At 34.1% G+C, this 72089-nt stretch overlaps 1 protein-coding gene across 1 annotated transcript; it reads left to right on the top strand.

Moving 5' to 3' along the window:
• Positions 1-26347: 26347 nt before the first annotated feature.
• Positions 26348-66750, top strand: LOC132544234 (ATP-dependent RNA helicase Ddx1-like; the record flags this gene model as incomplete). The annotated part of the gene is made up of 20 exons (XM_060207807.1): positions 26348-26378; positions 27475-27526; positions 27756-27819; positions 28027-28056; positions 28385-28475; positions 29985-30038; positions 30183-30269; positions 31190-31350; positions 32501-32573; positions 33042-33118; positions 33404-33457; positions 33953-34013; positions 34337-34395; positions 34771-34794; positions 35557-35609; positions 36906-36966; positions 37549-37647; positions 45113-45253; positions 46805-46879; positions 66639-66750. Coding segments are annotated over exons 1-20 (1444 nt in total), but the record flags the coding sequence as incomplete, so codon positions are not given.
• Between the last annotated feature and the right edge of the window lie 5339 nt (positions 66751-72089).

Below are 72089 nucleotides of genomic sequence, written 5' to 3'. Positions count from 1 at the left end.
CTAAAACTGTCCATGGCTCAGTGCCTGAATTTGCAAAGGTCTGTTTGGCTGACAAAATTCCTACATATCTGCAAATAATTTTAGGCCCTCTAGGTCTAACTTTGCAAATGGAAACTAGTGTGGACTATACAAAAACTCTTCCAAGATGGCAGGAATTAAAAGGTTACATCGCTGGACGAAAGGAAGTGAATATTAATGTTCTTCTTCCAGACAATAATGCATTTGATCTGGAAACATATTTACGAGGAGCTAAGCGGGATCCATCAAATGCAAGGCATTACAATACATTGGAAATGCTGAAAGTCCTTCTTGGCAAAGATCGGCATCCAAATATTCGACGGCTCATAGCGTTTCAGTTTCAGCCGATACCCGTTTTCTATATGACGGAACGATTGCCAGACGCCACTCTGAGTACATTTCTACTTAGTAAGAGGAAACAACATGATTGGCAGTCATTGAAAACCCTTGGTTCCATAGCTTTTGCATGTGCAGATGTCGCGCAATTTTTACACAAGAGGAAAATTGTTCACAGAAATCTGATTGCAGACAGTTTCAAACGTAGAGACCACGATACATTTGTTCTTTCGGATTTTAGTATAGCTTGCCTTGTGGATGATGACTCGATTGGTTCCGGAACGTTCGTGCAAGGTATACTGCTCAACGATATATCTTATATAACTTATTTTGTTTTGAAAAACTCGGTAAAATTACAAAAAAAAAAGTTTTATTCTTGTGTTTCAAATTTAGTAATCAAACTCCATTAAAAATGGAATACAGTGTAACGTTAACGAATAAAAAACAGATATGTAAGGCCAAGTAAATAAACAAATATTCATTGGTTTCAGATATAGAGGGGAAATTCATTCCTACCAGATGGTCAGCCCCAGAGTCTTTGTTGAATGACCGATATGACGCCAAGTCTGACACGTGGATGGTTGGATTGTTGTTGTATGAGATTTTCACACACGGAGCTCATCCTTATCGGGATATTTACGGCACAAAACTGGATGACATCATGGAAAATGTATAAAGCTTTTTGTTCTGCTTTATCTTACTTTTTTTTATGACGACTAACATTCATAACAAGTTCTTTTCATGTTGTTTCTTTATCATCCTAACGCTCTTGGATTTACTTTCAAGGAATCAATGGTTTTTGTGTCGCCTGCAGAGCTGGCGGACACTTTGGGATCACTTTGTCTGTCGTCACGCGTCGTCGTCGTCCGTACGAAAGCTTTCCGAACTTTTTTCGATAATGCTTTGAGTTATCAAAATGAAATTTGGCATATGGATTTTTTTTAGCAAGGGTTCAGATTAAGTTCGATTCCTGGCTGTTTGTGACCCTTTTTGGCAGAGTTATGCCCCTTTCAACTTAGAAAATTTCCTGGGAGTATTGCTTTCCTGACTTTTTTGGCTTATGCTTTGAGTTATCGAAATAAAATTTGGTATATGGCTTCTTGTTGTAAAGGTACAGATTAAGTTTGATTCCCGGCTGTCTGTGACCCTTTTTGGCAGAGTTAATACCCTTTCAACTTAGAACATTTCCTGGGAATATTGTTTTCTTGTCGGTGACTGAGTGGGGAAGTCCATAGCGTTCGAGAGAAATATTGAAATCTAGATGGGAGGTGTAACCACAGAATTGAATAACAGTAGTAATTTTCATATATCGGATAATTTAAGAAGAACATAAATCGTAAATATAAACTTGGTATTCCTTTCAGTCAAACATATCTTGAAAGCAAGTCGTCTTCAAAAATAAGCCGGCCATGTAAATATGCTTTGGATTCCTTGCAATCACATTTTGTTAAAAAATAAGTCGGATATGTGTATGTTTTACTATTATCAAGTTGTTTTATATCAATAAGGATAGTTTATGGTTAAGCATTCTTATATTTCTAAACATTATAAGAAAACTATCATTTTTCTTTTTTATTAAGATATATAAAAGTAGGACATACATGTAATTGAAGAGATTTTGGTAAATATGATTGCGAATAATGAGGCCTCTATAGTCAACTTAACTAGGACGGTTCATAACATGTCTCGAAAATTAGACGACCTTGAAATTAAACCCTACTTGCGTTGTAGTCACAATGGCTCCAAAAATAAGACATCCTTGTAAATAGGTCGTCTTCGAAAGTAAGGCTCTAATTCCCAACGAAAAAATCAAATAAGCCGCCACTTATTTTCGGGATTCATAATCGTACCACTATTCATATAAACAGACAATCACAATAAGACATAACGTTATACATATAGGTCACTTATAAACAATCAGTGTAACCGTATCTTATAATATTTCTTCTATGATTCAACATCGATGCTGAGGATAAGAATTGTTGAGACCTAGTATGCGGCAGAGGAAAACCAACATTGAATAAAATATAAATGTCGAATGGAGAGGTGTACTAACCCTAAGTTAAAAAAAGACACCCATAGAGTTCAGTGTGCAATGCTTTTAAAAGACATATATAGATCGCAATAGGAAGTTGGCATGTTCTACATAATGTTGAATTCTACCAGATTTGAAGTACTTCTTTTCTTTATAGGTTGTTTTCAACAATTTATCTCCAAGATGGTATCAATGTATCCCCTGTCCTGTACATGCTATCATTGCCGGGTGCGTGAAAACAAAGACAGAAGAAAGACTGGAGTTGTCCCAAGTTCTAAAAGAGCTCAAAGAGTGGCTGATGTCACTACAAGAGCATCAAGGTTTGTTCAATTTTCATTCTTGTTATGTCAGACAAATTTTGAATTCAACTGAGTTAATTCCCGTGGCGAGAAAATCCAAAACTATTTGGTTATGGTGTCATTATAGCTTTTTACACGTGTCGTTCGATATGTATGACTTGGTCACGATGCATGGTAGGCTAGGACAGCTGTATGAAAGGTCAATAATATCATAAAGTTTTTAGTTCACGCAGTTTTAGCAACTTGTATTAAACATTCTCAAATTATAACTATGCATATTCATATATATAAAAAAATACTCAATCACTGTTTTGTTTTTGCTATTATTTATATCATTCAATTACATGGTTCTGGTCCGCTTTCTTCAATGTCTAGCTGAAACATTAAACAATGTGTACTATAAATCTACTCTATTTGATAGGGTCATATTTTAGCGAAATAGTCGTTTTTGGAATATTAGTGCAATGATGAATAAGTGCTATTATTTTATTATCTAGTTATTGCTATAAATGCATTAAACTGCATTAGCACAATAGTATTTTAGTAGTATTTTTTCGACGCGGAAATTGCTAAAATAACATCACCGTTTAGATATGCACACTTACAGTATAATCTGAGTTACATTTTCTAAAAATAAGATTCCAATTTTCTGAAAAACGTGTTCACTGATTAATAATTCAATTTATTAACAGTGAAGTTACCCAACCTCCATCATGAAACGTTCAGCAAGAAAAATTCAGAATATCCGGAACTGGACCACCTGCAAGGCGAACCAGAAAGAGTGAGATTATTTCTGTTACTGGAAACCTTTGAAGCATTCTTTACTTAATCTGATTCAGTGTTACCAAACAAACAGAACATATACAGCGTAAATTTGCCTTTATTGTTCCAAAAGATTGTTAAATTTGATTTATTCATTTATTTTAATTTATTCAAATAATTTGATTGTTAAATATTGAATAGAACACATGTATGTTAATACACATTTTAGAATAGAATACTTTGTTTTTCATGATTTATTCATTTATTTTAATTTATTCAAATAATTTGCTTTCAAGATTAACTATAAAGTCTCATATTTTCTTTTGAGAAGCAGGACTTGTATAGACCATTTTTCAGTTTGTTTTAATTGAATAGAATGTGTTTGTTCCAACACATGTATGTTAATGACTATCTTCTTTTAAATTAACTCCCGTGTTTCACGCAGTTGCTACCTTTACATCAAAAGTGGCATTTCAGTTTTTCGCAGGATAGTATCACAGTTATTCGGAGTATAAATTCGAGAATAAAAAGAAAAACCTTTAAACTTAAAGTTTTTTTTCTATCAACAATAAAAACACATGTGTCGACGTCAGATATGCGCAATTTGTAACAAACTGAAAAACGTGACATTGCTTGACTTGGGCCAATTTTGAAAAGTATCGGTCTTACTAACTGATATTTGAAGGACAAGGACTTTGTGTCATAAGGTTTTACATATGGTAAACAAAATAGTAATTTCAGGAATCTGCCTCTTTTACCTGGAAGGTTATGTTTATATCAAACTATCATCAACACCGGTATTGTAACTTTATGTGGGAAGCAATGCCCACAAGACATTCAGCTTTTAATAGTTTTTTTTTTAATAAATGAAAATACATGGCTTAACGTCACTGTTTTCCGTTCATATGTTTTTGTGCATTAGGGTCCAACCGAACAACTCAAACAACTTCTTTTAAATTAACTCCAGTGTTTCACGCAGTTGCTACCTTTACATCAAAAGTGGCATTTCAGTTTTTCGCAGGATAGTATCACAGTTATTCGGGTATAAATTCGAGAATAAAAAGAAAAACCTTTAAACTTAAAGTTTTTTTCTATTAACAATAAAAACACACCTACGTGTCGACGTCAGATATGCGCAATTTGTAACAAACTGAAAAACGTAACATTGCTTGACTTGGGCCCATTTTTGAAAAGTATCGGTCTTACCAACTGATATTTGAAGGACAAGGACTTTGTGTCATAAGGTTTTACATATGGTAAACAAAATAGTAATTTCAGGAATCTGCCTCTTTTACCTGGAAGGTTATGTTTATATCAAACTATCATCAACACCGGTATTGTAACTTTATGTGGGAAGCAATGCCCACAAGGCATTCAGCTTTTAATAGTTTTTTTTTCATAAATGAAAATACATGGCTTAACGTCACTGTTTTCCGTTCATATGTTTTTGTGCATTAGGGTCCAACCGAACAGCTCAAACAACTGAAAAAGATGAACCAAGGTAAGATGTACTACATACCAAAACACTACGTATATTTGATTTATCAATGATTTGGTTTTAATTGTAAAATAAAGCTGTTTTTAGAAGATGTTTGATAGGTTGTATAAATACTAAATTCTGGTTAGTCCCTTTATCATTTAATCGCCGATAAAGGCTTTTCTGAAGAATCGTGCCTTTTCATTGATGTAAATGGTAAAGGATTAGGGTACGCTAATGGTATTCACGTGGTTCAGAATGTTATTATATGATAATAGAAAGTTGTTTAACTAATGCTACTTTACACAGATCCTCGAGTTTCCTATTACAACAATGTGGAATTGAGACGACTTTCAAGGTATCCCGATCGAATACAGATCAAAGAGGAGCATTTGAAAGCTGCAGACCATCCTACTATAGAGAAAAAAGTAATGTATCATTTATTTATTTATTTATTTTTTGGGGATTTTTTTACCGGATATTGTTCAAAACATTGTAATTGCTGTAATAAGGCATGCGCAATAACCAAAAACATCATCTTAATGCAGACTCGAATTCAGCGAAGATATCAAGCAAAATATGTAATTCCTTGTCATCCAAAATAAATAATATCACGTTCCCAAATGCGAACAATGTGAAACATTTTTATTCCGGAAGGTTATAGAACCTCTATTAAAATAAATGTATACGGGCTAACTATTTTTTCATCGAAATATGACTCACAGTTTTTAAGATGAAGATTTGTTTAATATGCAGGGAGGCTTTTTGGAGATACAAGAACCTGTGTCAAAGGCATTCATCACTGACACGTTTCCCAAAATGACATCAAAGCCAGATTTTATGACAGCTTTAACAATAACTAACAAACCTGAAAAACATGCACGGAGTAGCACTAATCCCGATGGATTAACATACACTCTTGTAAGTGTTTGGTGGACATTTCTCAAATTGTAAAATATACAAAAATCAATAAAATGGTAGATGGTATACTCTGAATTTTAACTTACAGATTTTTAAAAAATAATTGTAGCCTGATTTAATTTTTGAGAAGGTCGCACATTTTAATATGAAAAACAATTATGATTACATTTACACATGCCAAAGGAATATAAACGCATTTATCTTATTTCGGTTTTGAACTGGAAATAAGTTTTATGCTAATTTATAACTTAATTTGTTTACATGGGGTTTTTTTTCCAGATCTACAAATGTCAAAATGCCGATTCACTGCAAGAAATAACACAAATTCGCATGTTTGGAGATCCAGAAGACGATGAAAATGCACTTTTGTATCTTCAAGTCGTGAAGAGTCTCGTGCAGTTTGTCAACTTGATGCACGAACGGCATTGGATACTAAGAGATATATGTTGTTCCACGACATTTAGAGCAGTAGAGGATGGGCGGGTAAGCTTCTTCTAAACAGAATATTGTATATGATATTCGTGTCTTTCACTCACGCGTTTCCTTCGTATCTGGAGCACGTTACATAAATTGTCATGTTTTTTTCGACTTCATTAAACATTTAGAAATAACACGAGACTTTAAAGTTTAACGAATTTAACAAGACATTGACAGAAGGTATTTTTTTCAATTCTATAACTCATATTCATAAGAAAATGGCGAAAAACTGAAATTGTCTTCATTTAAGACAATCATATTTCCTACGAAAAATAACAAATTTGCACTCTCGAGAAAATCATGTCATGTTATTTATTTGTAAAATACAACAATTCTTTTACACTAATGTCTTAAAATATTCATTACGCTCTCGTTTAGATTACATATGTACCAGCTATGTGACAAAATAATCATCTTCACCATCATCATCACCATCATCATCATCTTCACCATCATCATCATCATCATCATCATCATCATCATCATCATCATCATCATCATCATCATCATCATCATCATCATCTTCATCATCATCATCATCATTTCTTCATCATCTTCTTCATTTCATCATTTCATCATCATCATCATCATCATCATCATCATCATCATCATCTTCATCATCATCATCATCATCATTTACCATCATCATCATCATCATCATCATCATCATCATCATCATCATCATCATCATCATCATCATCATCATCATCATCATCATCATCACCATCATCATCTTCACCATCATCACCATCACCACCATCATAATCATCTTCACCATCATCATCATCATCATCATCATCATCATCTTCATCATCATCATCACCATCATCATCATCATCTTCACCATCATCATCATCATCATCATCATTACCATCATCATCATCTTCACCATCATCATCATCTTCATTTACATACAAATGTATGTATTTATGTATATTTATTATTTATAAAAACTCACACTTAACTTGATTAATTTAGTTAAACACACCTGTCACACACTTTTACACAAAACAGATGGAACAAACAGAACATAGAACCCTAATTAGATATGATGGGAAACAAACACCTTTTACCAAAGATATATATATATATATATATAAACAAAACAAACACAAAATTAAAAAGTTACTATATAACAACCAGTTTTTCCCCATTTCCATTCATACTCAAATGTTTCTCTAGCACTATCCCTGTTAATAATTTATATACTTGTGACCATTATAATGGCCTTTTATTGTGTCAGTTAGTGCATTTATATTCTAGAAGCTATGAAGACATTGCATCTAGTAGAATAGAATTACTTAGATTAAATAATTCATTCCATTTTTCTGTCCTATCATTTTTTTTAATTAAGAATCTTATAGAAGTATTTAGAACCTCTTGGATTCTGAAAAATACTTTCAAGTTTATAGGAACAATAGGGTATGCTATTTCTTCATTAGGAAAAACTGCATTAGGATTTTATTTCTTTGCTGCAAAATGAACACTATAATATTGGAGAAACTTTGTCTCTATTTGATATGCTTGAGTAAATTCATTGACAGTATAGAATGTACCAGAGTGGTAATCTTTTATCATGTCATTTATAAGTATCACTCTTTTTTCAAACCAGTCCTTCATAAAAAGGATTTTCTATCAATAATGATTTTGTTGGTTTACTAGTAATAGATACATAATGGGTACGAGTAGCGTATCGGATATATCATACTCGGATATTCGGACTCGTGTGATATATCCGATACATTACGAGTGTCAATTATGTATTTGTTTTATCCAATGACCACCGAGGTTTTCTCATCCACGTGCCAAGGGGCGGAGCTAGAACCTATTAGAAGCCGATTATTGTCAAGTGTCGAGTCGATGATTTCCCCGCTATTTTCTTACACATCCCATTTTCTGCCACAGTAAGAATATAAATAGATGTCAGAGATGTCGGAGCTGGACAACGTATGGAAAGACTTTAATAAATCGAAGGCGGTGTTTTCAGCTGTATCGGTGATATAAGAAGTTCAAAACGGAAGAGAACAAGGAAAGTGATGGGAATGTTATGGAACGCATAGGCCGTGCTCAGTATCAGTCACAACAGCAATGTGAACTTTTATTCAATGTAGGGCTATACAGTGTTCATACGCTGATCTCTGCTCTCGCGTAAGTAACGCGTTTTACTTTTTTTTTACAGAACTGTTTGAATGTGTTAACTAACGTCAAAAAGACGAATATCAATTTAACAAAATCTCACTCGTTTTTTTTTTTTTTTTTATGTATTAAAGATTTGTTCCTATGTCTTTGCTTATCTGTCTCGCCGACTTGGAAATGGGCACCACCTCCCTATTGAGGTGTGGACCATTCAGAGAGAACCATGCGATATTTTAGATATCACATATGTGATCACGTGGTATGGGATTTATCACCAGGAAAATATCAAAGAAAAACCAAGGCGTGAGTGGATAATATCGGGGATTTCAGATAGTCTCTACTCTTATTTGTACTGATTTCATTTGCAGCATGCAAATCCTTACAAGTTTTGAATAAATCAACCCAGAACCTACTTTTACATTTACTTTGACATAACTTTATATAATCAGTTCCACAATTAGCCAACAAATTTATGTTTACATGTGTTTATAAAATTACTTGCCACTTGGATGTACTTTGGAAAACCCTTCCAATCCAACCTAACTTTAGTGAATCTTTAAAAGCCTTAATATTTATCATGTTTAGTCCACCATACAATTTTGAATTACAATATATTTATCTCATTTATTATTCCATATACATACACTATGGAGTCAACTGTGATAAATGTGAAATTAGCAATGATTTAATAATGTTGATTTTACCAAATGGAGTGAATATTCTTCCATTCCATGTTGTCATAAGTGACATAATTTTAATCAGTTTCTTTTCAGAATTCAACTTGAGTATCTTGTGCAAATTGACATGAAATTCATTTACGAAAAGTGAGAATTTTTGTCTATCCCACTGTCAAATTAATTCTTGAATAAATCTCTCTGAACTGTCTTTCTTACTACCAATCCATACCACTCGAGTTTTTGAAATATTCATTTTTAATCCTGATATCTGTTCTTTAATTGAATCTTTTGAAGAGACTTTTCTGTACCATCCAGTGCAAGTGATTATCATCCGCATATTGAGACAGAAGTATTGGACAGTTATCGATACCCTTAATTCTATCATTATCTCTTAATCTAACAATCACACAAAATAATGATATATGCTGCATTAGAGTCACCTTGATGACCACCTCTTCTTATTGAAAAAATGAGATAAATCCCTACCCAAATAAATAGTAGCACTAGCATCATTATATAATATTTTACCTATGTGATAAAATTATTTCCAAAAGATTGTAAAACTTTTCAATGAATAACCAAGAGAGAGAATCAAAGGCTATTCTAATGTCAACGATTGAAAACATACCTGGAATATCATCTAAACTCGTCTATAGCAGGACTTTTGTTATTTTTCATGTTTTTGTAAAACGATTTTCCAGTTTCTCCTAAAGTGATCTGACCTTCCATTATTTTTGAAACATGTTAATTAATTTTATTGTCATCAGAAGGTTCCAAAAATTCATTTAAATTAACATCTTGTAATTCACTATCAAATTCATAAAGTTTTTCATAAAATGTGTAAACTTCTTGCAAGATGTCCTTCTGGTTTGTTAGAATTATTATTTTTATGTAAAATTCCTTTTTTTAAATTGAAAAACATAATTGGTAGGTTTCCCCCCTCTTAATTCCAATTAGCTTGAGATCTAAAAATGCTACCTTTTATTTTCCCTTATTGACCGCAATTCTTACATTTTCACTTTTAATTCAATTAAATTTTGTTTATGCTGTTTTTCAAGTGTCTGAATTACCTTCTTTAGATTGTTTTTCCTGATATATTTTGTTGTTTTTTCTAGTGGAATGAGTGTGATTAGTTTTTACCCGAATTTGTATTAGTTTTAAGAAATAATGCTCATCCCCAAGGCCCTGATAACTTGCTGATAGAAATTGTATTTCCGCCATAGCTGTCTATCAAGAACAGGTATAAGAGGACCATCTCAGAGTTAAGAAGAAGAGCAGAGACCGAGAGTTTTGAGGGAATGGCAATGAATAAAAGACATTAATAAAGTGGTCATTCTTCAGAAACTACCGTTGACAGCACATATAAAGTGTAAACATGACAGCCCATCTTCAGCACTTTTTTAAAAATCTTTTCTTGGGATATCATTTATTCAAAGGAACTTTGATGTTATGTTTTATGACATTACTTTAATAAAATCATTTACAACCTTAAAGGCAACTGCTATGATATTTTGAAAGAGCTATGAAGAGATGTCTTGAGTTGTGGTTTCCAGGTTCAGCAGTATTTCTGACTTCTAAAACTAGATATAAAGTTAGAAACCCTTTATTTTGCATATTGTATGTAGTAGGTACTGATTCAAAATTCCAGTTTTTAGATAGATCATTGGCCATCATATGTTCAGAATGGCTAAGGTGAACATTGTGTCGTTTTCATTATGACAAGTGTATCATGTTCGTTTTAACAGGTCTTTATGCCACGGTTAGGGAGAATGATCAAAGACCAAAGGCGGATTTCTCGGATAGAGGCGTGCGTTATCGACAAGAACACATGCATAGATGATAGGCGCAACTGGTAAGTGGTGTGCAAAACCGAAAGAGAAGATGCCGACATGTCAACAGAATCTTAATTTAAATTCAACGTTGATGAAGCCAGGGGAAAACAGAAATACACTTGGTGTTTCCATATCAAAACTTATATCTTTTTTATCATTAAAAACAACCAGGCAACATGTTAACAAAATATGAACAAAAACTTAAAATTTTTCATACGAGGGCAATATGAACAGAAAAATTTGCACTCAGGCCACTGGAAAAGAACTGAAAAAAAAACATGTCTTTAATAAAAGTACACGTACTTTGTAATCTTCTGCTTCAACAATGAAGATGACCACTTGTTATGTTCCAAATAATTCTTAAATAATACAAAGTTTTATAGCATGATATTCAGCTCTACATTTGAGGCTAAAATCAATGTGTTGCCTTTAGGATGCCAGCTGAAGTGATGACTGGTGGACAATTTTCTCAGGCTAGTGATGTCTACATGATGGCCATGACAATATATGAATTTTACAGCACAGCTAACTTGGGTAAAGATAACCCGATGTATAATCGTCTCGCCTCCGTTCCATTTGCAAAAGTGGAGCCTGAAAAAGTAAGTTACTTTTGTCTTGATGGTATTTTGTATAGAAAGATTGATTCAGGCACTAGTTATTGTTTGGCATTTTTTCCAAATGCTGATATCGAAATAGTTAATGTTCTATGTAACGTGGGCATTCGTCAGCGTTTGGAATTTTTGTAAATTCTGATATCTAAATATTTAATGTTCTATGTAACGTGACCATTAATCAGCGTTTGGCATTTTTGAAAATGCTGATGTCTAAATAATTAATGTCCTATCTATCATAAAGATATTATCTGAACTCTTTCTCTGGATAATTCTTTGCTGTTTGTCTGCCTTTGGCAAGTCATTGCAATCAATTATTATTTTGAAGCTTCTTGAGACACTAAACAGAGGTACGGTACCTGAAAGACCAGCATCTTGTCCACAATGGCTGTATGATTTAATGCTTAAATGCTGGGATCGAGATTCGACCAAACGACTGACATCATTTGAACTTCTGTCAGAGATTTCGGAAAGGTAAGATTAAGTAACAAATATAGCTGTCATCCTTACATATCCTAATTGAAGGGAAGTAATTAGTTAAATAGTAGAATAAATTGACGGTATTTCCATATCTTTTTGGCCGGGTTGCACAAAGTGCAAATCCGGGCTATAGTATGGTGAATGTTGGACAGGCTGGGAAAAGGGGTAACAGTTTTGTAGAATCAACTCCTCCTAGAGTTTTTGACGTAGAAGCTTGAAACTTTGTAGATTGTTTATATATATGTTGAAAATGTGCATCTTTTATTATAGATTCATTCCGGACATTATTTTGGATTTCCTGGGCTTTGGAACATAGTCTTTTTCTGAAACTTTTCTTGTTATCACAGTTTCTCAGAAACTACTACAAGAATCTTTCTTCAAATGCCCTTTTTCTGCATCAATTCATAAAATACAACCAAACTTTCTCCCTTATAACAAATATTCTACATACTCAACAAAAGAAACACCCTTAACTATCTTATAAATACCATATAACATTGCACTCATCTCGCAAGTCGACCAATTGTGGCTTTGCCCCATTTTTGTCCCCTTTTATGACACATTTAACATTTGTTTTAATATAAGCGTATTCCGTTATTACCAAACCAGTTTGATATATCACATTGTTTATTTTAGGTCATCAGTTGCTGGGAGACAATTTCTGTAACACGTGCAAAAGTTAATAAAACTAATACACGCGACAAATATATCGTAAACCATGATTCTTTCTATTCCATAGTAGATTTTATCTTAAAAAGTGAATGTTGTCTTTTTTTGAGACTTAAATTGAGGCAGCCTATTCCTTGAAATGGTTTTTACTGTATCATGTTTAATTATTAAAGATGTCTGTCGACATGCATTTTAGTATTTGTTAATGGAACAGAACAGGGATCATTCCATTATCCTACAAGCATTGTAAAAGACTACAAAAATCTATAAGTCATTTATACAAGCTAATTTTATTTTCAGGCTGAAATCCACAGTCGAGTCAACAAATATTGATGAACATGACAACAACGGAAATATTGACTCAAGTGTCCCTCTACAAAGGGACATACATACCACAGGCAATCAGGAACCAGCGCCATCAGAATTAGAGAACAACATTCACAATGGGTACAGTCTTGCTTCTTTACCTCCACCTGCTTTAGATAAAGGAAATAGTGAAAAAAGGGGAAAACTGCAATTTTCTAGACAGAGCGGTAAAACGTCTCCAAAACTTGAATCTTGGCCACACACAAACATTGAAGGAGATGGTTTAGTCAATAAAAAGTCTAAATCTATAAAACTCAAAACGAATGATTATAAGGCTTTTCCAGTGGCAAACGTACGACCTAAACCTGAAAACGATTATCAGAAGATATCAGAAGTCACTACAAGGCCTAAACAAATGCGTTCTCGCCTAGACACCATGCCAGTTTGGACGGAAACAGATCCAGTTTACAGAGATTCGGCATCAATACCATCTAATACTTCTGCATCAAAAGCCAGCGTGCAGAGCTATGAATATCAAAAGTCACTACATTTAAGGAGGGAATCTTCTAGAACTGACGACGAAGCACCTGCTGATGTGATTCCTAATAGCATCAACATTCATGATAAAAATCCCATTGAAACGGATGATGCTGATATGTATCTTACTTGTGTATATGCAGCAGAAGAAAATGAAAATGAAATCAAGTATAGGGTAAAACGTAACTCGTCAAAAGAAGTATTGGAGAGACGGTCTGCTCCCTTTGTCGGCAGAAATGTTCCAACCGTTTTTCGTAGCAGACTGTCGGGAGAGATCCATCCATACGACAATGCCAGTCTTTATCGCAAACGTCCTGAATCAGCGCCTTCAGCTGAACGAAATTTGATTAGCACTAAAAAGTCTTTATCTATATTTGCGAATAGACAAGTTCCATCTAGAGTAGACAGTACGTGTTCATGTAAAAGTGTCCCAGGTGAAATAGATGGCACGTGCTTATGTGAAAAGAGGTCATCTAAATCAGATAGTGTGGTCTCGTGTGGCAACAGTTCATGTGGAATAGAAGGGGGATGTTCATGCGGGAACAGTTCATGTGGATCAGAAAGTGTGTGTTCATGCGGAAACAGTTCATGTGGATCAGAAAGTGTGTGTTCATGCGGAAACAGTTCATGTGGATCAGAAAGTGCATGTTCATGTGGCAATAGTAAATGTGAAAGGAAATAATCTCAGTCAAAGGCTGACACTGAGTAACCAAAGCCGAGAAAATGTGTTACAGAATGTTGGAACTAGGTTGAGAAAAATCGATCTCAGACATGTGCGGGCAACAGATTTTTCTCGTATATTATTGTGTCAAAATTGCATAATTTTTTCTCAACTGGCTTCATTTACAAATTCTTTGAATCCATTTCATTACTTGGCTTTGTGTCAGAATGGCATCAGTTCCAATGTTACATCAGCTGGCACAAAACATGGTGTATTGGTACCGAACACATAAGATGAGACAGAAAAATTTAGCTCTTGGGAGTGCAAGAGATTTCCTTGTCTCATGTATGTGTTTGTGCATATTATGCAACAGATATCCATTTAATTGTTATGGCTGGATCGAAAGGGAGTTTATGTCAAATCAATTTTGGCTCTACTGAAATCTCAAGGTCCAATTAATTTCATGGAATAGAGAATACATCGTTTTAGAGATCTTGAATCACCCAACAGTTCTGTAGGCGTTATGCTGTTTGTCTAGGGAGTTATTCCCCTTGTTGTGTATTACGTCATCAGTTATGATAGTAAAGATGAGGGAACGAAGCCAGGGTGTTTTGTGATGGTTTCCAGGGTAGATGCAATCTGGGGCATCTTTAGTTTATTCACGGCTACCGACACTACAAGTTCCTTTACATGTATCCTGAGTATGCAGAGCTGACACATATCAGAACAGAAATTATATGCTCCTTTATATTTCGTTTGTATGACATATACATGTATTACCACAGATTGTATATGTAAGCGCCAATGTCTGATTATCACAATCGAAACAGTCTTTTGGTTAATTTAATTGTCTATGTCATAGCATGCCTGATATTAAAACAATTTTGCCGATCGAGCCATCGTCAAGATTGTTCAAAAGACACACAAGTGAATAGCACTTCACAACTTGAGATAAAGTAGTGTCAAACAATGCATTAAACTTCACCATACAGCTGTTTCGTCCCATATTTCACTGTAGTATGATCTACATTGTAAAGGCCCATCTCATAAAACGGCATACTACAATGTGCAATATAAAAGTGTTAGAACTTTATTACAAATATGATATGAAAATTGCTCAAATTTACCAGACTTACAATGTAAAAAATTGTACAAAAAACATACAAGTGTAGAGAAATTTAGAGTTTGATACAGTTTAGATGACACTGCATCACACCGCTGTTTTGTCCTCCTAGATCTCGTCAACGATGCTAAGAACCTTAATTTAAAGCCTAAGGGGAGATGGAAACCATTTCAAAATGATCCAAAGGAACTCGAAAGCTAGATGGGGAGGTCGGGGTGGGAGTGCATTAGATGTGTATAAACTGTTTGCTAAACGGTTAGCTGAGTGTTCATATGGATAAATAAACAGTATGTATGAACTCGTTATTATTTGAAATGGAGATTGATAATGGTTTGAGAGAAAGAATGATGGACATTATGAAATGAATGGTGATATTATGCTGGACATTACCATTAACAGGTCAATCTCTTTACAAGTTGTTTTGTAACTTTTTATCCCTAGAAACGAACATTTGTTTAAGGTTTATACTAGTCAATCCAGTAGTTTTAAGAGTTATCAACATAAAAATCACCTTATGCAAGTATTGAAAACACCGGAACTTGATGTTAGACTATGTGACGTCATAAGAGGGAACTCTCCTACTGGCCAGTCGTATTTTATAAAGAATCTGTGAGGGAATGATGGTATTTTGTCTTTCAAAATGAAAAGTCACTTTTAAGCAAATGTTACTAAAACCTGTCTTGTATTGATATGCATTAGATATCAAATATGTGAAATATTCAATGTATGCGAAAGGTTTAGTAGATCGGGCGATGCAAAAGCCTAAATTAAAATCTTTGATTTTGTTCCATCATTAAAAAAAATGTCATAGCCTGATTACTCCACTGGACTACAGACATATTGTAGAAATCCTTGGTTATATACATTACATATTTTGTTATTTGCCGAATTTCAACATACCCCAGTATTAAACAATTTTAACTGTTATCTTACTCTACAGAGTCCATCCGTGTTCTTCATTATATACTGATATATCTATAGTGACTTTTTTTTTTAAATAAGAGAACTGTAGACTAACTCTAAGTGTTAAAATTATAGCATACCTCAAACTAATTTCATCATTTAAATGTGGATCTAAACTAATTGAAGTCTAATGTCTGAACATATAGAAAAAACAGAATGCATTTGTACAGTTCTTTGAATTTTATTAAAATCTTTTTGGGAGATGTTGGTCATTTCATTGGCTTACATGTGGTCAGGTATGTTTTCAGTGTTCCTTTTTTTTTATTTCTTCTTTTTTTTTGTTTGTTAGCTAGTTAGTTTGTTTGCTTGTTTGTTTGTCCTGCATACAGATAAATTACCAAGGATGATTTTGAATAATGTAAATTCTATGCTGTTAAAAAAAATCCTTGGGTAAACATACATTTATCAGATATTGTGAAATCGAATGGTAAATATTATAAAACCGTATCATTATAAAATTAGATGGAACTTTTTTCATTCTTCTTAAGACCTGTCTTTCTCTCCCACTGTTAATACTTCCAGACACAACAAAGCATTGATGAAATCCACACTTATAAGTTTAGCACGGAGAACATCAGCACCAGTTTTGCATCATCAACAGAATAACAGCTGACACAGAGACTATAACATAGCCCTTGTCTCTGATCGATATGTTTAATTCCTGGTGTCCATGAGGACAGCATCGACCACAATCTCTTGTAAACAAGATGTGCTGTATAGTGGAAGTTAAATATATACCCGCAAATTTACGGTACATACAAATTTAGTATTTATAGGTATAGATATTTATGCTGGCAGGGATCATGTCACAGTGCCCTGTGAGAGATGTACTTATGTGTGGCAAGGGTCATGTTACAGTCTCCTGTGATAGATATACTTTGTGTGACAGGTTTCACGGTACAGTCCCCTGTGATAAATATACTTTGTGTGACAGGTGTCACGGTTCAGTCCTCTGTGATAAATATACTTTGTATGACAAGTTTCACGGTACAGTCCCCTGTGACAGATATACTTTGTGTGACAGGTTTCACGGTACAGTCCCCTGTGATAAATATACTTTGTGTGACAAGTTTCACGGTACAGTCCCCTGTGATAAATATACTTTGTGTGACAGGTTTCACGGTACAGTCCCCTGTGATAAATATACTTTGTGTGACAGGTGTCACGGTACAGTCCCCTGTGATAGATATACTTTGTGTGACAGGTGTCACGGTAAAGTCCCCTGTGATAGATATACTTTGTCTGACAGGTTTACGGTACAGTCCCCTGTGACAGATATACTTATATATGACAGGTGTCACGGTACAGTCCCCTGTGATAGATATACTTATATATGACAGGTGTCACGGTACAGTCCCCTGTGATAGATATACTTATATATGACAGGTGTCACGGTACAGTCCCCTGTGATAAATATACTTATGTGTGACAGGTGTCACGGTACAGTCCCCTGTGATAGATATACTTATGTGTGACAGGTGTCACGGTACAGTCCCCTGTGATAAATATACTTATGTGTGACAGGTTTCACGGTACAGTCCCCTGTGATAGATGTACTTTGTATGACAAGTTTCACGGTACAGTCTCCTGTGATAGATATACTTTGTGTGACAGGTGTCACGGTACAGTCCCCTGTGATAGATATACTTTGTGTGACAGGTGTCACGGTTCAGTCCTCTGTGATAAATATACTTTGTATGACAAGTTTCACGGTACAGTCCCCTGTGATAGATACACTTTGTCTGACAGGTTTACGGTACAGTTCCCTGTGATAGATATACTTATATATGACAGGTGTCACGGTACAGTCCCCTGTGACAGATATACTTATATATGACAGGTGTCACGGTACAGTCCCCTGTGATAGATATACTTATATATGACAGGTGTCACGGTACAGTCCCCTGTGATAAATATACTTATGTGTGACAGGTGTCACCCCTGTGATAAATATACTTATGTGTGACAGTCCCCCCCTGTGATAGATATACTTATGTGTGACAGGTGTCACGGTACAGTCCCCTGTGATAAATATACTTATGTGTGACAGGTTTCACGGTACAGTCCCCTGTGATAGATGTACTTTGTATGACAAGTTTCACGGTACAGTCCCCTGTGATAAATAAACTTTGTGTGACAGGTGTCACGGTACAGTCCCCTGTGATAGATATACTTTGTGTGACAGGTGTCACGGTAAAGTCCCCTGTGATAGATATACTTTGTCTGACAGGTTTACGGTACAGTCCCCTGTGATAGATATACTTATATGTGGCAGGTGTCACGGTACAGTCCCCTTTGATAAATATACTTTGTGTGACAGGTTTACGGTACAGTCCCCTGTGATAAATATACTTATGTGTGACAGGTTTCACGGTACAGTCCCCTATGATAAATATACTTTGTGTGACAGGTTTCACGGTACAGTCCGCTGTGATAGATATACTTATGTGTGACAGGTTTCACGGTACAGTCCCCTGTGACAGATATACTTTGTTTGACAGGTTTCACGGTACAGTCCCCTGTGATAGATATACTTTGTGTGACAGGTGTCACGGTACGGTCCCCTGTGATAGATGTACTTTGTGTGACAAGTGTCACGGTACAGTCCCCTGTGCTAGATATACTTATGTGTGACAAGACCATGTTACAGTTCCCTGTACTGTATATACTTAAATATGACCATGTATCACCGGTTGATGGCCGCAATGATGCTTTATGTTCTGACGGGCCGTTAAGAATGTAATAATGATAATAATGTTGAATTTCCTTTTGTAGATATATTTCTGTGTGATAAGGACCATGACACAGTCCCCTGTATGCTATATATACTTTACGAAGACATGGATCATTTTGTTAATGATGTCTTACATTGTACATAGCAATACTGTCTAAATATATATTTGTTGTTTCGTTAACTCCAGTAAGAACTGTATGATGAATGCTTAGAAATAAATTTATTTACCTTATTTATTGAACGGGTATTGCGTCCACTATTACAACCTTCGTTGTAAATGCAAAACCGCTCTTAACCAGCCTGTATGTTTAGGAGAGCTAGAAGCCAGATATTTCACATGAATTCGACGTTCAGTGGGGTTATAAATAAAACATATGTATACTTGATATGTATTTTTGAACGAGAAAAAACAGCGAAGAAAACAAGGCAATGGTCTTTGGTACATGGTAAGATTCGGATTCTCGGAACTTACAGTGTTGTCGCTATATCCCTCACTTTTTTACTGCCTTCATGTTTTGTGGGAATTTGATTTAGGTATTGTTGAAGATCGGAGAATTTTGAGGCTCTGCGTTTTAAGTGTCTACATACTTATTAGCATGACAAAGACTTCCTTAATTTGCAGATTAATTTGATAACATAGCGTTCGTTTTCTTTAAGATCCTACACTAAAACGTAACATCTTTAGAAATGGCAAATTTTTTCTGCAGGTCAGAAAGATTCTTGGGAAAATTTTTTCCTCCAAAATAATCACAATGCCTTTTCTGTATTTGTGTTTGTGTATTAATTTTTTATCTTTAGGGGTTTGCTTTGAAACATGAAAAAATACGTCACGATGGTACATAATTAACTGTCAGTGTCTTCTTGTTGATGATTAAACCACGCCCCGGATGTATTTCCTGTCAATCAACATATAGGGTGACGTAATTTCGAGAGCCAACGACCAATCATTGGACAGATAAAATTTTGCTTGCCGGTGAGCATGCGTGAAATTGGTATGTTTCGTCTGCCAAAAGTGTCGTCTGTACCAAATTGCAGCCATGTTTGAAAGTTTTTATTTTTTAATGTTAGAACGAAGGAGAGGACAGAAAGGACAACTGAAAATACAAGACAAACGCTCTGACAGCGGGAAAAAAAGATGGTATACAATATTGGTTTAAAACTATTCGTTCAAAGGAGAGAAAGTAATATATCTAACTGTGAACAGTATGTGTGTCGGAATTTAACTACAGCACCTGAGTGATACCTGATACCGTCTGATTCCAAATGAATTTGTTTCACAAGGCTTTTACCCACAAGTCTTAAACATGCCAAGGCAACGACGAAGTCGATTTACGTGTCTTGTGACTCAAACTTAACTTCCAATAGGTAGGCTAACCACTGCTCACTATTACCCACAATATGTAAAAACGCACTGTAATAGTTTGAATTTGTGTTAATCCTGTGGTTTAGTATTGAAACATATATTTGATGAAATAAAGAAATAATTGATGGTTAAGTCCTTCTCCTGAGATTCGAACCCCCTTCCGCTTGTTTTGATATTCAAACGAGTGTATATTTCATGAAATTCATGTTGGATAACTTTCACTTGGTAATATGATTACTGGCCGCCGACCTTCATTACTACATTCTCGCCAAACATCACAAATACACGTGTTTACTTATAGGATGCCGATATTTCTGCAGGTAGGTAATACAAGCTACATTATGTATGTGCAAATTAATATACATTTCCCTAAGCATGGGAGAGAATGCGTCGACGACCAAATTAGGTCTGGTAATTGATGCGTTGTTGAAATACATTGTACTACATTTAAAAACATTTTTGTCTTATCTATTTTTTATACAGTTAGGTGATTCATATTTCCTGAACCAGACTGCAGTTTATAGTTATAGTTTAAACATATTTTATTGCCAAAATCAATTTGAACAAGGGAATTGGGCACAAGTTATTACAACTTATTGGAGCCCTCTCCCATCATACATTTTCAAATACATGCTTATAAAGAGATAGGCTTAAACATAAATTATACATATTAAGCATTCACACACAGACATAAATACATAATCGAATAAGAATCTGCAGTGCTACCGGTCGTGTGTTTTATAATAAACGGATATCGCTGATTCCCTTAGAATGTTCAGAAAAATGCCACCCCAATTTTTTTTTAAAGCTTATGATACCTTCTTTCAAAATCATGTGAGTTTTTGCTTTTACCAAAAACAATACACGAAATTACAAATGAGCCTAAACTATAACGGTTTCAAGAAGATGCGAACAGAAATGGCCAAATGAAGACATATCAATTAATGATTCTGAATGAAACGATATAGAAATAGTGGTATACAGTTTCAATTGATTCGTTTTGAAGTTTATTTAATTAAGGTGTGTATACGAAGACGCTAACATCACATGGGCATGTAACGATTCACAGGAATGGAGCTTAAATACATTTGTAGTATACTATAACTACACAAACCCTTTCCCCCCAGAAACAATGCGACAATCATCTGTAGCGAACAAGACAATGTGCCGAATAATGAGCTGATACATCGGCGAAAGTACGAAGACAATAGTTTAATGTAAGTATATTTTTTAAGTTAAAAAAAACAAAGTTCCGACTTTGTTTCACAAAACTTATCCCGCCAATATCGGACATCGAGACATTGTGGTTTCTACTCAATAACATTGTCGTTTTATAATAGGGATAATGTATGTCTTGTGATTCAGGCTTCAGTATCAATGTATTCATTTCATATTGAAGCAAACATGCTTCAAAATTGTGTGTGCTTTTGTCTTTTTTCTTTTTTAATAAAGGAAAAGAACGTCAGAATATGACTTATTATATCTTGTTTTATGTTATATCTGGTATCAAAAAACTTTTTGTTTATCTTGATACATGAAATATTTAAAGATGTTTCACGGCCAGGATAGTTTACTTTGATTATATTACCTGTCAACAACATACTTTCGTGGTAACAGATTCTCCTCACTCATTCCAATCTACCAGAGTTATTGCCCTTCGTTTCATCCCGTCAGATGGCATAGCGACAAGCTAGACAGTCGAAGGGGGATGAGAATAGGATAGAGACCTCTCGTGAGGAAAATCGGTGACATTTTATACCGAGAGGGTGGAAATTAGCCACGATAGGTACATATCATAAACATAAAAGATACGATATATATATTTTGGTTGTTGGGTTATAAAATATTGCTAGAAATTTCCTTTCGATTTTACCGCCAAATAAATGATTTTAGAAAAGCACTACATACCCAAATAAAATGGTTTTGTCGCTGACTATTATGTATTTACACAAGAATAAGATTTTAACTTGTGATAGTTAAAAAGTTAACTTCCATGACCAGCTTTACAGATACAATCGACTATATCAAATAATTCACATGTAGTTGGAATAATGTTTGATGTGTGAAGCCGGGGAAATGATAAACAACGTAAGTTTTCAATACTGCACAAATATGTCTGTTTAATTTCACTTGAAGTGTAGTAAAATATTACTGATTGCGATCGCCTTTTGTCTGGCACCGTGCGTCCGCATTTTCGACCTCTTCTCAGAAAGTCCTGGGCCAGTTTTAATGAAATTCTGCATCAAACACCCCCCCACAATGTCTACCATTGTTTATATAGAAAACCCACATTTTGAGCATGATCTGTTCATTTTTTCCCGAAAAAATATAATTCCCACTCCCACTTGCTTAGAACAATTAGTGTAGGATGACAATTTAATGTAACTCCCAGGGCCTCAAGAGTCGGGGTCGAAAGAGATCAAATAAGCTCGGACATGACTGTTCTTCAGTTCATTAAAACGTTGACGAAATCAAATACTATACAATTCTTAATCTTATGATATGATTTCAAAAATTTAAAAAAAGCAAAAAAGCAAACGTTTAAATCATCACCTATTAATGATGTTTTGAACACAGTTACAGAAGTTCATTATCACTAGGTAACAGTCATTAAAATAAATTCTTTGCTTAAGTCAACATGATTTATGTAATTTGTTTATTGGCTTTGTTTGATAATCGATCAAGGTGTAACTTCTGTTTGAAAATTGAATAAACTGTTTGAATTAATTACCTATATAGTTTCTTATCATAGGTTACTTGAAATAGTCACAATGATATGTTACACATCAGTTTTCTCTTACGTCCAGATAAATTTGTAGCCCAAATAAAAACATTTATTGGTATTGATTGTTATTTCAAACTTTTTTGAGAATGACTGAGATTCCATTCCTAATTGTTTGCTTTTTATTTGTCGGGAAGCATGCGACGGGCCTCTCTTAACGTATACAGTGAGGTAGCCACCAGCTACTTGACGGGCGATAAACCCAGCAAACAAACAGGCGGTTGGTAGGTGGTTGGTGGCGGAGACGTTATATATTTCTCTGGTGGTGGTGGTGATGTTAATAGGAAATACTTTTTACTTTCACAGAAAAGGTCGACTTTTCTTTATTGGAGTGAATGCTTGAAGAATATTTAGATTTGTTTTTAGCGAGAACGATCACCTTAAAGCTGATAAGATTTTTTCATTAATTCAAACTTTATTTATAAGCAATACGGAGGCTATGGGCCTATTGCTGACAACATGGCGACATAGATAAACACACCAGGACTAAAGTCTAAAGTCCAAATGTCATGCATTAATTAACATCTAAAAATGATAAACTGGAATGTCTAAACACAAGGGCGGGAATTTTACAGTTTAACTTCAGTTTTGTGATGATTTACCTTTGGTTTTTTTCGTTTTCCTCCGTTTTCCGACAATTGTTAATTGAACTTCATATATCGCCATGATACTGTGACTTAAAGTTGGCAAACGTAATCCGTTTCGACATAGTAACGGTACATAACTTTTGGGGATGGGTGGGGGAGGAATCAGATTGTTTTAACTAATGCCTCTGATAACAGAAATACAAATTGGTCAAAATGTTGTCCTTCTTAAGGTCAGTTAGTTGTCCACATAACATGATTTCCTATTCCCAGAATGGAAGTCCATATGTATTTACATCAAAGACAGATAAGATGTATACAGCTGTGCGGTATATCATATGGCATAACGTTAATTAAAGTTTAACAACAATTATGTATAATCTTTTAAATGATGTCGTAGTGCTTAAGTTCCGTTGATTTCGTCTTCGTAAACTAATTCAAATGTCCATGGAATATCAGAAAGGAAGTTTAAAAGTTGAAGTTTTAACCTGAGTGTTAATCGTGAATACGTTTTATCAACAAAATGCATCATATGACCTAAAATTTCTAAATCTACCAAAGAAAACCTACGATTTTACGGTATCTACTGAAATAGGCATGGAATAAATTGAAATTGTTTTTTTTTCAGATTTTATTTTTGTTGTACGATCTGGTTATATTGCATTCAAGTCATGACTCAACGACGCCACATTATAGTAGATCCACAGGTATGTTGTCCTCGAAAATAAAATATTCAATTATATCAAGATAGTTAATGCTTGTGTTGTAAATAGGATTTCGTCTATAGAGTCTTGTTGATGGTTCATAACATGAAATGGCATTACGAAATATGAAACAACAAATATGAACTGCTTCTTCAATGACGATATTATTTTTTGCACCACGTAATTTCCAAAGATAGCATTTCATAAAAGAAAGTGTAAGATATGTCGTATCAAGTAAGAAATATTTGTAAGCATTTTGGTATCACTAGTGGAGAGACAGAGATAGCATCAGACAATATCAAGGTTGTTTTTAGTGAATCCTTAAATAAATGATTATATGTGTACTGTTATTCTTGCTTGTAGGATCTTGTGGATGTTGCCAGTCTCAATGGTTCAGAGGGATGTCCAGCACCATTGCTGGGCAGATGCCTATTGGGATGTTATTACTTTTTCCGACCAAGTAAGAGGCCAGTGGTATACGAGATTGACCCAACATTATTTGTGGAGCCCGTTTGGACTGATATTGCCTCGACGGACGTTCAAGCAGACGACGAAGTGGTAATCGACACATTAGTGGAATCTAGGCCACTGCGACTCATGTCTACGATATTCAGCAGCACCCTGGCGCCATCTACCAGTTATATAAGTGCTGTCGATTTCCCAGGCCAGCTGGCAGGCATTATTGCATCTCCAGCTTCAGTAACATCGAGCCAGACGGAGGGATCACGCGGTTCCGAGAATAATGTCGGGCGAAAGATAGAACTGCAAGATGTTGAGGAATCTAATAGAAACAAAGACATACAACAATCAGTTAAAAAGACCCCAGATGTGTCCGTGCATCGATACGAATGGTTCAGATCCACTCTCGGGTGGACCACTGTGTAATATAAAACTTTTAACGCGATCTACAAGCAGAACGTAATGTACGATGTTATTGCTAACAGCCATACAGTGCGTTGTTTAACAGCTTGGCAAATATCATGAATTGCTTTGTTTTTTATAATGTGCTGTCTGGTGGCTGACAAAATGATGTGATTATTTGATCAAATATTGACTGCCAATGATTCTTTGTTTATATACAAACTTGATATGTATACATTGTATTTATTCAGTAAAATATTTATGAATGTCATGTCTTCTTAATCTTTATCCTTGTTAAATCAGCAATTTCCTAATTAATTAACTGATACTTCTATGGAATAATCGCATCCTTTCTATAGATGTTCTGAACATTTTATGTTACATGTTCCAATTCGTCATTTTAGGGGTAATAAAGAGAACAATAATAACCATGAACACAATGACAAATAGGCGGTAAACCTACACGAAATATATCAACTTGCAGTTTTACCTCCAAAAATAACAAATGCATGTACATCTTTGTATACTGGAGGGCCTACACACCATGTATGGCAGATCATGGACTTAGCAGGGTAAGGTTAACTAAATCGAATTGGATTATATATGGAGGTCTTCGATACTCGCATTATTAAAAATAATGCATTAAAAAATAACGGATTACTTTAGCGTGTAGTTTGGTGTTAAAAATTAAATTTCAAACAATTTAATACAATTAATGAAAAAAAGGAAGAAAAAAACTAAAATCAAAATCTAAAAAAAAAATACCCACCTAATATCTGTCCCCGCTGAGCGTCGACTACGCCGATTTATTTTGACTTGCAAGACGGGCGTCCGGTAATTGATCTAATAAAAACGAATACACGTGTTTTTCCATATGTGTAGTTTTGATATGATCTCCGTGACATACAATATTATTTTCTATATAGTACTAGACGACGGACGATCGAATTCCCCTCGTAGAAAATACGAAACTAACCCTCTTCGTTGACACTTTGCTGAATCTGCATCTTCATCATGACGGCTTTCGAAGGTTCGTCTGTTTATAACACGTTTTTAAATAATACTAAGAATGTTTGGGACGTTTTCTTGTCCTTGTAAATATTCAGATGATTTTGTAAAAAGAAGAATTCGACATATTTATTCTACGATGTCCAAATTGTCTTCTTTTCTAAATATTCTCCATGCATGTGTGGAAATCCAATATGGCGGCGCCCATGGCCGGCGAAACATCCATCAGATGTTTCAGAAAGTTGTGAAATATTTGGCAAAATTTAAGGTGACACGTCTTTATGCATTGTTTTTGCTCATCATCTGTATCCAAATATTTGAAATATGACACTGAATTTGGGTTTAAGAGGATGACAACGTAGTGTAACTGAAAACTCCTATTGAAAAAAGGTGGGGGGGGGGGGGGGGTGTGTTGTTATGCATTTAAGAAAAGTGACAACCAACAACCAATCACAGTTTTCATGTCACATTTGATACACCAATTATTCTTTACTTTGTACACTGTCATTGTGTCATGTAGCTTGTTATATTCCCTCTTTCGGCAATGCCTTTTACTGTTTTTGATGAGGGTCTTTTTCAGGAACATATAGCAGAGGGACTTAAAATGAGAATGATTAAATGTACCTTAACTTTACATGATTGTTCACAAGTGTAACAATGAAAAGAAGTTTTAAACCCACATGCCATTGGTGGGGTAACAACAAACCCAACAAACATTGTTTCCCAGCAGACTACCTATATCCATTTGAACTGGCTGTCAGTATGATGTTTCTTGCCTCAGTGTGTGCCATTTTGTCATTTCAGCAAGAATGTAACTTCAAATAGCTCTGGAGTTTTTTCCATTTACTTTGAACACCTGAACCCAAATACCTAGCTGTATTTGGCACTATCAAATGTACCAGTCTCCATGCTCTGTTTTTCACAATTATTATGATAGAAGTAATACAGATATTTTTCTTGTATATCTTCTGGCTTAACAGACTTAACATACCTAGTTAGGATTTGATTAATGAGTTTCTCAAGCTGACTTTTGAAATTTGAATGTTATTTTGATATTCTTTGAACTGTGTAACCTTTTCTGTTCCTTTGTAATTTATGTATATCTTACTTTTCTTCAGAAATGGGCGTTATGCCTGAAATTGGACAGGCAGTAGAGGAAATGGATTGGACGTAAGATTTTTTTTTACATAAAATTTTGTTCAAGGCATGTTGTACATCATTATCTTTTGATTGATTGAAAAAAAAAGAAATAAATCTTCTTTGGAAATGAAATACATGCCTGTAAACATGAATGTAAAACAATAACACTACATTTAACATTTAGTAATAAAATTATGCAACAAGAATGTGTGATTTTCTGTGAGTTTTTTTTTTCAAATCTGTGATATTTTTGCCACAGTTTACCAACCGATGTACAAGCTGAAGCCATTCCCATGATTCTTGGTGGTGGTGATGTGCTCATGGTAAGACTTTGACTTAAACTGTAGCATTGTTATGAATGGTTCAGATTAGTTCTTGTTTGCTAAATGTAAATGTAAACAGTATGTATGCTGTCAAAATATTTATATGTGTATATAAAATTTACGTTACATAACTAGTTTTGAAAAATTTGATTATTCATGATAGAAGCATGATTCTTCAATTCTTATTTTGGTAACTTTCTTTTCTAGGCTGCAGAGACAGGCAGCGGTAAAACTGGAGTAAGTATGTAAAAGCAATTTTCCTAAAGCAGTCAGTAAAAATCTGTTCATGAATATTTCACTTACAGGTTTTCTGTCCAGTGTTAACAATGATTTGAATTTTTTAGACAGCATTGTCATAAAAAAGCCTGATCAGAGTATTCTTATCACTTATGAAGAAACTGACATCTAGAGGAATTAGTAATTGTTGGGTCTAAGATCAGCGACGCCATTTCAATAAAATTTTGGATAATTTTTGTGGTTTTGTTCTGTAGTTGATTGTGATTCCTTTGGCATTTTGGTGATTTTATTTCTGCTTTGCTACAAACATGTTTATTCTACATTGCAGGCTTTCTGCCTCCCCATCATGCAGATTGTGTATGAAACACTGAAAGACCAGGAAGAAGGGAAGGGAAGAAAGCTTTCCTCAAAAACAGCAGGTGAGACTTAAAGAATTTATAAACATTCCAATAAGATTTTCACAGAAAACCGCAACTTAAAAGAAAATACATCAAACCTTTCTATAACGGTCACTCAATGGAGCAAAGAAAAATGACCTTTATTGTTAGGTACTTATGTATAGAAGTTCAATTTCTGTATATGGTATTGGAATGGACCAGAAAGTAGTTGTTTTATAGACAGCTACTTGCTATATACACATGGCTTTTAAGGCAGGTTTAACTGTATATAAGATTTTCATAATGCATGTGCAACAGGGTAGATTTTTTTAAAGAAATTGGTTTGGCTGCCTGGCTTTTTGATTGAATATCTGAAACAAAACAAGTAAGATTTTCATATGTCCATGGCATGTACAATATACAGGACACAATGATTTGTATGAAATTATTTTGACAAGCTGCCTGTAAAATTTGTGCATTTTGCATTACTAAAGTATATATTGTATCAAATTGTCTAAAATGTACTTGTACTATATTCGTTTGTCACTTGGAAATAAATATGTGCTTTTCAATTAAAGAAAACATTTACTCTGCTCTCAAACAAAATTTTCCTTTCACTGCAAGTCAACCTTACTAATTTTCTTTATTCTGACCATGGTATAGTGGAACATCTATATTAACCATTTGCATTCTTGAAACTAGAGTTTTTTTACTGAAAAAATACAATGTACCTTATTTTACTAATCTTTTTTTAAGAAATATGATCGGATCACAAAGATCACTGAAAATGTCTTATATGCCCTATATAATTTTAATTTTAACTTATTTAAAGTGTTAAGTTATTTTAAATTTATTTGATATTGATCCTTATCTTTGTAATGTCAGCTGTAGAAATTTCAATTACTATTATATAATTGTCCTATATTGAGCCCACTCCCTACATGAACAAGAGCTTAAAACTTTATACTCACTTGGCTAATTCAATAATGAAAAAAATCAATGACAAGAAGGATAAACATGTTTATTATAGGTAAGTTCTAAATACACTCTCATGGTTTCTAAGTTCAGGATTGATTTAATCGATTTTGATTTGCCTGAGATGCCTTCTAGATTTCATCACTTTAGTCCCCTACCCTAGCATCACTGACAATCTACAATTCATTTTTATGGTTCCTTTTTGCCTTTATTAAAACAAAAACAATAGGTTCCAAATGTAACTTTAATTTCAATTATTTCTTAAGACTTGGGACTCCCATGTAGATTGATCACTGCAGACAAAACAGCTGTATGATTTCAATTTGCTGCCTAAGAAACCTCTTATATTTGATCACATTAGAACGAAACAGCTGTATGATTTCTATTTACCTGAGACGCCTTTTAGATATCATCTTTTAGGCTCAAAGCATCATGGACAAGTTCTAGAATGATCAAACAGCAGTATGGTGGCTTTTAGTTTATTATTTGGCTTGACTATATCTAATCTTAAACTAGTGTTGAAAGGTGCTATTCACTTGTATATTACACAATCCTCAATCTTTTGTTTTTGTTTAGGTTCCGGGGGAAATGCCTGGAAGATGAACATGCATGACAGAGGAGATGCTTTGGGTAAGATATGTCCAGCATTAAGTATATTGTATATAATTTTGTTGGTTGATCCGACGTTATTTGTTATTCTAAGCATTTTTCTGTTCATACAGTTTTTGTTTAAAATTGCTGTAACCAAATATTAATTTCATGATATTTTGGCAGCCATTGATCCAGAGGGACTGTTATGTCAAGCTCGTGACCAACAGAAATGGCATGGAACTCGCTCTAATAAGGCGGTAACACAGGAAGGTGGGTAAGGCAAAAGGACATCATTGTGAAGTGATGACAACTGTATTTAGGACATAAATATAGCTATTTATGATATAGATTGCAATGACAAATTTTATTCTGTTTTCTAACATTGAGCATTTTGTATCTTTATTCATGCATTTATATCTTATCTATTCATTTTCCTCTCTACTATTTTTCAGAAACAAGTATTTTCTATTGTTACAAGTGTTCAGTTAACCCAGATTAAGATAAAAATCAGTATCGTTTTTAGTATGAGTAAATCCTTGTGCATCCAGTGCAAAATACTTCAAAACTTGATATATGTCTTGAATAACTTGAATAGAAAGGAGGAAGTAGTTTTGAGTTTATTTCTAGTGAACTAGGAAATATATATTTCAATGACAAGGCGACTGAGGAATTTGTTTTAAAAATTGCTGGCTTCCACCATGATTAACATGAAAATCTCCTACATAATGGCGACTACTTTAGTGTATTTTGTGATGGATCTGCTGACAAGTCTGAAACTGAAAGAGAACTAAAGTGTGATAAAGAACACTGATTAATAGTGTTGTTGGACTCAATGAAGCCAGAATGATACAGAGATGTTCATGGCTTTTCTTACGGCTTTGACATCAAATCTGTATTAAAAATATAAGGTTATGAGTAAATGTACTTAAGAAACCTTATACACATTAAAATAAAGACTTACAATTTCAGGTCACACCCATCTTTGGTGAATTGCTTTACCTGTGGCTTAAATATGATTGAACTATTAAAACTGACTGGAAAAACTGTTCACATCCTAAAACTTTTTCACAAATGGTATTTTGAAATTTTGTCATTCTAATTAACTTTGAAATGTCATTCAGGTTGAGTTCGAAAAAAATTCATAAAGCATTGTTTCTCAGAAATTGTAATGGTGTTCATGTATATTTCAGGTCGCTACTATTTTGAGGCAACAGTCACAGATGAGGGGCTATGTCGTGTTGGCTGGGCTACTGACAAAGCCACACTTGATCTGGGCACTGACAAATTTGGTTTTGGGTTTGGAGGAACTGGCAAGAAATCCTGGGGCAGACAGTTTGACTCCTACGGACAGGTTTGTTTTATGGTTAGGTGTGATACAGAATGAGCATATATAGGACAGTGAAGACAAAAATGATTTTAGAATTAAGTGTATCTATAAGATCATAAATTTCATTTCATATCAGTTTTCATGAAAAGGGTTTTAAAAGTTTTTATCTTTGTGGGCCTTAATTGATGAGCAAAAACTAAAACTTTGAGGCAAGATTCATGAAATCTCATATGATATGAAAAAAAATTTTGACAGGTTTTAAAGTAATAATGTGGACGAGAAAATTGAACAGAGGAAGCCATTTTTTTGCACCATATTAATTCATGAATGTTATATCAGTGTCCATATTATGACATAACAATCAATTTCTGACCAACATAGCTAATGAAAAATGCTCATGGATCGTAGGGAGGGTGGGATTGTTTGAATCTTTTGTTGTCGGGATACAAAGATGGGTGTAGGTACTGTATTTGCATACTAAAGTTATGGTAAGTATTACCTCATGAAAATTGGTTTTACATGAAAAAACCTCAAATTAATTACACAAGGAAATTTATTGATGTATCAAAATAAGAGATATAATATCACTTAGTTGCACAGCATTATGTTGATACTCTCTGTAAATCAGTAGTGAATTAATGGATGCTACAGCAAAAGTTCAAAGGATGAAAAGAATTTGAGGTATTTGAGGGAGCTCATGATGCTCATTGATTTTTGTAAGATTTATGCCATTTTCAACTTTGTATTTGTAGCTTGCTCATATTGGAGCCTTGTGAACGCAACTCCTCCTAAAATAATCATCATTTTCACGAAACTTGCTCAATGTCACTAATGCAATGGTTTGATGTGCATGAAGGGGCGATTTTACTGTTCATTTATTTTGTAAGATTTATGCCATTTTATCTTGATCTTTATATATTGTTGCGGCGTATATTGTGTCCATGGCACTCTTGTTATACTTAGCAGGCCTAAGGCATAAATAATGAGTGACCCAAGTTCTTGATTATAAGGATAAGTTGTAATAAAATATCAATGCATTATTACAAATGTTAGAATTGTTTATGATTGTACATGTATTATGTATATAAACATGTTTTGTTGTTATAACAAAGTTGTCCCACTGTTCGATACTGGGATATGTGCTATTGACTATTCTTTTGTTTATATTTCGTAGGCTTACGGCATGAATGATACAATAGGTTGCTTTCTTGACATTGACAATGCAGAAATACGCTGGTCAAAAAATGGTATGGTTTTTATTTTCATTGGTTATAATCACTAATGTTGATCAGGAAATGATGTTAGATTTTTTACAATTTTCTCTGATGCATCAAAAGTATATTTTGATTGGAAATTTTTATTTTTTCATTTTATTATTTTTTTAAGTTCATTTCATTTCAATAACAAAATGCATATAAAAAATTGGATATTTCTAATTAAAAAAATGATGTCTTCATTATTTATTGACAATACACCATATCAGCAGTTTTACAATTTGGAATAGAGGCCCGATTTGATATTAATTAGTTGGTAAAATATGTTTGTTTACTATTTAACTTCATGTACTGTAAGACTTTGGAAGAGACTGGAAATAAAGTTAGACCACTAGAAGTTCAGTCTTGTTTCATGAACAGAATTTCCTGTGATAATTGTTTGTCAGATTTTTTGTGGGGAGAAAATCAAAACCTTTGATGTTGATTCATATTGAATTGTAGGTGTAGACCTGGGAAAGGCCTATGATATTCCACCACACTTAAAAAGTGAAAAGTTTTATGCTGCTGTTACACTAAAGGTTGGTATGCTGTTCTGTAGGATGTTTCACACTTGTGGTGAACTTAACTATAAAAACAAACACCTATCTGACCCACATTCCTCCCTTTCTCAAAACTGAAAATGTTCCAATCTTTGTAACCTTCTTTGTAATCTTTGTAAACAATCTTTGTAAACATAACATGACAATGCCCATTCCCAAAAACTTCACTTGAAAAATTAATTGGTTTTATACATCATAAAATGTCATAATATTGTGCGGTCATCTACCAAAATTCTACAATTGATTTTTGCTTTATTTTTTTAGAACGCTGAAATGGAGTTCAACTTTGGTAAAACACCATTTAAGTTCCCTCCTGGTGTAAGTAAAGATATTAAATCTATCTTTAGAAGGTTAGGGCTGACGCCGATAAACAATGATGTTACTGAAACAAAAGATCTTGATGCCATATTAAGATTTGCAAAATGTGAATACCTTGATATCTAAAACATGTATAGTTGCAATGGAGAGTTCTTAATTCTAAACTAATAATAACCATATCTCACAAAAATCTTAAGGACAAAATCAAGGGGGACATGTTCACCCAGAAGTGAAAAATCTGATTCAACTTCAAGGTGCCACTTAAGTTACATATTCATTTCTTGAAGAAATAAAAAAATAAAAGAAATAAGGAGAATCTGTCCTGTTTGTTTAAATTTAAGTACATCAAGTCTTTGCCTTTGAAATGCTTGTTTGATAAGCAAGTTTTTACTGGTATGAATTTTACTGGTTAAAGATAATAATTCACTTATTTTATAGTAGTAAGTAAAGTTGCCACATCTCTCATCATGTTTTGTTGTTTGTGATTTTATACAGAAGAACTATGTGGGTGTTGCCCAAGCCAATTCTCGCTGTGTTGTACAATCCAGAATTTCCAGTAAGTACTCTCTAGATTTGTCTTTCTAAATCACGTGAAATGGTAACAAGTATGGTTATTAAATTACTAAGTGTCTTTCCAAATAGGTGCTAAATTTCATATGACCAGAGATGAAATCTGCTGCTTTGATTGGTAAAAAAAAAAATATATAAGCATTAAAATGAAAGACATCTACATTAGTAATTTGATTTTTCTCCATTTTTTAAAAAGTTACTTTCAGTTTCCTAATATTTTTTTTATCACAAAATGCTATACTATTTCAAATGTTAAAAACAAAGGCAAACCTCTAGCAGTGTCTGTGTTTCTCTGTTTTTGATGTACAGGTGGTGTAGCTGTCTCTTCCAAGCCCGCTCCAAATGCCCCTCAGGCCATTATCATAGAGGTATGTTTGAAAGGACTTGCTGTCGATGTCAACATGATCAACCATATTAAAATCTTCAAATTTAAAGCCCTAGGTTATGATGTTTGTCCATTAGCATTACAAAAGGTCATCAAGTTTGTTCAGATGACTCAATATCAATGATGCAGGGATTCAATGTGGTTTTGACCTGTGAAATACTGAAATTTAAAGGGTAATAAATTCAGAACAAACATGGTATTCACATAGATAAAATATTTCAGTAGAGTTATGTAATAGTTGGGTGATAAAGGCCCATTGGGCCTCTTGTTTGAGATAAACTTGGTGTCAGAATATTCTACTGTACATGCAGTTAATGTTAAAAGCTTTATATAAATTGTGTTGATTTTATATTTACAGCCTTCTAGAGAACTTGCTGAACAGGTCAGTTATTTTAATATGTATTTAAATCTTTTAACTAAACCAAACAAATTTGATTTTTTTTTTGCAGTGACTTTTTGCAATACATGCAATAGTTATTTATATTTGAGGTCGGTTGTCCCTCATGATTTCTATTTTGCAGTATGTGGATTGTATTATTTCAGCATTGTTACATTACAATCCTTATATTCATGATGTATTGGACATTTTCTTTTATAAGTTATAACTATTGTCATTTACACCAGTTAACACCAATGAAATTTTTATCCGAAAAAAACCCAAGACAGAAAATGTTTCCAAATCACTATGATGAGCTTAATCAGAATAAATGAAAGAAAACTTTTAAGTAACAAGTTTTGACATGTATAATATTCAAATTTTAAAATGTTGCATTTCAAAAATTGCCAGATTATGCATTCCTAATAATATTACTGATATTCTTATAGAACTGAAAGATACTGTATGTTGCTGTCAAATGAAAATACTTGACAAGGGAAAATTTAAAATGAAAACATCTCCTATTTCATAATTCACATAAAAATTGGAGCCTCATTTTTGTTTTAAATCAATATGAACAAATCTAACCTAGTGATATTGTGAGATGTAAATAAAAAAGGACAATGGGTTACTCAGTGATTAGGATATACAACCAGTAAATGATTTACAAAGTATATCTGGTAATTTTAGTAGGAGTTATCTCTCTTCTTGCATACCTTACAATATATCATTCTAACAAATATTCTTAAGCTCAATGTTTGTTTACAGACTTTCACGCAAATCCAGAAGTTCAAAGTCCATCTGTCTAACCCTTCTATCAGGTAAACATCGATCAAATATCATAGACAAAACTGACTATAGTAACACCTGACATGTCTATAAAAACCTGAATTTAATGACACCTGACAGGTATAGAGAATCCTGCCTTTACTGACACCTGAGATGTATAGATAATCCTGACTTTACTGACACCTGACAGGTATAGAGAATCCTGACTTTACTGACACCTGACAGGTATAGAGAATACTGACTTTACTGACACCTGACATGTATAGAAAAACCTGTTATTACGGACACTTGACATGTATAGAAAAACCTGTTATTACTGACACCTGACATGTATAGAGAATTCTGACTTTCTGACACCTGCCATATATAGAGAATCCTGACATTACTGACACCTAAACATGTGTAGAGAAACCTTACATTACTGACACCTGACAGGTATAGAAAAACATGACTTTACTGACACCTGACATGTATAGAGAATTCTGACTTTACTGACTCCTGACATGTATAGAGAATTCTGACTTTACTGACACCTGACATATATAGAGAATCCTGACTTTACCGACACCTGACATGTATAGAGAATCCTGAATTTACTGACACCTGACAGATATAGAAGAACCTGACATTACTAACATGTGACAGATCTTGAGAATCATGACTTTAGTGACACCTGACAGATTTTGAGAAACCTGACTTTACCTATAGGTATATGTTACCTAGGTAACATATACCTACACTTGTTATATGTAGAGGAATCTGTTTTTACACAAACATGACATATACAGTGTAGAGAAACTTGTAAATTGCCTATAAGGGTAAGGATACAAGGCATCTGTCGTAACATTGTCGGAGTAACCTGTCAGGTTTCCGACACCTGACACGAATGAAGTGTCACTTACCAGTTAGGATCACATATAACGATTTCTGGAAAGATCTTGAACTGAAGTACGATCATACAGCATCTTATATCTAGTCTAATATTATGTTTTTATTAATAATACATTATGTTGATGTGAATACAGAGGCAGAAATGCCTGCGTTCACGATTATCCTATTAGAAAAAAAAAAAAATAAATTTAATAAATTTTAGGCTAATCAATCAGTTTTTGGTTTACATTTTTAAATTAAGTTCTTATTTTGAGGAAAACTGAAACTTTATAACATTTATTTAATAGAAATATCTTCAATCAATGATTGCATGTAGAATGTTTGTTGCCTCACAAGAGAAAAAAAACTTTCAATATGCATGACAGTGTGTAATATTGGTTCCACATCAGACCTCTGTGGTCACAAATTATTCTGGTTTTTTTGTTTGTTGTTGACAGGGAGCTGTTGATCATTGGTGGTGTCAATGTGAAGGACCAGATGGAGGTTCTACAGAGGGGGGTAAGTATAACAGCCGCTATTAGTCCAGCAAGGGGGAAAGGCAATGCGTAGAACAGCTACAGTAGTCATATTTATGGAGGATAAATGCATTAGTTCCTTTGAGTTCTTTGACATGGGTAAATAGAACAGCCTTTTGTTGACTTATCGGAAGGTTAGAAGAATAGCCTTAGGGTGGGAGAGGTAAGAGACAGGGGAACAGTCCTTGCTGTTCTACAGAGGAAGTTAAAAGTAGAATTAAAATTGATCTCTTGAACAACTTAGCAAAATTATCTGGATTTGTTAGTGATAAATAAGATAAAATGTAATTTTTGAAATTATCAGCTTGAAATGATAAGTTAACTTGTGTTGCCTATTAGGCAGATTTACCTTCAGCTATATTTACAATATGTTGAAGTAAAAATGGAAGTATGGGAAAAACTAAGATTAATGAATAAAAGGGATTAAAAAACCATTGTTGTGGATGGGGGAAGAGTAAAATGTAGAGTTAGAAAAAAGAATTTCATTGTAGCTTATTTGATAAGAGAATGAATTATTTTAGAAAACCAGAGGCTCAGGGTTTTAGATGATGTTTTTGTGTTTAAGGTGGATATTGTGGTGGGAACCCCTGGAAGACTTGAAGACCTAATCTCTACTGGCAAGCTACTGCTACACCAAGTTCGCTTCTTTGTGCTAGACGAATGTGTAAGTTCCTGATTTTTAGCCCACCATCAGATATTGGCCTATTCAAATCGCCCTACGTTTATGGTTTGTGGTCCGTCCATCCATCTGTAAACATTTTTTTATTGCTACTTGAGAAGTACTGGATGGACCTTTCTCAATTTTCATATCTAGGTTCCCCTTGGTCCCTAGTTGTGCCTGACTGATCGCAAAAATAAAATGTCATTTTGGATTTTGACTTTGCCAGAATATTATTGCTGTTTCTTGAAAAGTGCTCAATGGATCTCTCTCGAAATTTGTATGTAGGTTCCTCTTGGTCTCTAGTTGTGCCCATTTATTTTTAGAACTAATCAGAAAGATAGAATGGCTGACAGGTGACCATCTTTGATTTTGAATTTGTGATATTCATATCGCTGTTTCTTGAGAATTACTGAACGGATCTCTGTCAAATTTCCTATGTAGGTTCTCCATCATCCCTAGTTCTGCCTGTTTAATTTTGGGACTGATCAGAAAAGCAAAAAGTTTGACAGGTGGCCATCTTGGATTTTGACTTTGCAATATTAGTATCGCTATTTCTTGAGAGGAACTAGATAGGTCTTTCTCAAATTTCATGTATAAGTCCCTCTTGGTCCCTAGTTCTGCTTGTTTGATTTTAGGACTGATCAGAAAAACAAAATGGCTGACAGGCAGCCATTATGGATTTAGCCAAGTAAAGTTTGTTATCCCTATTTCTTCAGAAGTACCAAATGGATCTCTCTCGATTTTCCTTTGAAGGTTTCCCTTTGAACCTAGTTGTGTCCAACAGGTGGCCATCTTGGATTTTGACTTTGCAAGTTTATTACCACTATTTCTTGAGAAATACTGCATAGATCTTTCTCAAATTTCAAGTGTAGGCACTCCAGGTGACCATCTCCGATTTTGACTTTGCCTTTGCAAGTTTGTTATCACTATTCTGAAAAGTACGAAATGGATCTCTTTCAAATTTCATATGAATAAACAAAATGTCTTCGAGGTGCCCATCTTTGATTTGGCAGTTAAAGATTATCATCACTATTTCTGCAAAGGAATGTTAAAATGTCTTATCATTAAGATCAAAAACATAGAAGAGGAGAAAAGAAGGGAAAAGATCCAACTTTCAGAGAGCAAATAAAGATTAAACAATGGTGGGCACCAAGATCTCTCTGAGATCTCTTCTATGTTTGTTGTCATATAGGAAATCTTACAAAACAATTCTTTGGAAGGGATATAGACACCGGAATTCAGTTTTTACTTGTAACTACGTGATATAAAGATTTGGTTGGTCTTGAAATCATTGTTACCAGTGTTATCTGTAAATTCTCATTAAATATTTGCTGTCTCACTAAAATAGTAGAAGTGAGGTTAGAGACCTGTGACAAGTAAGAGAGAATTAGAGTTCCTGCTATCACTGATGTTACTAGTACCTTTTAAACAGAAATGTATTGAGTACGAGATTGGTCGGATGTCTGCTTCAGTAGATCAAACTTGGTGAAATTTCCTCCAATTAACTGGAAGACTTTGTAAAAAATGATTTCTGGTTTAATTATGTCTAACATATCTGTTCTATATCTGAAAACCTCATAAATAATACTAATTGAAGTCATCCAGTTCTTCTATATCAGCAGTACACATATAATGGTTAAGCAGGATTGTGAACAGGTAGATTTTAGCTTACTTCTTTAAAAAAGAGAGTGAGCTAATATTGTCACTTGGGCTTTGGCATTGTATTTTTACTGTGAAGATTTTGTATCAAGATCATTGTAGAGTTTGAACCCTTCCTGGATTCATTCGACAGGAACTGTAGGGAAACCCCCCCCCCCCACCCCTATCTAATAAAATGTAAAGATTTTGGTGCAAATGTTGAAGGACATCAGTATAATTGGTATCTGGCTCCCTGTAATGATTAACTATCCTTTCCCAGATTTGGACTAACTCAACTTTTGATTTGTTTAGGACAGAATTTTGATGTCTGATAATGTGTTAAGATTTTGGTGTTGAAAAACATTCGTACATCACTTTATAATTGTACTAGGCTACCGGTGTTCAGTATTGGGGTCTCTGTAGGGTTAATTGACCTTCCCGGAGTCTGACCTAAAAGTTTGGGTTATTGATTAACCTTACAGAGGTGAGCTGTGCTATTGTTTGAAGTTTGTTTCAATGAATTTTATTTAGACTTAAATTGACTGGCAGTAATGTTAGATATAAATGTATATGAAAACCCATTGAACACAATAGTAGCAATAGAGGCCCAGGGTCTCTTGTCAAGTTACAGAGACTGTCCTGGAGGTGTAGACTTGATTTATTTAAGTCATATTTATTAGGTACATTTTTTGCCAGTGAAATAACACTTTGTAGACAAGGACCATTGAAAAGAGAGAACACAAATAATTTTATGACACTGACAAATCATAAAAGTACAAAAAATCACAAAACCAGACATCTGAAGGGGTTGTTTACTAGTGAAACAACTTTCAATTTCGTGGAAGTCAGCAAGCAAATTAACTCAAAAAACCTTATCAGGGGTCAAACCCAATCCCCAGCCACAGGTCTTGAAAGTCAATTTAGACATTTCAGAAGGACTTTTATCCCTGACAGAGATAGCTAGGTTGCTGCCATATTTTCAGCCATGTAGTAACTTGTAATAGGTTAAACTGTCTCAGAAAGTTTTACAACAGATGTTGTCTAGTAGTGACATAAATAATCAAAATTAATTTACATTAAAATTAATTTGTGTCTATATGTTTTTAATGATTTAAAGAAAAACCAGGTTATATTTTGTTATGTACCGCAGAGTTAATGAATGAGTAGTGTGTGCTAAAGCATAGTCAGCTTTGGCCTTCTTTATGTGTAATTTTTCTGTTTTGCTTGAGAAAATGTATATATAGAATTTTTAATAGCGTCTTCAGTAATAACAAATATATTTCACTCTTGTTTCTAATGAAATATTAAACACACTTGTGAAATCTATTTGTTATTACTGAAGACATTATTGAATGTCCTCTTTTAATGTTGCACTCTGATATTGTTTACCTTCTGTAACTCAGCATTTGAATTGCAAGAAGTTGATAGAAATTGGTATCATTTAATTCATTGAAATTCAATTAAGAATCAATCATGGATGTATACAGCTGGCATTTATGGCTCAACTTGGCTTGAAGTGCTTGTGCTGTGGTGCGGTGTTTGTTGTTTGTTTGTACTCCATCTGTTGTTTGTTTGTCATCCATACAGCTGGCGTCAACTTTTTCCTTTAAACATTTTCTTTGCAATATCCAAAGGGTCTATCATCATGATATTTAGCTGAGAGGTTTCCAGCATGAAGCCCATCAGAGTTTGGGAAAAATGACATCTGGGACTCTTTGGATATTGTTTCTTGCAAGAAATTGTATTTATTTGTTTTTCTAAGGATTTTTTGTTGAAGCAGTTTATAAAGAGAACAGATTTAGGATTTTACCTCTAATGTTTGATTGTGGTCAGTAATATCATCTTTAAGTGCTACCGCTTCAAAGTGGATAATGTTTTAATGTCAATTTATTTGTTGGGCATGGTCAATAGTTGGTTCTGAAAAAAAATTCAAACCCATGTGACTTTCAAAGTGGACATACAAAATCTGGTTAGTACTGAATATAAAGCCATATTGAAACAAGACTTCACTAATGAATTGTGTTTGGTCTATAGACAGCCGTAATTGGAATTTGGAACGGTCTCAATTAAGCTGGCTATCATCTTGCTCTCTCTCATGACTGGGAAGTCATATGGCAATAAGAATTCCTTCAACAATTTTGTGTAATCATGATCTGCAGTAAATCCTGACTGAAATTCTAGCTCGTGGCACATTCAAGATGGCTGCCATGAAGATATCGGTAGATAGACTAATGAAGGAACTTGTGTAGCTGACAGCAGCACTAATTAGAAAATACAAAGATGCCATATGAACTGTTTGTTCGGATATTTAGGCTTTCCACTGCTTGATTCTTAAATCTAATTGCAGACATGGCACCTTGATGTAGGGTTATAGTAATTTGATATGAGAAAATTAAAACATAAGAACTATTTTCAAGTCTGTGTTAAGAAACTGATCAAAGAGCGTGTGTTTTGATTAGGAAGAGCAACAATCTCAAATACAGGAGACTTTTACTTCATCTGACCCGAAGGGTCAAAATGACCTATAGCCATCGTGTGCTATCTTATGCATTGTGCGTGAACTTTTTCTTTAAAACCCTACTCATTTTTCATACCTGGATGGATTTCAACCAGATCTGGTCTGATGCATTATTGGGTGAGGTTTATATCTTCTTAAACTCAGAATTTTGATTTGACCCCAAGGGATCGAGGGACTGGGCCCCAAATAGGGAGTTGCTGGAATAAGATTTAAAACTCTACTCCTCCTTTTTGCCTGGGTGGATTTCAACAAGCTTTGGCCTGATTCATCAGTTAGGGTAGGCAATTATTTCCTAAATTCAAAAATTTAATTCAACCCCAAAATGCTACACCTTTTTAATGCTTGAATGGATTTCAACCAAATTTGGTCTTAACTAAAACATCATTGACAGTACGGAATCATTTCGTAAATACTGAAAATTGATTCACCCCCTAGGGACTTAAGGGCAGGGCCCCAAAAATGGAAATTAGTCAATATTTTGTTTCAAAAAGCTACTCTTTTTTAACGATGAATGGATTTCAACTAAATTTGGTATGAAACATTGATAGTGGAGAACCATTTCATAAATTCAGAAAGTTAATTGGACCCCTAGGGACTTTGGGATGGGACACCAAAAGGGGAAGTAGGGCAATATTTTGCTTTGAAATGCTACTCTTTCTTAATGCTTAGATAGATTTCAAACAAATCATCTCAACCATCTCAATGACTGAAAAGCCAAGGATCTTGATATTGAGCCTATAGCTTGCTTTTTCAACAAGCAGTGCATCTGCAGTAATGGCCATTGTGAGTGCATGTATAAAGAATATTATTTCAGGTTTGCAGAAATTTTATTGCTATCTTATTGTTAGGTTTGCAGAAAATGTCTTGATGAACCAACATTGTCTTCTAAGTAAACTGTAAAGTAGTTGAGAAATTTATTTTAGGCCTATTTGGCCTCTTTCATATATAGGTCTTTATAGTGAGATGACCGTTAAGCCCGATGGGCCTCTTGTTGAATTTGAGTTTAGATTATGATTTATTATTTCCACACTTCTGATCATTGCGCTAACAACTCCATTTTTAAATAGGCTTTGATAAGTCTTCATTTATTAGTTGAATATGGCAATACCTTGAAGGACCTCTTGTTTCAGGTTGCCAAGGTCAATGTCTAAGTTAATATTGTTAGAAAGCCTTTTGCCAGTTTCATTTCTTGAGCAAGTTTGATAAAACATCACACACATATAGATGGCAAGTTTTGGTTTGAGGGTTGTAGGGTCAAGGTAAAGCTCAATTTACTATTTTAAGAAATCCTTGTTATTGTTTCAGCAGCTTCACTTTTTAAGAGATTTTGATCAAATATCACACACTTATAAATGACTAAGATCAAAGACAAGGTCACTATGCATTGCTAGTTTTAGCTCACCTGTTGTGAGTAACCATGAGCTATTGCTGTTCCCTGTTATCAACCTCAGTATCCCTTTTCAGGACATGATTTTTTACGGGGGAAAGTTTTTCAAAATTAACCTACATCCCTCTTAAATTTGGTATATGCAATTATTGGAGGTCTACGTTTGATGTTACAGCAATATGATATTGATTTTTTTGTTTGTTTGGGTTTTTTTTGTGGTAAGTTATGTTGTTGACTACTTTTTTCACATCGAGACTCATTTCAGCAACATGAATTTTTGAGGATTTAAAATTTCAGGATTTACGCTTGAGGTCAAGGACAACTTTACTGTTTTCATGAAATTTTCGTCAATACTCTAGTGGCGTCATTCCTTTAGAGAGTTGGAGTTTTATGGTTGAATGGTAACAGTCACTTTTAGTTTCTTTAGCTCACCTGGTCCAAAGGACTGAAGTGAACCTTATCCTGGCATCTGTTGTGTGTCCATTGTCTGTCAACAATTTCTTCAAATGATTTCTTCTTAATTGCTGATTAGAATTTAACTTGATTTGACAGGAAGCATACTTAGGTGGTGATTATGCACTGGATATTAGTTATTTTTCGCTGAAAGCAGGCCTAGGTGGTGGGGATTAAAGTGTACAAAGGATGGGACTGAAATACTTAACATGTTCAGAAAAACATTAGCACTGTGAATAAAAGTGTTTTGAAGAGAGACCTAAAATATCCATGTGAGTGATACAGGTTCCATGAGCCTCTTGTTAGATAATCAGCTTTCCAGAAGTTTTATTCCTTGAGGGCTTTGGATCAAACTTCACACCCTTGGCCATCTTTTTTATTGCCATTTAGTCGAAGGTGGAACGGCTAAGTGGATTTGTATCGTTTGCGATGCCTTGTTAATTATTTGATTGGTTTGTCTGTCAATAGGGGTGAAGTGATGATAGGGGTGTTTCTATAATCCTTACCCTTCACTGTAGGAGTTGAAAATAATTGAAAAGTGGCTTGGGATATTTTTTTGCCTTGGAGGCAAGAACTTTGAGTGTCATGAAGGATAGAGATTTCCCTGTCTTAGTACTATCATCATATGGTAACATGTTATGGTATTTACTATAAAATTCAGATTGGAGAAAAAGCCTATTGGGTATGTGAATACTTTACCCAGATTGTAAAGAGAAAAGAATAGTAGAAAAGTGATATTTTCTAACCTTGGGGTTGGATTTTTTTCTGAGGGTTTGGTGTACAAGCCACAAAATGACTCTAGCAGTGACTGGGCATTGAACTCGGTACAAAATAAAAAAAAAGTTTCTGATCTAACCATTTAATGGTATTTATTTACTTCAGTTGATTTTCAGTGATACTTTATAATTGTATGTAACAACTTACGATTTTCAGACTGTAAGTACCAATCACAACAGGCTGTGTAGTGGTTGTTTCTTAGATTTATTAAGTACCGTCTACCGGTTTTGCCTACCCCGGAGAGTGAAACAGGTTGACAGTACTTAATAAATCTACGAAAAAAACCACTCAGCAGCCTGTTGTGATTGGTACTTCCAGTCTGATTTTCCCTTTTGCTCAATCACCCTGCATACCTTTGGGTATCCAGCGAGGGAGTGGAGGAACCTACAAACCACCCAATTAGAACACACGGCATTGGCTCTATTACCTGTATTCAACTTAAGATTTTGTAACTTTATTTTTATTAGATAAAGATGTTTGTTATCTGCTGAATTCCTAATTAAATATTTCACAAAAAGAAAAAAAACACAATTTTAACAGATTGAAGTACAAGCAATAGGCCCTGGTTTATGTTTTTAATCAGGATTATCTGAACAAAGTTGATGAATTGTTTAGTATTTAACCTAATAATACTGCTGATGATTTTGTTATTGCTGTCAAAATTAAGTTATTTTTCTTTTCTTTTCATTTTGTAGGATGGCCTCCTGTCTCAAGGGTACAGTGACCTGATTAACAGACTCCACCAGCAGATTCCCAAGGTCACCAATGACGGGAAACGTCTACAGATGATCGTCTGCTCAGCAACCCTACACTCATTCGATGTCAAAAAAATGGCGGTATGGATGGTGTTAAGTGTCTTTTGTATGGCAGAACATATAGATTTGTATTGTCCATCTGTCTGTTAGCTTTCTTTTAATTGTCCATCAGCTAGAAAATTTCTTTTGTTGGAAAGAGGAAACTGTGCTGTTGTAAGGTTAAGGATCCTTTACTGTCAGGGTCCTGATTTGAATGAAGATTTTGTGTTTGTTCTACCTGGTGTATTACACGTTTATTATGTTATCCTACATAGTGTAGACACTGGAAACAAGCAATATAATATCTGACATGTGAACAGAAACCTTACAATGGTCTTAAGGCTTGAGGTTAAATGTAAAGGTGATAATATACCATGAAACTTGTATTATTGTCTCAACGATAACATTCTAATAGATTTTCCTAATTCTTGTCCTCAAATGGCATTATTCACATTAAGACACATGTGGAACCTACTGCCCCTGTATGTTAATAATTAAACAATTCAGATATTAAATTAAACTGTTGTGCACAATATGTAGTGTAGATCAACATTCTCTGTAGTAGTTGGGGGGGAGGGGCGGGGGGAGGAAGAGGGGGAGGATTAGGTTATACTTGTCATCACCACAGTGGTAGCTTTGGCTCCAATAATTTTCCATTTTACTGGTTAAATCATTTCTCAGCAAGATGAAACAGGTGTATGTTTATTGTACAGTTTTTTTCCATGTAAGGTAGCATTTATGCAGTGTGCTGTTTAAATGTCATATCTCATATTTTCCTTCCTCATCAGAGGACTTCATTGACTGTCAAAGACTGTACTTTTTTCTGACTCATTGTTTTACGATCAGAGACCGTAGTTTATTGTGAGGAAATTTTCAAAACACCTTATTAAAGTTTATACTGATTGCTGAACAACAGACATGTCATTGTCAACACTCCTTCTATGAAAGACTCTGAGGAAAGATTAAAGTGGTTAGCTGTTTTGATACATAAAGATAGTGATGAATGTTTTATGTCCAGTCTTCAGAAATCACCTTTTAAAAGACAAGTTGTTTTGTTGATTGTGGAAGAAGAGTATCTACAACTCTAACTTCAAAGATGAAAACTGAGACATTGTACAGGCAAGGTTTCTCAGAATCGGAAGAAAATAAACCATATTAATGCAGCTATTTCTATAGCCTGATTATAATCAAACTCTATGAAATAAGAGTTGGCAGTATAGCTTTTAGCTGAAAGTACAAAACAGACTTAAATGTTGCAAAAGAGATTCAACATTAGGAACAGAGACCAAATGAAAGAGAAATATATTCATTATAAAATACAATTACCCGAGTATTTTAAAAAATTTCAGCCAGATTGAAATAAATTGGCGAAATATTTTTTCTGTATTATTCCATATTATACGAAGAATTAGCAATATTGTTCTAAGGGGGTTGTCAATAGGGGAAATATTTAAGATTTTTTTTTCCTTTTTTGAAATTCTTTGTCAATTGACTGAATCGCTGAATTAACCAGGCTAGCAATGCAAGCCCCATAAGCCTCTTGTTTTTAAGACACAATAAAAAATGACATCATGCGACACAATTGTGTTTTAGGAGCGTCTGATGTATTTCCCGACATGGATAGATCTGAAAGGTCAAGATGCCGTGCCAGAGACTGTTCATCATGTGGTAAGTGAACTGTAACATTGTAAATCAGTTTTATCTTCTTTTTTTTTGTCTATTTGATGTTTGCCATGTTTTCTTCTGAATTAATTTGTAATGAAATTGTCATACTAGGTAATAACCGCAGTTGTACTGTTTGAATTTGAAAGAAAGCCCTTGTAGATTTCAGCTATATCATATGTAGGATTTGTATCACTATATCAACTCTAGTAATAACTTTGAACAGAGAATTGAATGCTGAAATGTATTGACACCACAGTGGAATCCACTTAATGTCACATCTGTTAATGTCAATTTCCAGTTAATATCACATTTTCTTGAAATCCCAATCTAGTACCTGATAATATCATTTATTTTCAATTGGACAATACTTAATATCGCTTCATTTTGACGACTATCATGAATAAAAAGGTAAATCACAGGTAAGCAAAAACAGGAACTAAAGATTCATGCCTGAAGAGCCACAATCACACCTGGATGCATTATGTAATCATTGTCACTGCCCTATTGGCCATTTTTTCACACCTTGTGACTCTTGTTTACCTGTAAGGCCAAGTTGGGTCACAGGCAGTCTGTGTGTTTGTGTTTTCAATTGGTTAGCACGTTCTTAGTTTCCTTATTTGGTTGATTAAGTTTCTAGTCTTGAACTAGGGTCACCTTTTAATTTCAGTAAATTTGGCAGCAATTTCCATTACAAATATTTTGTCTCCAACTGGAAATTTTTGATAATGAGAGTTGTTATTTTCACTTGATAACAAGTACACAATATTTATTAGCTCACTTGGCCTGAAAAAGTTTGGGAAAATAAACATCATTGACTTATATTCAAGATCAGAGGGGTCATGAAATATGTTAAGACATTTAAACAACTTCTCATGAACTGAAATGCCTATAGATTTGGTATTTGGTTGTTATATATATATGCTCCAGGTAAGTGCTGCAGGCCCATTGGGCCTCTTGTTATAATTTTGTTTTATTCTTAAACTGAATTGACTACATTGTACGAGGTTATATAGAGATGTTAAGTAATGAAAATGGTTAAAATTAAGTAACATATAATACAAAATCCCCAGTTTGTGAAAGATTTTCGTACAGCCATATTTCTAGATTTGACCTTTTTACAAACTATAACGCAGCCACTGGCCTTATATCGTAGTATCATAGTAAATCCAGTTTTATCATTGTATAGTTCAGCTATGAAAACCAGTACTGTAAGCTGGACGCTTACATTTCCATTGCTCTGTCAAATAGGCAAGGTAGTCTTTTAGAAAAGCATGGCCCCCTATAACAGACTAGGTATAGATTTGTATTGATTTTGATGGAAGATCTATCAAGTTACCCGCATCTTCTGGATTCAGACCTGGAATTTGAGGTTTTAATCCCCAGACTTTTCAATCTTCCACATTTTGTAGTTGTCAACATTTGTAGTTTTTGGTGTGTGGAACATTTGGTAGAAGGAAAGTTGTACCAATAAGTACCAGCAACAAGCAAGGTTGTCTTGGCTAATTGATGTTAATTGTCACGTTGATATGGCAGGGTGATAATAATGGCATTAAAATCAGATGGAAAAAACAGCTTCAGGATTTCATGTGATATGTTATAGTTAATTCAAATGTCATGTTGTGAATTGCATCTGTGAATTTGAATAATTTGTTTGTGTATGAGAAAGAAGTCAATTTAGAAAATTAACAGCTGATTGAGATGTAACCGCATATGGTCATGTCTGTGATTATCAGCCAATTGGATTGCTTGTTCACAGCTCTTTATTGTGTTTGTTCAACACCTGAAGTCAGTTGTTTTCCCTAAATCTCCATATCATTTGAGCTTACTTGATCATTAAACAAGATTTTACTGAATACAAATTCATTCACACTAAAATGGTTTTATATCACACAATTTTTATGAGGGGATATGTAAACGCTATCCCTGTCTGCACCTCTTGTCCCTATCCAAATTAGTGTCGACTTTTGAGAATCCATCAAAACATTTTTGTTCATAAAAGCATTGATATTTATCAGATTTCATTCAAGGATGGCATATAAAATACATGGGTATGAAAGCTACAAATGTACTTGAGTACATACTGTTATTTAAAGAGAAAACATCATTTATATATCTGAAAGGTCTTTGTGACCTGTTTTGACAAGCTCTTCAATGAATTATTCAACCTTGTATGAAAACAATAAAAAGTCCGCCAACGGAATGGCACAGTCTGTTGGAAGATCTTACAACCAAACCTGACAAAGGTGTTGTCAACCCGAAACTTTATCCTGAAGGGCAGGTACAGTGGAAACCACTTAAGGTCATGTCCGTCAATGTCACTTTCTTTAAAGACTAATTTTTCTCCTATTATATCGACCCTATATTGTCTGTTTTCATATGGGCAACACTTTATATCACTAAAAAGGATAGGTCTGAGGGCTGATGTGTCAATATACTGTAGATAAATTTGATATTTGAGATCAAATAAAAGTGCAAAGAAAGTATTTCAAGCTAAATGATATTTCCAATATTTTTGGATGAAGATGACTTAATTTTATATTAATCAAGAATCTGCAGAGGGGCAGGGTCCAATATGGGAAATAAAGGTAAGTTTGAAGTAATTCTTTTTCTGTTGAATGAAAAAAAAAGTTAATTTGAGATTTCAAAATTCTTCATCTTTTTGGGAAAAAGTAACATTGTAATAGTGAAAAATCTTTCAAAGAGAAAGCCTAAATGTCCTGATGAGGGAAACGGGCTTCATGGGCCTCTTGTAATGATCATTAATATCACAACACAACAAATTTAGTGCTTAATTCTTGGTTGAGAACTACATCTTGCAAAAAAAATGCATTGACAATCATGACACATTGTTCAAAGTTAGATCAGAGCATGTTAGTTCTGATGTTGGATTGAAATCAATGGAATCTGGTTTTAAGGTAATTTTCCGATGTATTTAAGTCTGGGGGTAAAGGACTGTTTCTAGGTTGGTCTCATTGAAGATTCTGGGGTAAAACAAATAAAAGAATGTCTTTTTTTAGTTTCAAACAACAGGGAGGTGATTTAGTTTTTAGGTCAATCTTGGTTGCTGTCAGGGAGAATATATATAGAAAATAATGAAAAAAAATTGCAACGTCGCAAAACGTTTCCTCTTTTTCGAGGTTTAGCTGATTTCCTAATGGTATAAAATCGTTATTTCAAACCAAGGTAATTGCTTTGTTAATTCTAGATCCAGTAACCTTTGCTAATTTTCTCCCGCGAGACTGTCTTCTGTACACAACAGGAAAATTGAAAATCGTCCTTAACCAAATCTGAGATAATCACATACTAAGATATAAATATACTTGTCTGTCTGGATTTATGTATATCATCGAGATCATCTGTTTACATCAACAATCATGATCAGAAAGGCTCTTCATCAAATCATTGGAATACTTGGGCACATTCGTATGTTCTTTGTAGGTCAACAGTTTTGACTGTTGCCTGGGGTGTTCAAATCTTTTAAAGCAATTTTCCAAGGAAAATCATAGTGAAAACAAAGTCTTAGCAAGACAGTTTTTTCTACCTGAATTCAACAAGAAAACCTATGATAATGTTAAATCATATCACCATTACATTGTGTTTCTATAGCATAGCCCCCCAGTTATTTCTTGTATGGTGTTCAAGTAATGTATGGCACATGTGTCTGGTATCTTCAACATCCATATTTAAGCTGTGACTTTGTGTGGCAAAAACCGTTTCTGTGGCCATTTCAGAAATTCTTTATATTATTTTATCAGCAGTAAGGTTTTGATTTCCGGTATTTTCTGAAAATTATATTTTATTGATGAGTAGTATATCACTATCACCTTCATTTTGAACTTTGATCTTTTTTTTAAGTATTTATTCACTACAGACTTTTATTCAATGTTTTCCTTCTGGCACTGTGAACGCTCTCTGATAATACTTCAAATAGCCAATAACTGTCATGTGACAAAATGTATTCAATAACTTGGAAAAAAACTCTTTCTGATGCCAGAAATAAAACAATAATTCATATGTATTGATGTGAGATAAGGACAATTGACTAGAGGGACAATATTTAATGTTGCATGTGATGGTGGCTATCAGTAATTGGGTCCAGGATTCTGAATTATGATAGTAAGAACAGTTTATCCATACTAATCACTAAAATTTATAATTTTTCATTCTTGAAACTCGATGAAATTCATAGCAAATATCGGAAACTGGGTCAGTGACAGACTGCTCTTTTGCACATGCAGCTTCTTCAAATTGTTCAAAACTATTTTGTTGACTTAAACTGATTATTGCACAGGGGATTGATCGACCCGGCCTGTTTGTTAAGACTAACGCTGTTTGGGTTATAACACGGAAACAGTTAATAAAACATTTTCTGTTTTGATGCTATAATTTAATTTACACTGCGATGTAACATCTAAGAAAAGCCTGCTTCTCATTCAGATCTCAGCTCTCTCTTTTGTTGTAGGTATTGATCCCTTACAAAATTGTATGTAACATTACACAACTCATAGAATTGCTTGTACCAATTACGCCTCTATGGCTAATATTTGTCTGGTGTGAGATTTCAGCCACAGACGGTTTTCTCCACTTTAACCTTTGTCCTGTGTTATGACTGATTTTGCAAAAACGACATGGTCACCTCTTTTCTATATGATGTCCAATCTGTTGATCTCTTCTATTCACAAAATAATCCATGATAATTAATACCCATCAAAATTGTGGAAGTGTTGTGTCATTCATATCCTGGTAAATGCAATCCAAAGGAAATATGATAGGAAGTCAGATTAAGTATAAAAAAACATTTTTTTTCTATTTTTAGAATGCTCAAGTCAATACAGCAATGGTGATAATTCATAACAGAATGGATGGTATTTGGGTTGCAATATCATGGTTGCAATTTATCATCTATATTTGAACTATAATCTATCTTTAAGACGTTATGTAGTAAATGTTCCTATTTGAAACACATGTAGTGTTATTTTAGATATGTTACAGATAAACTGTTCAAATTTCAGATTTTTTCTTTTTTGAATTTTTAATATTTCTGAAACCTGTTTGGTTGATTTGGTAAGTTAATGAATAAGAATAAACATTGTTAAAGAATAAAAGAAACATCATGGACTTTATGTCACAGCAGCTGTAGGAATGTAGGAAAATTTGTCTTTGTTTTAAACCACAAATATAACACATATCTCTATTATGGTCAAATATTCATGTTAACATGGACCAAGAGCATAATGCTATTAGAAACTATTGTTATTTTTACCTACACGAGCTCCATTGTGTTTTTAATGTTATTCACATTTCCATTTTTCTTGGAGATCAATGCTTATTGGACAGTTCCCTGATTATATGCCACCATTTTTAAGGACAGTGACCCAGGAAGCAACTCTGAGTAAATTGTGGTGTTGCAGAAAATTTCAGCTGCGTACAAATTAATTCAACCTTAATATCTGCCACAAGTAATCATTTCTAGTGTTGATATATTCTTGTGATTTTTGTAAACAAGAATAAACCCTTTGTTCTTACAGAAGTTTCACAAGTGTAGGTATGGAAAGTCTTTTGACATATGTAAGTGGAGATGAGGATTCAGTTGAAGACTTCTCCTGACAGGTGCTTAAGTAAGAATCAAGTGTGATATAGAGATTCTTTAATAGAGAAAAATTTCTACGAGTCCCCTAAGTGTTACTGTGGGTGAAGGTTAACACTCCTTGACATTTTGAAATAGAAGCTTTGTTTTCTTACACCAGTATTTTAACAGAGCACTGGCATTCTAAGAGAGATCTGACATAGGAAACTTGTTGATATGATGTATATAAACAGGTGTTGTAATAAGCTGAAGAATCATTTAAAATACAGCATATATGATTGATTAAAAACTAAAAGCCTATTTAATGATAGCAAGTTTTAACTAAGCAATGTAGGCCTAGTGTCCTAAAAAACAACAAAACCAAACAACTTGCACACATGATAGAAACAAAACAAAAAAATAGCTGTGACAGAGCTTTGCAAATGCTAATATGATCTGTGATTTCCTGTGGTAAGCCAATTTTTGAGTCTGAGAATGAATGATTCCTTTGTCAACGTTTGAGGCAAATGACCTTAAAATTGTGCTGTGTTCTCATCTTCTGTATAAAGTCTATCTTCTTTGGTTGATATACATTGTCTTGTTGTGTCTTTCTAATTGGCCGTAAAAGGGGAAAAAGGGTTTTCTAATCGGTCTGCTAGTCATGGAAGATTGTTGGGTTCCTTTATCAGTGAGACATACACATAGGGTTAGCCGTAGGCAATATGCGAGAAATTGTTCCCATTGGTAAAGGTTTAAATGGTGTGCAAGTACTGTCTAACTATTGAAATAGCCAGACAGCATGTCACTTGTTCGAGGGATTTATTATTGTTGTATTCAAATAAACAGTTAAGAAGACAGTTATACTATAAACTATTGGAAACTGACATGCACATATATTTCTTCAGACAAGCAAATTGTAACGTTTGCCAATTTCAGTTGAAAGAGAATGGCTGTTTTGTCTGTGTGGCCTGATTCAACAGAAGACACTTTCAGATTGTAACAACTGTGAATAATGTGTGCCTGCCTGCATGGGCTCCATCTTGTATCGATTCAGTGATGAAGTTAAGATTACGTAACGATGGAATTCTAATGAAATAGGCCATTATTAAAGAATCTTGTTGAAGGCAAAGGTATCTTCACTTAATTTGTACGATTTAATTAAGCTGTTTTGTATGACAAAGTGCACGACCTAACCTCTTTGTCTGCACCTTAATTACACTGATAGGTATGCAACCAGTAACAAAGACTGTAGCTTAGTTGTGATGGATCTACAAACAGTTTCACTTTATCGTGCAATGACAAACCCAGAATTATTGTTTGTTTCAACAGTCAAACCTATATGTGATGTTTGACAGGTGACAATAAATAAGTACACATATGACAGGTGGTCTCTTAATACAGGTTCAGTGAAATATATTAACAGAAATCACCCCAATTCGATTAATGTGTTATCACAAAAATATAGTGATATAGTGAAACAAGAAATGTAAGTTATTATGTTTTTTTTTTGATTTTGTAAGCTATTACCTCCACTTCTGTATTTCACACCAGGACTGTTCCTTGTGTCATTTATTATCCCCAAATTATCACCTGAAGGCTCAGGGGAACTCAGTTCACCGTCAGTCTATTACAGGTACATGTAAGTTTCACTAAGGCAGGTTTGACTGTGTATCAAAAATTAATTTAGATGATCTTTAAAGAAAGAATGGAGAGGAAGAAGGAAAACCAAAAATATTTTTTAATGTGTATGCATTTACAAAATCAAATTTGGAAAGTTTGTTCAGATAGATATGAAGTTCAAATGACTTTATCCTCATTAACTCTTTTCATGACCTTTCAAAAGTCTGTTCATTTATGTCGTAAGAAATTATGACCAAATCTGTATTTCATGTAACTAATAAAAACCTGAATAACAAATGAGTTTGATAAATGAAACATAAGTTACGCCACATTGTATAACACCTGGCATCATTTTTTATTGACTAAATGAAAATGTTCAATGTCAATATTTGACCTATTGACCTCAGACTTTGATGTCACAGTAGAACAAAAATGACCTGATATTACAATTTGCAACATCAAAATTGCAGCAGTCTTCATTAGGTGATTTTAACCTCGGATGATGGTGAGCTGTTCAAATCACCTTTGTCCCAGGTCATAATATGTCATCTACGGTCCATTGTCTATTCCCCTTGGTCCCTGGTTCTGATTTTAATTTTGAGACTACATGATAAGAAAAGCAAAATGGCCATGAGCCCGTCTTGTATTTTGACAAAGAAATTATATAATTGCTATTTCTTGAAAAGGAATTGATGGAAATTCTTCACCAAATACCATAGCCCTCCCCTCCCTTAAGTATACCCTTATTCCCTAGTTGTCCCCTTCTGATTTTGAAACTTATCAGAAAAGTAAACTGACTGAGAGGAAACCATTTTGGATAAGACAGCTACAGAATCTTATTGCTACTTCTTAGAAATGTTAAAGTTTCATAGATATTAAAAAATCAGAAGAAAGAAGAGAAAAAAAAAAAAGAATGAATGGAGATTAAACAATGATGGGTGTTCGGTAAAGGTTAAATAATGGCTGGTGCCATGATCCCTCCAGATTACCTTGTTTATTTTATGGTATAATCTATATTTCGGAAGGCTTCAATTTACCGTATTTATCCACTGGAAACCCCTTGCCTACCAACAAGCCCCCTTCTTCACTCTGTTGTAGGATCATCAATTTTAAGATAATGAACTAGAAGAAGTTCACAAATAAGCCCTCCCCAAGCTTAAACCTTTGCTATAGGGGCCGATCTGAGAATAAATATGGTAATATGATATTGTAAGTATTGATTATTTTCTCTATTTCTGTTTAAAAGGTCAATTAAAGCAATATTTAATGAAATATTGAATTTTTGGATAAAATTGTCATGTTTTGATAATGGAAATGAGATAAATGGTGGAAAGTGTGATATTGAATGTATTACAATGCTTTGGTTTTGAATAATTAGGTTTCAGGAAATGTAACTATAATAATGAAAGAATAGTTTTGTGATATTCAGAACTGAGCATTAAGACACTACCTGGATTGCTTTGGAATAACATGCAACTGGTTGGTTAGACAAATTCAAAGAAAGACACAACATAAGTTTTAAAAAGGTCTGTTGTGAATTGAACTTAGAAGACAAAACTTCCATTGCTATGGTAGATTGGCAGAAAAAGCTTAAAAACAATAATGAAAGATTACCAAATGTTGCCAGACAAAACCATGGAATATAAAGACGTTAAGTGTCCTGGTGATTAGATGAGCAAAGAGGTACAGTTATTGTGCATGTTAACATGGCTGGAATAGATGAACTCCTTCTTGTGATCGGCAAATTTAAAAACTTATGTTCTTTCAAGAACCTGAAACATGTTCCCATAGAAAATGAAGGAAACAAGAAAGCCTAGTTAACGTCAGAGATTTTAACAAACTGGCGCAAGAAGTTTGACAGGCAAATGACAACACAATTAGGCAGTAATCCACTCATTTTAGACATCTACCCGTCCCACCAGCACTTCAAAATTACCTATAAATTTTACCTCACCCTCTGATAAACCCATTCCCAGACTCTCAGTTGGACATGATGTATATGTTTGTTCTTTGGGATGATACTGCAAGACACATTCAGTACTGCAATAATATCTGACAATTGGCCTTCAGGGAAAAATTTCAAATTTTACTCTCTGATGATAAACTTGAGCAGCACTTTTGTCTGTATTTGAAATTCAGTGGTTATTTGGATGTTGTCATCTTCTCATCAATCAAGCTCAGGTTGGCTATGTTAATTTTGTATACTTTTATTCTAAAGTGCAAATTCATGTGCAAATGCACCATAATGCAGAGAATGGAAAGAAATATCCAATTTCATGGATTTGATTTAAATACGGAAGTGATGTTAGAATTACAGGATCGAGGTTATGATTAACATAGAGATTGTAATTAGATTCTTAATTGTGCCTGGAAAACATTCGTATATGATGAATGGAATTCTGCAATCTTGTAGTTCAAATATCTGTTGCCTTAAGTCCTTTATCTAATTTTTACAGTATAAATGCTGAAATAATTATAAAAGACTATTGAATTTTACACGAATTACACAGATAGTGACATTGAATATCTATATAAACAATACTCACGGAGTTCATTTCATCATTGAAAATTTGTTTACGGACAAATATTTACTGTTTCTGATATATATTGTTGATTAAAAGATATAAGCATCATTTTCAACTTAAGATAATGTGTGGTCGGATGTTTCAGTGATAACATTATTGCCTTTCACCGAGACTGGGGTTATATTGCTTGAATATACGTGAAAGTTTGATGGGTCACTTGTCCAGCCATGTATGATTTCTCTTATGCTTTCATCCAGGCTATGAAGAGTGATAAATATAAGCTGATAGCTTCTTTTGAAATTGTTGTAAATTAAAAACAGTTTGCATTTTAAATTCATAACTCATAAGTCATAGATAATATGTTTCTAGTTTGAAGAAGAAAATCTTACACGAGTGTCAATTTGATACAGAATTCATTAAATGTAATCAATAATTTGATATACCAGGAGCCTTATAAGTGAATCGTAATTGAAATTATTTAGCAAATTTTAATAAAGTCCATATTAAACTGACACAAATGTAAGATTCTATTTATCATGTAAGATGTATTTTTAAAAAGTAAGTGAAAATTCACAAATGGATATTTTCCAAAGACAGACTAATTTCAATATGGATGGTCCATTTTACTTACAAAGCAATCATGTGATTTATGTCATCAAGACTTGACTAATAAATTCTACGTTTGGTTTTACGTTGAGTAGTTCATATAACTAGAATGATTTAAAACCATAGTATATTTCCTAGCTTCTTCCTGATTCAAGATCAGGGATAGATAAAAATATATAACTACTGGATAATTTATGTTCACAAATCAACAGTCTGTAATTCTTTTATCTTTATTCATTGTTTATTTCTTCTTTATTATATACTCTCGCCAATAAAGCATCCATAATCACCTCTGTTTTAGGACGTCGTTATCCCACTAACACATTGCCTGCGATCATAAACATTAAATTGTCATGCTGCGTTAGGTCTTCCATGCTAAGAACTCCATTGATTTTCTGTTTAACTTTCCCTAACAAACCCAGTATAATGTGATCTACAAGGTCTAGCTCTACAGCAAATACGCTTATCGCTGAAAATCTCTCGTGAAACAAAAATATGGGAAAGTGACAATCTGTAAATGATGTATGAATGTACATTTTCAAATATCGACATGTCATACATCATGCATCACAGTATACGAAACTCTCGTACTCCTTTCGAAACTAAATGATTTTAGAATTGCATTGTAATAAAATTTTTCATCAGAATATGCCTTGTGTCTAATGTGCTTAAAGGACTTCAGTAAGCTTACTAGGGCCATTAAGTACCATCTGAGTCAAAGTTAGTGTGTTTTGTGTATTACAGGACTATGAAATAGCATTTGTAGATTGTTTTACTTGATACAAGTGTTTATTAAAGGTGGGCTTATAACGACGTATGATTTAATTTTGTTGGAAGAAAAAAAAATTCTATTGTGATAATTTACTTGTCATATATTTGCTATATTTATACAGTAAGCCCTTGTCTGGTAATAAGCACGCCCATGTCTCTTGTTAAGTTATAATGATTACTGTACTAAATTTGGCACCATGAAATCATTTTCATTTTTTGGCCATTTAGTGCAGTAAAGAATTTGCATGTTGGCAAAAGTAGTGCTATATATATGTTCTATGGATTACTCAATACGGTGTATAATGGTATGACAGTGTTCGGAGCTGTAAAAACCCATTTGTTCAATGATGCGTCAAGCGGTAAACTAAATAAACGATAGTTAATATACTTGCCCTAAGCTAAGTCGCTGAAACCAAACTGCAGATTTCTGCAGGGAAAACCAGTTTCAACACAATAGTCTATATAAGGAACATAAAGAAACTGCAATATTAGCTCAACACTTTCATTGGAAAAAGCACTGAAATGAGATTACTGTTTAAGTATGTACATTTACAGTTTGTAATTAAATATTGAATATGTATCCAGATTACTGATAAAGTATGTAATTATATGTTCAATATTTATCCAGATGACTGCTTATGTACATCTACAGTATGAAATTAAATGTGCCCTACGTTGAGCCTGTTGAAAAAGTGTTGGTCTCCTCGGCTTAATACATGATAAGTATGATATTGGATTGTGTGGGTGCAGCCTACATAACACAGAAAAAGTGTCCTTCAATTTCAGGTCCTACCCCGAAAAATTCATTGCCATATGTGGAATGCCTGTAAATTTCATAAAAACAAATCTCTAGTGCCTTGATGAAATGGTGAGCTCTGTTTTTTTTCATCTCTTACAGTTGATTTGTGCAACGTAAAACTCCAAAAATATAGCAGTTACTTCCCCATTCTCAGCTGAATGAGAATACTTTTATAACTGTCCTTGAAAAGACTTGGAATTTTATTTCAAAGTTTTACAAACCATGTTTCAATGTGAATGACTGCGATTTTACAATCTGCGGAATCTGAAGGTTTTTTTGTGTCTGCTACAAACAGGTCATTGAAGAGATGGATCTGTTGTTCCCAATGGAGGTCTTGGGATCTTGACCTTTGACTTTCTTTCTTGTCTTTCTCTTTGTTTTATATTTCACTTTTGATATATTCACATATATAATAGATTTATATTATTTAAAACAATTGTGAACAATTTATCCATCTTAAACTTGACTATTGTTGGCTTGGATTGAAATGTGTAGAGGGTCTTATTGAAAGGGAAAACCAAAGTATCAGGGAATTAAAACTCCTGATCATCACACTGGAAACTCCATAAATTTTCACAAATCTGAACTTAGTGGACATCTAGGTGAAAGACAAGTTTTCATTTCAGTAATAATTACCATAATTTAGTATGCAAATACAGTACCTACACCCATCTTTGTATCCCAACAACAAAAGATTCAAAACAATCTCCCTTCCTCTTACCTTTATGGCTGCCGACGAGTGTGGAGGTGTCTGAGCTAAGTGCTTCACCAACTGTGCCAGTCAACCAAACTTTTCAGAAAATCAACAGTTTCAAAGACAAAAAATTGTGTGGATAAGATTTAGGGATATTGTAAGTTTCTGGTTCCTTCTTCATGTCAAGGCAAGTCAAATAGGCCTGTTGAGCGCAGACAATTGCTTTATCCAGAAACTCAACACTTTGATTGTCTGTGAAATGTATGTGTATCTTCATATTGGTCTTTACTCTGGCTAATGTTAAAGTCTCAAAGATGTTGATTGATGTAAGATACTTGCCCTGCATGATACATTAGTAAGATGTAGGATGCTTTTTCTTGACCTGCAAGAGACATTGATTAAATATAGTATGCTCACTGGACCTACAAGAGACATTGGCCAAATGTAAAATGCTCTCTGACCTGCAAGAGACTAACGGTAGTCAGATATAGGATGCCCGCTAGACCTACATGAGACCTTGATCAGATGTAAGATGCTCACTTGACATACAAGAAATGTTGGCCAAGTGTAGAATTCTTTCTTGACTTGCATGAGATTAAGACAAGATTACCCCCGGTAATACCGGTCTCAGATAAGAAGTTGGTCAGTACATGGTAAATTTTATAATATTTAGTGACTGAATGTGCATTCAAACCACAAGGAATGCCATAAAATAAATGTCGGCTACAAATGGATTTATCAGTCTGTCAGATATCTGTCAGAACACTAATTGACAACTAACATTTTATTTCATAGTGTATGATTTTTTAGGGCAATCTATAGCAATGTGCTGGGAAGTAATAAAAAGATTTTTTCCCTATATATTGATTAGTCAAAACATACCTCATTGGCCTCTGTTAAAATTATAATGTCATACCAAACATTCAGAACCCATGATTTTTTATATTATGTATTAGTCCATAACCCTTTCTGCTGTCTCACAGGTAAAGATAACAATACAGTAACCTGGGATACAGTTTTTGACCAATTAGAAGTGTGGATTATTGTCATATAATAATAAAACTATTGCATACCTGCCAACTTCAAATTCTCATGGGGGAGAAAAGTGAGTGAACAACATTTTTGACAGCCATGATCCCTTGCACTTCACTACATTTGTCACAAAGGAAAAATTAAGTATATTTCATCAATTCTTCTGGATAACTTTGTAATTGATAAAGTGCATGCTTTACTATTCTTTAACAGTGAAGAAATGTTTTTTTTTCACAATTAAGGATCAGATTGGAATTAATTCAATTAAATTCTCAGTATTCATTGAATTCACACAATGTAACAGATATTAAGATTGATGATTAATTGTTTGCTAGTAAGGATATGTATATGAAATATAATGCTTCTGAAAGGATTTGTTTGATTGAATTAAGGAAGAAATTATATTAATCATCTCATGGAATTTTAAGCTGTTATTTTATTAGATTTTTAGAGGAAAGAGAAGAAAAGAAAGACCAATGAAATAATATTTTATAAATTCAAAATGTTTTAATCTAGAGGTTCATGATATTTGAATTTTCATGTTTACTGTGAAATGTATATTTAGAAAATAACTGTTGACAGATACAAATCCTGAAATTTGGTTAGGATACATTCCTAATTTGCATAAGTGTAGGTATTTCCTATGTCGCCATTTTCACATTTTTTGGGAAGAACCAGACATGCTTGAAACTTTACTAAACTTTTTAGTGTGCGAAATATATCTTTGATCTGAATTTTTGCTCACAAGGCCAACTTCCTAGTTTTTTAGGGACTGATGTGGTTAAATGATAAGTATTGATTGAGGAACAAATTCAACAAAAATATGGTTTGAAAAACAACATTGTTAAATTATAAAGATCATTTTTCAAACCATTTTCTTGTTGAATTTGTTATTTGTAGGTAATAACTACTTAATTATCTGTATAATGACCTCATCTTAACCGACCATTTATCTGGGCCTGGTCCTTAGGTCTGACCAATGGTCTACCATTAATTAATAGGTAGGGAACAATCAGCCATGTACAAGTGTGCTTCCAAGTGTGGCAGTCAGAATGTATTAACTTAAATTGGGTGAAACAAATTAGATAATTGGACAGTTTACTTGCCTAGTTAGTTCTTGATTATGTGGCCAGGTGGTCAGTCTTACCAATTTGACAAATATATAAATGTTACTTGTGACCTACCGAGTGGAATCTCTGAAATCAGGAGATTACCCATGTTTTTATTCATACAATTGGGAGACGGGGCTGGGGAGAAAAAAACTGGGAAACTCCCGACTGAATCAGGAAAGTTGGCAGGTATGCTATTGACTTGTCTTCATGTGAATATGAGGATTAATCCTCAAATTTACCTAAAAACAAGTCAATAATTGTATGTATGATATTGTTGTTCCAGACTAGATGTTTCACCCAACATGCAGAGGTGGCAAGCACTTTTGGACTGATCATTACTGAAGTATTGCTTTTATGGAGAAAAAAGGCTGTTTGGCCCTATATCTCAATTTAAATCAGAACAAAACCTTCAAAGGAGGTTTGCTTTGTAAAGAATAGTAAAAAATGTCTCCCAAGTTCTACTTGAAATAATGCAATATATCAATTACCACCTCGCTTCAAACCCAAATCTATTTCAATAATTGATGATAAATGTGTTCAGTTTTGTACAATTTCGCTTCAGTTGTCTGGACTCTTTTCATGAATAAAAGGCAAGCTTAGAACTCAGAGAGAGTAGCAAAAGTGCAACAGTCTGCCTGCTTCTTTAAGCCACACGTTACAAAGAATAAAGGTTGTGATATATATAAAGATGTTTTGCCCACTCTGGATTTACTGAATTTTTGCAGGGACAATTTAACATTTAGATAATGCCTTGTCAGGATTTTCCTTCAGAATATGTTCTCAATCTGATGGTCTAGCAGTCTTTCTGGTCATTGGCATTGTATAAGCTAAATATCAGAGAAGGCCATATGAGGATTATATAATTTGTAGAAGCAGTTATTTTACTAATCTTGCCCAACACTACATGTCTCCATGGAGTTACGAGTTCTTGTTTACTGTGTGACATTCACAATACAAATATCTTGGGATCGCTGAATCTTGTAAGACTGCAGATCTATCAGGGATTTTGCATTCTCTTTTGTAGATTTAATTTGATCCCTTTAATCCTTTAGGAATTCTTAACAAAGAAAATTGCAGTTACATGTACCTATGTGTTGATATCGTTAAAACATATACAGATTTTGCATATTCCTGCAGTAGGGGACTTTGAGTACTTTTCCTGTTTTCAGTGTACTGTGGTTAACTTACTGATTATAAAACGCATTGAGCGGTCATTTTTTCTTTTTTGTTGAGACGTAAAAAACATAATCATTGTTCAACTGAAAAAGATGCATTTTCTTTGTGTTCTTAATGGCAGGTCAGCTATTCAATGGAGGTTACATGATTGGTTTTACTGTACTTACATATGTTTTTATCAAAATGTACAAACAATATTCTTGTAACATATATTAATTTAAGATCAAAACGTGCTCAGGCAGTATTGATTTATCATGTCAAATGTCGGACAAGCTGGAGTAAAATCATAAATTTTAGTTGAACTCAAATTGCTTAATTTTACAGAAATATGAATTCATGTTTGCACTTGACTTTATGGATAAATCTTGCTAACAAAATTGACAAAGTAAAATCATAAATTTTAGTTGAACTCAAATTGCAAAGTTAATGAGGAATTGTGTGGATTTGTGGATAGAGAATAAGCCACAGAAATTGTGTGGATAAAGAATTAGCCGCAAAGTTTGAGGAATTGTGTGGATAGAGAATAAGCCACAAAGTTAATGAGAAATTGTGTGGATAAAGAATAAGCCACAAAGTTAATGACTTTTAATGATGTGATAAATCTTAATGCCACAATGTAAATGAGAAATTGTGTGGAACAAAATTGACAAATACCAAAAATCTATTTCAATTTTTATCCATTAATTATTTCCTGGACATAGAAATTGTGTGGATAAAGAATTAGCCACAAAGTTAATGAGAAATTATGTGGATAAAGAATTAGCCACAAAGTTAATGAGAAATTGTGTGGATAAAGAATAAGCCACAAAGTTAATGAGAAATTGTGTGGATAAAGAATAAGCCACAAAGTTAATGAGAAATTGTGTGGATAAAGAATAAGCCACAAAGTTAATGAGAAATTGTGTGGATAAAGAATAAGCCACAAAGTTAATGAGAAATTGTGTGGATAAAGAATAAGCCACAAAGTTAATGAGAAATTGTGTGGATAAAGAATTAGCCACAAAGTTAATGAGGAATTGTGTGGATAAAGAATTAGCCACAAAGTTAATGAGAAATTGTGTGGATAAAGAATTAGCCACAAAGTTAATGAGAAATTGTGTGGATAGAGAATAAGCCACAAAGTTAATGAGAAATTGTGTGGATAAAGAATAAGCCACAAAGTTAATGAGAAATTGTGTGGATAAAGAATTAGCCACAAAGTTAATGAAAACAATATTCCACCAAACTGAAAGGTTTTACAGAACATTTTTTATCATCTGCTTATTTTAGGAGTGTGGAAGGAAGTGGGCACATACAGTTTTATCACTGACCATTTCATGATTTGAATGTCAAAGATAATAAAAGTGAAAAAATACACAAACAAGACTCCAAAAGTATTTGGTATTTGTAATTATGCTGTTTATTCATGAAGTAGGAAAATTCCTGAAGTTTACGCAGGACTTCGCAGATCACAAATACAAAAATTGTTTAAATAAGTGTTGAAGATCGTACAGAATACACATAAGTGAATAGTAACTTTTAACAAAGATTTATAGTTTCTGAATTAAACTGCATCTTACAGCTGATTTGTCAAGACTCATCAATGATGCTAAAGATCTGGATTTTGAAGCATAGGAGGTGACTTATATGGGGAGGTACATAAGTTCCATTATTCAATTAATTTCGTTAATTTTATATATATCTAATAATTTTAGAATGATGTCAAGACACACATGTAACCATGCCATGGCATTAAGGTTAGAACAAACCTCGGGGACCAAAAGTCCATCACCAGTGGCTACCACTTGCAATCTAGAATATTGCACAAATGACACTCCACAGTGTTACCCAATATTATACCTAGTAATAGTTTATTAGAATTCACCGTTTCATTGCTTATATTGATAATACTCTCCAGTTTAAGAACATATTTGGACTATTTATCTTGTGGTTGATACATTTCAGATGCTTCAATGTTAACTGTGCTGGTTTTGCATTGGTTATGTGGGCTGTGACTTCTCTTAAAAATATCCTAATCTGATATGATGAGGTTGAATATAACTATTACATTCTTTTTTGCTGACTTGTCTGATTTCAATCGAATCAGATGTCATTATATCTTGATGTCCTTCATTAAGGTGAATTGTGCTCTGTGTCGATCTGCCATAACATCCATTATGTGGTGCGTGTTGGCTGTTCACAGCTTTTTTGGTAGTCTATGCTTGTGGTAACATTCATTCTCTGGTGTGTGTGTCTGTCCATATCTTTTTATACTCCCCAAAAATTTCGGTATAGTCGCTGCCATGGCCGTCCATCCTTCCGTGACAGTCCCTTCAGTTAAGAAAGGATAATGTTTATACACTGATCATGCTAAAACAACGTGCAGTGTACCAAATTCAGGGCCAACAACCCCTGAATTAGAGAATTATTGCCCTTTATCAAAATATAGTGTCGAGAACACAGCATTAAATTGTTTGCATTTAGAAAGGATCCTGAAACTTGGAGTATATAGTGTCATACTGAGGCCCCAAGATTACAGAGTTATTGTCCTTTGTTAAGGTTTAGTGTCCAGAGCATAACTTTGCATTAATCTTAGGGTAATGAAACTTGGATTATACATTGATCATGCTAAAACGATGTTCAGTGTACCAAATCCAGGGCCCTCAACCCCAAGATTACAGAGTTATTGCCCTTTGTTAAGATTTAATGTCCAGAGCATAACTTTGCATTTATCTTAGGGTAATAAAACTTGGATTATACATTGATCATGATGTGCAGTGTGTCAGTATTAGGTTGGGCCATCCCTTAATTACAGAACTATTGCCTTTTGTTAAATCTTTGTGTCAATGAAAGTATTTTTCAGCAAGCATTCAACAGTTCCGCTGATACTCTTGTTTGCTAGTCTGTGCCTGTTGTAATATCCATTCTCTGTTGTGTATTGGCTGTGTACAACTTTTTTGCAGGTCTGTGTCTGTTTAAAACTTAAAACATCCTTTCTGTTGTGTGTATTGGCTGTTCACAGCTGTTTTGCTGGTCTGTGTTAGTCTGTGGTAATGTCAATTCTCTGTAGTGTGTTGGCTATTAACAGCTGTTTTATGTTAATCTGTGTCAGTCTGTGGTAACATCGATTCTCTGGTATATAATGGCTGTTTATAGCTGTTTTGCTAGTCTGTGTCAGTCTGTGGTAACATCAATTCTCTGGTATGAAATGGCTGTTTATAGCTGTTTTGCTGGTCTTTGTCAGTCTGTGGTAACATCAGTGCTCTGGTATATAATGGCTGTTCATAGCTGTTTGGCTAGTTTGTGGTAACAGTGTTTAATCATCCATTCTATGGTTTGTGTTGGCTGTTTACAGCTGTTTTGCTATTTTTTTTTCTGTTGCAATATCCATTTTCGGGTGTTGTTAAAACCATTAAACATCTTCTCATTAACTAAGAGGTCTATAGAAGCATGATATTTGACTGGTATATATATACCAGGCCTCTTGTTATCAATGATCTGCTCAAGTTTGATTTTAAGTCAGATCTTATACACATAATTAATAGTAGTATATATGTCCACTAATGAATATTTCTAAAACAATGATAAAATAGATTTACATGTAGCAGCACCCAAGGATAGATGACTTCAGTAATTACTTTGATTTAGTACAGTCAGAGATTGTTTTTGCCTCTGGTTCGTAGCCTTCTTTGCAGTCAAGCTTATTGCTGTACTAAAAGAAAGGGAAGTAACTCTTGTAAATCAGAATAAATTTCAGGGTCCTTGGTTCAAAATCAGTTTTGGATTATTTTTACTCTCCATATCTGTTAACAAAGAGTTTTAATTCTTTATTGTTGAAATATGATTTCATTCTATAAGTAGGGTTGATTATTTATGTTGCAGGTGTGCAAGATTGACCCAACATTGGACACAAGATGGAAGAATCTTCAACGACACATTGCCACTGATGGGGTCCACCACAGCGACAACATTTCCTCCAGTGGGACATCTCAAGGTAGGTCGACACTGCTTATCAATTCATTTCAACGGTGCAGACACTTGCTTGTGTGATAGTGAATGCTGACTTGGTTAATGTTATTTTTCTGTAATGTAGTGCAAAAGCTTTTTTCTTCATTACCAATACCTTGGCATAAACATTATTTGCCTTAAAGAAAACATTTGTCACAATGTCACTACATACAGAAATGTTAACATAAATTAAATGTCAACATTAACTGATATGTCAACAATACCAAGAATGTCCATGTTAATATTCGTAAATATTTTCATTATATAACGCCATAAAGTCAACATCTCCCAAATGTCATCATCTTCCCCAAAGTCAACATCTTTCCAAATTTCAGCATCTCCCAAAATGTCACACTATCCTTAATGTCAAAATCCTCCTCAATATCAACATCTTCCCCAATTTCAACATTGCCACCAATGTCAATTTTCCCCCAAAGTCAACATCTTTCCTAATTTCAGCATCTCCCAAAATGTCACACTATCCTTAATGTCAAAATCCTCCTCAATATCAACATCTTCCCCAATTTCAACATTGCCACCAATGTCAATTTTCCCCCAAAATTAACATCCCCCTCAATGTCATTATCTTCTCAAATGTCAGCATCTTCCTCAATGTCAACATCTCCAACGGTGCCAAATTCTCCCCGAATGTCAACATCTCCCCTAGTGTTAAAATATCTCAGGTGTTAACATCTCCTCAAAAGTCAACATCTTCTCCAATGTCAACAACTCTGTAAATGCCAACATCTTCATAAGTTTCAACATCTCATTAATGCCTGAAATCTCCCAGATGTCAACATCTTACCCAATGTCAGCATTTCCCCCAATGTCAACATCTCCCCCAATATCAACATCTCCCACAGTGTCAACATCTTCCCGAGTCAACAACTCCCCAATTGTTAATATGTCCCCAGATATCAACATCTTCCCTAATGTCAACATGTCCCCCTATGTCAACATCTCCCTCAGTCAACATTTCCCCCATATCCTGCAATGTCATCATCTTCCCAGTGTCAATATCATCCCCAATGTCAACATCCTCCCATGTCAATATCTCCCCTACTGTCTATATCTCCCCCATTATTAACATCTTCCTGTGTCAACGTCTGTCTTAGTGTTAAAATCTCTAGCAATGTCAACATCTCCCCCAATCACAACATCTCCCCAAGTGACAATATCTCTCCAAATATCAACATCTCTCCTATTGTCAGCACTTCCAAAATGTCAACATCTCTCACAAAGTCAACATCTCCCCCAATATCTATATTTCTCCCAATGTCAAAATATTCCCCAATGTCAACATCTCCCCCCAGCACCCATATCTCCCCCAAAGTCAACAGCTTCCTGTGTCAACATCTCCCCCAGCACCCATATATCCCACAATGTCAACAGCTTCCCATGTCAACATGTTGAAATGATAAAGTATTCATTACAAACCAACAGTGCCAATATTTGTTGATCTTTCTATTAAACAAAACCTGACAGCTTGTGGCGACATGCAGTTTTGAATCACGTTGCCAGGATAGATGGATAGTCTGGAGAGAGGTTTTGGTCAGAAGGATGACTGATCTTAAATGTCTTTCAGACATAATGTTGAACTCTTAAAAAGGTCTCACGGAGATAAACTGTCTGTTTGTATCATCGTCTCCTGAAGAAGAATTCTGCACTGACTTAGAATAGATGCTGAGATATACATTAGCTTTGATTATAAGTGTCTAAATATCTTGTACTGTCTGTAGCAAAACCTATTTAACCGCAAAAAGAATTGTTTTGCATGGATATCATCTGTTTAGTGCATTCCGTCAAATATGTCTAGGTCTTCGAAAAATGTTAGCTTTGATGAACACAATAGTCTGAAAGGTCCATTTTTGTCTAAGGGATTAAATGGAAGACCTAAATAAAAAAAAACACAGACATGTCAAAAAGAATCTTCATTCAAATTCAAATTTGATGATACCTGGGCAAAATATGAACAAAGGAAAGATTTACATGGATGGAGACTCCTGAAATTTACAACGAGAATATGACCAGTTGTTCCAGAAGGGTAAACATCTTCTGCTTCATTGTAAATTCAAGTTAGTTACCTAGTCGCCTTCAAACTGACCAATATACATTAAGAATCTTCATTCATTAAAATACCTTGATACCTTTTACACATTCAAACTTTGTCAAGTTTGACATTGATGCACGGTGAACTGTTCAATACAAACTACAACTGTACATCAGATATTCATTTGTTTCATTAAGCTTTGCTATTATGACATTTCATGTTTTATTTAAAAAATGCTTTCCCGTATACAAAGTTAATATCTTTGGTTTACAATAATTTCTTTCTAGTCATTATAAGCTTAAACAGGCTTTTAGTCTTGGACTAAGTAGCTGGCTGTATGTACATGTAGGGCTAATTTTAACTGTAATAACACTTTGTTCACATGAGTGACCTTGACTGATTTCCTGTCATGATAATGCTTCAGTTGAGTACCAATTTGTAAGCAGTCTTGATTTCATAAAAGCAAGAAGAACTAGAATAGCAATAGAATGAATCGAGTTCTAATTAATGACCTGGACCTTTGTTTGCAAGTCATCTTCAGAATTCTTATAAAATTTCAGCCTGGATATTGACATTTGACCTACATTCAAAAAAATGTTATAATGGCAAAAATATGAAAACTTTGTTTGTAAAAAATAATTAAGGCATGTTCTGGTATGTGTTCAATTCATATTGAGAAAAGTTGTTACATACATAAATAAAAAGATAATTCTGATAAAATGAAAACATCTTCTAATGAACTGCAGGGCCAAGAGTTTTACCATGCTGTTTGCTGTCAGCTGCAGTGTTTTTATTATTATTCTGAAAATTACAGCTTCAGTTTAAATCTAATGTAAAAATCATGTGTTTTATGTGGGGCTCTATTTCCATGGTTTTCCAAAAAATTACTGGTTTTCCAATAACATACAATTTGTAGATGCTTGATTTCATTGATAAGTAAATCTTTTCTTACTTATTTTAACAATGCATGGATATTTGTGGATTTAGAATACCCACAAAATCCATGAAATGAATCTCTCTTAAAAGTTTAAGATTTAGCAGTAGTGAATACTTACATAATGTTTACATGTCTGAAAACACGACTTATGAGTCCTTATTAAGTAATAACCTGCAAATTTCTGAAAATACGACTTTTGAGTCCATATTCAGTAATAACCTGCAATTTTCTGAAAATACGACGGTTGAATCACTATTATTCTGTAGTATAGCTGTAAGTTTCTGAAAACATTACTTTTGAATCTCAGTGTTCTGTAATAAGTCTTCAAGTTTCTGAAAACACGACTTTTGAATCTCTATATTCTCAAATAATCCTCAAAGGTCTGAAAACTTCTTAATCTCTGCAAGTGTAGACTCATATTGAAGTGTAAGATATTTTCACTTCAGCAAACCAATACTGTAATTGATTGTGTTATTGTCTGCTCTGTCTTAACTACACTCAGATGATTGACAATAACTGGGTCCTTTAGCATATAAACTTGGGATGATTGACAAGTACAGAGACTATGTGGTTTTCCGTCAGCGTTTCAGTTGATTTTTGTGTGTCAGGTTTACACTCTCAATTAATTCTAGTATAGATCTTCAATACAAAAGTGGCAATTGAAGCCAAGATGGGGTCTAGTTGTTTATGGAAACTTATAGGATTAATTTTAATAATTAATCATGTAATTAGGGGTGCAAATTGTTTAGAGCATAAGAGCTAAATCAAATCAATGCTTAGATCTTTAGTTAAGAAGGCTGATTTAGTGAAGCAGAGGAGAGTGTGCTTGCCTTTCTCCAAGGCGATGGCTGCAGGGGGTTTGATTTTGTCAGTGCTGTCTGAATCATGAGGATTTAACTCTGGCTTCATCACATCTAGACACTCTTATGTGTGCACTTCCATCCAAGCCAACATTTAAGAGGGATTAATGTTAGTTAACTTGCTTAACTCTGCAAGTCAAGTACATAGGACCAGCATACAAATTTTGATTCTGGAACAACCTGAGATATGGGTGAACATAGTACTAGACAGTGGCTCATTGTCTTATAAATAGGGTTTAAAAAGTATATATCTGAGATGTTTCTGATCGTCACCACACATAGACCTAGACAAAAAATATTTCATGGGAAGAGTTTCGAAATTTTAAAAGAAAAATATGCTATTTGGCAATACAATAAAAATATCCAATCTCTTATACAGTTAAGAAGGTGATTTGTCACAATTTAAATGAAATGTTGAAATTAAAACACAGAGATAAAGCAGAGAATTGGTAGAGTATTGATTGTTCCTTCGGGTTAGATACATATCACTTTTAACAGGGAGCCCATACAATTAATTGTTCCTGTGTGCAATCTTGAACTATGAATTTACTTATACAGTTGTCTCATAGCCCTAACATAGTGTCATAATATGTAGTAGAGGAGAAAGTCCAACACGGCAAGAACTTCACAAGATTTACACCTAGAGGGACATTGTGCCTCCAACTCCCCCCCCCCCCCCCCACCCCCCAACCCCCTCTAGTGATTATAGTGTCATTATGTGTAGTAAAGGACTAAGTCCAACACGGCAAGAACTTCACCAGATTTACACCTAGAGGGACGTTGTGCCTCCCCCCCCCCCTCTAGTGATTATAGTGTCATTATGTTAAAATGTTGAATTTACTTATTTGTTTTGGCTTTTGAAAAAAAAAAAATTGGATGTCATAGATTTTTCCCATTGTTTAATTGTAAGAAGTATCAAGCTTACTTCTATAACTAGTAGATTTTGCTGGAGTACATCTATTAATTGATTTCTACTCCAAAATATAAGGGGTTCAAAAAACTTAATCTCTTTGATTGTCTTAATTGATATGCAGTTAAAACATTAGAGGTTACTCAACAGATATTGGAGGTCACAGGAGAGCTGCTGACAAGTTTTCAGATTGACTTTTTATTTTGAATATCTTTGACATTACTTTTACAAAAAACAACCCAAGACTTGGCTACAAGTTAAGCTGTTTATTGATAATGATCAAGCTTGACTCTGCGACATCAGAGAAACGAAGTAAAAGTGAACTGTGCTTGACTCCAAAACAGGAGAAATCACTTGACTGATGAACAGAGAAGCGATTAGACTCACTGATGCCAGAGAAGCCAGGAATGATAGGGCTAGACTCTGTAAGAGTATAGAGAAGTACTTGACTCTAAGAGACTCAAGGTTCTAGAGAAGTGACTTGACTCTGACACTGACTCACAGAGCAGCTAGCTTACTACAAAGGACAAACTTGACTCCAGGGTAACCAATGAGAAGACTCTGGACT

The sequence above is a fragment of the Ylistrum balloti genome, unplaced genomic scaffold (genome assembly GCF_031769215.1).
Source record: "Ylistrum balloti isolate Yb309-2 unplaced genomic scaffold, AGI_CSIRO_Ybal_v1 Utg369784, whole genome shotgun sequence".
Classification (NCBI taxonomy): domain Eukaryota; kingdom Metazoa; phylum Mollusca; class Bivalvia; order Pectinida; family Pectinidae; genus Ylistrum; species Ylistrum balloti.
The sequence above is the reverse complement of the archived record's forward strand: the minus strand, read 5'-3'. Positions and strand labels throughout refer to the sequence as shown.